The 72,089-nt window shown below is 42.0% G+C and overlaps 1 long non-coding RNA gene across 1 annotated transcript; it reads right to left on the minus strand.

Annotated features, from left to right (window-relative positions):
* Window positions 1–27,272: 27,272 nt before the first annotated feature.
* LOC129459662 (uncharacterized) lies at window positions 27,273–57,882 on the minus strand. The gene is made up of 4 exons (XR_008650021.2): window positions 57,107–57,882; window positions 31,355–31,607; window positions 27,794–27,863; window positions 27,273–27,655 (listed from the first exon to the last, which is right to left on the minus strand). It is a non-coding gene; the product is annotated as an uncharacterized lncRNA (long non-coding RNA).
* Window positions 57,883–72,089: the final 14,207 nt, after the last annotated feature.

Raw genomic sequence — 72,089 nt, forward strand, 5'->3', positions numbered from 1 at the left:
GCAGCTCATGCCTCCTCTTCCAGGAACCCTTTCCTAACTATCCAGCCACAGGGATGACCACTTCTTAAAATTCCTATGCACTCAGGGCTGAAAAATCACAGTTAAATTAAATCCAGCAAATATGTATCAATTTCTGGACACTAACAACATGGTATTTGTCTCTAGGGTAGCTCATCCCATGCTGGAGGTGGGGACTGATGGAGAGCAAACCTGCAAAATGCACCAACCAGCTCCACGTGTTGCTGGCACATCAGGGGGTAGAATGGGTTGGGAAGGCTCCATAGAGGATGGCCTCCCAGAAGCTGTGATGGAAAATGAGAGGCCTCCTGGCTTCCCCTTATGGTTGGGTTCTAAAGTTGACACAGAAAGCAAGGCCATGGATGGTCAAGATGATTCTTGAACCTCTCTTAGAAGGACGCCGTGCTGGAGATAAACACACTTGCTTGTAGTAACTCCATTCAACCAGGCTTCCCTCCAGCATTAGGGTAGACCTGCTCCCTCAGTTGGCTTGTACTGCAGGGCCATGGTATAAGGAAAACCAGTGTCTTTAATGACTGAAGTCACAATCAGTGATGTGAGATGCTCAGGTCTGGAGGTTCCGGGACCAATCTGAGCTAAAAAACCATGATCACGATTCCTGCTCTGTCCTCTCTGGGCATGCACATGCAGCTCATCATGGGCACAATTGTCAGTGCTGTTTAAATTGTACCCTCTCTCTCTCTTAATTGAACTTTTGTCACTCACATGTTGTGTGCTGGGCTTCTCTGCCTAGCTTCCTATGTGCTCTACAGGTGCATATCTGTGCCATCCCTCAGTTTTATTTATGGAGAATCTGCTGCATCTCTGGAAGGTTTGTTGGCTGACTGCAAACACACCAAGAGTAAGGGGAGAGGATGTTTTCTCTCAGCCCCGAATCCCATTCAGAGTGCACACAAGCTATGGCAGAGCAGGGGCCCAGAGCCTGCTTGCTAGAAGGATCCTGTTTGTCCTTCCCCAGAGACTGGACAGAAAGCACCCCAGCCCCTTCTGGGGATGTGTGCCGTACTCACGGTGCAGCTCTGCAGCCTCCTCCTGAAAACACTTCCTTCGGAGGTGAGCAGGAGTGCCTGTTCCGGGCATGGGAAGTGGCTGGGTGCATGGCAGGAGTGCCTGTCCTGGGCGTGGGAGGCTGCCGGGTGCACCCCTCCTGCAGCACCAAGGCCGCTTGGTGCAATGCCTACAGGTGCTCAGGAGACTTGCCTGCCTGGGCTCCTTCCTGCCTGCTGGATTTCCTGAAGAAAGGGCCTAGGGAATAATGCAGGGCTTGGATAATCATTGTACCACTGGCCCCCTGCTAGGGAACCCAGGGATGAGAAGGGGAGGCTGCAGGATTTAAGGGGAAGTATACTGGACAGATTTTCCTAGCTTATTTTTAGACAGGTTTGAATAGTTCACCTTGAGTTGGTGATATTTCAGCTTCCTTCATCTCTCACATTAGGGGCAAACTAAAACATAAAGCAAAAAGTCATTGAATCATCAGGGCCTCCTTTTTCTCTTCTGTAAAGTGGGAGCAATACCACTAATCTCACAGGATGGTTTTGAGGATTGAACAAAATAAGTTAAATGTGTGGAGAATAAAAGAGAAGGAAATAGTTCTTTCACAGCAACTTGGATGGTGCTGGGGGCCATTATCCTAAGTAAAGAAACTCAAGAACAGAAAACCAAATACCTCACTTTCTCACTTATAAGTGGGAGTTAAGCTATGGGTATGCAAAGGCATGCACAGGGGTGTGATGGACACTGGAGACTCAGAAGGGGGAAGGTTGGGAGGGGGAAAGGGATAAAAAATCACCTCTGGGGTGCAATGTACACTATTGCAGTGATGGGTGCACTAAAATGCCACACTCCAGCACTATATTATTCATCCACATAGCCAAAATCACTGGAACCCCCAAAGCTATTGAAATTTAGATAAATAAATAAATAAATAATTTTACTTAGCACAAAATGTGTGGAGAGCTGTAAAGTCTACAAATGCCAAGTGCTGGCAGAAAAAGCTTTGCCCTGCAAGGCAAACAGGAAGGAGAGCAATCAGGGGCCTCCGGAGGCCATGTGCGCAGTCTCAGGAGAGTCGACCTGGGAGTGGGAGGAGCCCAACCCAGCAGGAGGAGCCCGCAGCACCCGCTCCTGCCTGAGCAGCATCCATTCCTCTCCCAGGGGCTTTCCTCTGCGGCACCCCCTCCTCTGTTTCCAGCTCGTGCGTGTGGGGTTGGGGGGACATGGTGAGCTGACCCCACACCCAGCCCTAGGACTTTCTAGGCATGTAAGGGATGCGTTCTCTTTTTGATGAGGCCAACTGGTGACAGGCTCGAGTCACAGGTGATCAGGAGTCCTCTCCATCATGGCACATTTTGAAAAGCCATGGCATGCAGGGAGGGGCCAGATAAGCCAAGGCCTTTGCTGTCAAGAGGACGAAGCACAGAGAACTTCTTTCCATGAACTTATCTACAGCCATCTCCAAACTGGTCTCAAGCTTACTGGAAGGCACAGATGCAGGGCAGCCCTTGCTGACAAGAGCACCCACTGCCTCTGGCTTCTGTCTTGCTCTCAGCCCAGAGACAGCAGTAAGCGTCCAGGGAAATATGAACTCCGCATGTTCTCGGGGGATTCACATTGGACCTCCAGAGTCAAGACGCCTCTGACAAAGGGACGCAGTGTTCTGAGGCTCTTGTCTTCCTCACAGAAGAAAGACAGCTTCTTGTTTTAGCAGTTGCCAAAATTCCACTGGCATGCCAAGTGGCGGGTGAAAATTTGGACAACCATAAAGCACTTCTGACTGTGAAATGTTCTGCCACAGCTGCAAGACAGAGAGACTGTTTCAGAGCCCGTAATGACCCACAAAACAGATTGCCTCATTACCTCCTGGGAACCTGGTCCATTCTAGACAGAAACCTCTTCCATTTGCAACTCCAGCAGTTGGATCTCCGGTGCCGCCGTTGCCAATCACAGTAGTTCTGAGTCTTGATATAACAGGTGCCAGCTGCATTCGATTTTTCTCCCCTGCCTCTGCTAGGTTTCATTTTCAACCTGCTACAAATTAGAGGGACTTCTAGCAAGTCATGTTTTATAACCATTTGTGGGATTGGAGTAAAATCCAGCATGTTCACCTCACTGTTTCATCTGCTGTTGCTTTGTCTTTCTGTCTGGAAGAGCTGGATCCTTTAAGCAAGGGAGGCTTAGAGGCCACATCATCATGTTTCAATGATTTATACATTTACTGGACTCACTCCCCTTCAGCCCAGTCTAAACAGATGGTAGGGAGAAAACTGAGCATCCTGCACCAAACTGTTCTGACTCTGGAGCTTTCTTTGTAGTCACATTTATTGTGCACTATTCCTGTTGTTAGGGAGGCAGGTTTGAAAGCTGCAGCTAATTAAGAAGCCCGCACAAAACCATAGACACACAGTCTTCACTTCAGGGTGACCTAGAAGCACAGCCACCAACTGAACCCTGCACGGTTTGATGCTGTGCCAGAGAAAGTGAACCCTTGGTTACTCAGGATAACCCGGCCCATGGAATATCCACACTCAAAGCTCTATCCAAAGAGTTAACTCAGAAGTGAATGTTCTCAAGCTTTTGACTGAGCCAATTTCTAAATAAGTCAGTCTAGGAGAATGTTATCAATGGACCAATCAAACTACACATGCTTGGACCCCATGGAAATGCTGATGCTTTCATTGACTGTCTCCTTTAAGTCATTTTGCACCTTGGATTCTGTCCAGGCCATGTTTAGGAGATTGTAAGGTTCATTGTTGCAGCAAAAGCTCTGAAGGCCAAGTGTCCTATTCCAACTCTAGCTGTAGCTTTTACTAACTGTGAGGCTTTAGGCTCATCTCTTAACTTCCCTAAGCTCTGGTTTCTGCATCTGCAAAAAGTCCCTCTCCGAAGTGATGGTGTATGTCAAAGACATGGAGTCAACCTAGGTGTCCATCAGTGGGCTGGATAAATAAAATATGGTACATCTACACCATGGAATACTATTCAGCCATAAAAGAGAGCAAGGTCACATCCTTTGCAGCAACATGGATGGAGCTGGAGGCCATTATCCTAAGCAAACTGACACAGGAAAAGAAAACCAAATATCACATGTTCTTACTTATAAGTAGGAGCTAAATATTGGGAACACATGGACATAAAGATGAGAACAATAGACACTGGGGGCTACTACAGGGGGGAGGGAGGAGGCAAAAGTCGAAAACTATCTATTGGGTATGATGTTCACTACCTGAGCGATGGCATCAGTTGTACCCCAAACCTCAGCATCATGCAAGTTACCCATGTAACAAACCTGCACCTGTACCCTCAAATCTAAAATAAAAGCTGAAATTATAAAAAAAAGACATAAAATAAAAATGATGGCACATATGCATCTGCCAGATAAGTGGGTATCAATAGCTTTTGCCTCCTCAGCCTCAATTTTCCCTCTCCTAGCAGCCATACTTCAGTTTTTTTGGGAGGAAAATTATGCCTCTCTACTCTCAGTTATCTGGGTAAAAGTGAAGGCAGAGGGTGACCCTGCCAGTAATTTCAGACTTGAACACGACACTTAGACCTGGCCAACTGGGGTTTCTACCCACCTGGATGTGTGGTTGGCACAGGATGTATGCACAACTCAAAGGGTCTAATGAGAGTCAGCCCCGAGCTCTTTCTTCCTTATTATGTAGGTTTAGGCTCACAGGAGGTGCTTTCTCAGAGGGATGGCAGTCCAGGTCATTCTTAATCTTTCCTGCTGCTGACATCACTGTTCCAACATGGCCTTTGGACACTCCATTTCAGATCCTGTGCTGATGAAATAGACATGGGAATATGGTTCCTGATCCACAGGATGCAACCTGAACCACAGAAAATGCTGAGTTCTCCAGAGGCTGTCTTTGTGCCCTGCCTGTTTCCCTTGAGTGTTCAATGTGTGCTGATGGCTTCCTGCTGTGAGGGCCTGAGACTGTCCCTGGAGAGCTTTCTAAGAAACATCAGGGTTCCCACTTAGGGCTGGCAGGAAGCGCTGAGGAGCTGATGCCATAAGAACGACCTTCAGCCAATCATGGGAAGGACTGAAGGTTGAATGCAGCAGACTCCTTCCCTCAGGAGGCACAGCTCTGTGGCCCGGGCTCCTCAGGGTCCTCTGGAGTTCTGCCTGAGCCCCGCTGTCCACAGCAGTGATTGGCTCTTTAATACGCAGTGTCTTCCCTCTCCTCCCTCTGCCTCTTCGCCCTTCTCAGCTGCACTTTCTGGGTTCATCTCCTGAATAAACACTTGTGCTAAAATCTTTGTCTCAGGGTTGTTTCTAAGGGAAAACTCAGCCTAAGGTAAGTCTTTTCAGACTCAAGATAATGGGTCTATCCCTGGATTGAAAGAGAAGGTAGAGGTAGGATGTGGTGGCTCACGCCTGGAATCCAAGGAACAGGATTGGGAGATCAAGACAGAAAGATAGCTTTAGACCAGGGGTTTGAGACTAGCATGGGCAACACAGCAAAACGCTGTCTACTAAAAATAATTTTTAGTAGGCAAATTAGCTGGGCATGGTGTTGCACACCTGCAGTCCCAGCTACTCAGGAGGCTGAGTCAGGAGGATCACATGAGCCCTGGAAGCTGAGGCTGCAGTGAGCGATGATCGCACCAACTGCACTCCAGCCTGGGTGACAGTGAGACTCTGCCAAAAAAAAAAAAAAAGAAGAAAAAAAAGGAAAGAAAAGGAATTATGAGGTGGAAGCTAGCCTGGTGCAGTACAGAGGCAGGGATACATCTGATGTGTCATCTCAATAGAGTTGTTTCACAAATTGATTCCAGGACCCAAACATGAAAATCTGTTTTTGAACAGACTGAAATTTTTTTACTGACATATGTTGTACTTTAACATCACAGAATCATACAGCTGGAGAATTAGCTCATTCTTTGAGTTTTAAGCTCTTTTTCTCCAGCAGTGAGTTTTCTTCCCCAGTGAAACATTAACAGGAGGAAATATTGATTGAGCGCTTTCCCTGTACAGTATTTGTGCTACGCACTTTCTGTACTCGTTTTTTACTTAGTTTTCTCAATATTACTGTGATGTAGTTTTCATTATTTTATACAAAAGAGAATTAAAATATCACATAGACACTCCTCGGCATCATATGAAATGGATAGATGCAAGAGTTCTTTTGTAGATGTGACTGGTAGCCATAGAGTTCACAATGTGAAGGGCATTCTTGGACAGGATTGTGCATTGGGAGACTGCAGGGACATGAGACAATCCTCCCCCTGGGAGTAGGGACATAGCAGCACACAGCTTTCCTTTGAGATTTTAGAACATACCCCTTGGTGAGTCATCTGCAACTCCTCTCTCTCCCCCTCACTCAGCCTCACCTTCTCTCCAGCATTCCCCAAGACTTGTTTCTAAAGCTCAGCACAGATATCCATATAGACACACATGCAATGGCATGGCCCTGCCACTATACACATCCAGGATGTTACACTCACCCTGAATTTGTAATTAATAGCATAGCCCTGCTTTTCAAGAGAAAAAAGAAGTATTCAAGGAATACTTCTCCAACCATTAGAGGGATGTCTTTCGCCCTTAATAACTCTCTGTTCTTTGCAATCTTAAACTCAGTCTTCCATGCTTACTCTTACCAACCAATGTGGCAATGAATATGGCCAATCCCAGGCCTCCCTGCTGATGAAATTCTACCCAATCACCAACTTTATACTGACTGGTATGTGCCCAGAAACTCTTCTGAAGGACACATCTTCAGTTTTGCACAGGCTGTGAAGTGTGCCCAAGTAAACTGAGGGGGTCTTCAGGTCAGTGTCTAGACATCAAGGTAATGTGCTGCTGTCAACACCCCAAACTGCACTTGGGGGCTGTACATGGAACCAATGAGGACTCTGTGGAAATTGTGAGAGGGGGCAGCTTGAAGCAAGGTTCAGGCCCCTGCTGCAGTCACCACAACGTGGGCCTCTTTGCTGATGTGCATAAAAGACTCGTGGTTAAGCACTTTTGCTCAACTCACTGCTAGTTATCTACTCAGAAAAGAAATCATTTTATAAAAAGACACATGCACTTGTATGTTTTTTTGCAGCATTATTCACAATAGCAAAGTCATGAAACCAACCCGAGTGCCCTGCAATGATTGACTGAATAAACAAAATGTGGTACATATACACCATGGAATACTACACAGTCATAAAAAATAATAAAATCCTATCATTTGCAGCAATCTAGGTGGAGCTGGAGGCCATTATCCTTGGTGAACTAACTCAGAAACAAAAAACCGAATACCACATGGTCTCACAGAACTAAACGAAGCTCCCCTCTTAGTGGGAGCTAAAGAATGGGCACACATAGACATAAAGACAAAAACAATAGACATGGGGGACCCAAAATTGGGGGAGGGAGGGTTGAAAAATTACCTATTGTGTACAGTGTTCACTATTTGGGTGATGAGTTCACTAGAAGACCAATTCCTACCATTATATGATATAGACATGTAACAAGCACATATATTCCTGAATCTAGAATAATATATATATATGTGTATATATATGTGTATATATATGTATATATATATACACGTATATATACATATACACATATATATACACGTATATATGTATATATATACGTGTATATATATGTGTATATATATATATACGTGTATATATGTGTATATATATATATATATATATATTTAAATAAAGGGCTTCTGTAGCTGGGCATGGTGGCTCACACCTATAATCCCAGCACTTTGGGAGGCCGAGGCAGATGGATCACTCGAGGTCAGGAGTTCTAGAGCAGCCTGACCAACATGGTGAAACCCCGTCTACACTAAAAATACAAAAATTAGCCTGGCATGGTGGCACATGCCTGTAATCCCAGCTACTTGGGAGGCTGAGGCAGGAGAAATGCTTGAATCTGGGATGTGGAGGTTGCAATGAGCTGAGACAGTGCCATTGCAATCCAGCCTGGGCAACAAGAGCAAAACTCTGTCTCACAAAAAAAAAAGAAAAAGAAAAAAAAAAAGGCTGGGGGTGGCTTTTGCTTAGAAGTGATAGTTCTCCTCCTGAACCAGTGTCTAGGATTGTTACTTTTGCTGTTGAAAATCCCATAAAAGAAACATGAGCATGTCTTCATTATTTTAGACAATATATACTGAACTCTGTCAAGTACTATTATATGTGCCATGGGGATTCACTCATGTGGAGTTTTTGTTTTTCGTGTATTTTTTTTTTTTTGAGACAGGGTAGATCGTGGCTCACTGCAGCCTCAACTTTCCAGGCTCAGGTGATTCTCCTGCCTCAGCCTCCCAAGTAGCTGGGACCACAGGCACATGCCACTATGCCCAGCTAATGGCTAATTTTTGTTTTTATTTTTTGTAGAGATAGAGTCTCACCATGTTTCCCAGGCTGGTCTCAAACTTCTGGGCTCAACCCATCCTCCTGCCTTGGCCTCCCAAAGTGCTGGGATTACAGATGTGAGCCACCATGCCCAGCCTCACATGAAGTTCAAAAGCTAGGAGAAGATGGAAATAAGGTGAACAAAAAATATATTTTACATAGTAATAAAAGCTCTGAAGAAAATTAAGCAGGATAATGAGGAATAGAGTAGCACAGTGGACGGGGAATGTGAATTTGGAGAGGGTGACCAGGAACCTCCCTCTGAACTAGCCATTCTGGAGGGGAGACCTGAAGGATGACAGCCAGCCATGAAAGCTAGAGAGAAGCTGGGTGCCATGCCTCAGGCCTGGAATCTCAGCACTTTGAGAGTGCCAAGATTGGAGAATCTCCTGGGCCCAGGATATCAAGACCAGCCTGGGCAGCATAGCCAGTTCCTATCTCTACAAAAAAATAATGAATTGAAAAATTAGCTGTGTGTGGTGGTGTGTGACTGTAGTCCCAGCTACTTGAGAGGCTGAGGCATCAGGACTGCTTAAGCCCAGAGGTTGAAGCTGTAGTGAATTATGATTGCATCACTGCACTTCAGCCTGGATGAAAGAGTGAGACTGGGAAGGGAAGGGGAGGGGAGGGGAACGGAGGGGAGGGGAAGGGAGGGGACGGGAGGGGAGGGGAGGGGAGGGAAAGGAAGAGAGGGGAAAGCAGGGCAGGAGAAGAAAAAGTGCAGCCAACTCTTCTGGGTTGGAATGAGCTGGGCATATTCAAAAATCAATGAGAAGACTACTGTGCAGGGGATGGGGAGAGGAATCCCACATGTAGGAAAGTGCATACACTTAATGTTTGATGGCTCCTCCTGCTTCAGAGAGTGCTGAATCCATGGATCCAGGCCTGTTCATGAAGCCCCTAGAACCAAGAACAGCCCCCATAACCAGTTACCAGCTCCTGCCACCTCCCCTTCCAGGAGGTCTCTCTTGCATCGGCTGCTGTTAAGTCCAGGCTATCACTCTCTCTCCCCTGGACACTTGCCCCACACTCTCCACAGTTCTTCCAGCCTCCAGCCTCATCCTGCCCAGGCCATCAAACTCATTCTCCAGAAGCACAGTTTAGCATAGGCCATGCCTGTTCAGAAACCTTTCCTGGCTTCCTGCCAGCTGCAGGACCAACTCCAGGTGCCTCCGCCTGGCCCTTGGGTCCCAGCCCCACAGACCCACCTTGTCCACATCCTCCTCTCATGACTGTGCTCAGCCAATCTGTGCTCACTGCTCCCATCCCTGAGCTCCTCTTCCCCAGTTTCGGGGCCTTGGTCCAAGCTGTAGCCTCCTCCTGAAATGATGCTTATGATGGAAATAATAATGAAAATGTAGATATCGCCTTGATATTCACAAAGCCCTTTCTCATATGTTATTTTCTTCATCTTCACAACTTCCTAGATAGGGTCCTTGCCTCCCCTGTACAAATACAGCTCACCCTTCCAGGCCTAGCTCTAGTGGCACCTCCTCCAAGGAGATCACTCAGATCTCTCCTTCCTTTGTATGATCTTGGTCCATCATCTGCCCTCTAATGGCCTTCATCATGTTCAGTCATGCATGCTGTCACTAGTCACTCATGCTGGTTCCCCCCACACTAGGCCATCTGTTTGAGGGCAAGGACTGAGTCCAGACTCTCTCTCCATGGCACCCAGGACAAGACAGAGCAGAGGGTCATCGAAAGAACACATAATGATGGTTCAAATGTGTGTCTACCTGAAAGAGTGAATGAATGCATGAAGAAAGTCCCAATCCTTAGGAAACATAGGAAACAAAAATAATGCAAAAGCTTTTCTATAACATGAAATCAGCTTAAGTTTCAATGGACATTTGTGCTGTAAATAATGAGAAAGGGTATCAAGAAAGAAGTAAAAGATCCAGTCACTTTAAAACAGTGACCGGAACAATCCCAACACAAAATCCAAGAAAGACCAGGCTGTCTCCCTCTGACTCAGCCAAAGCAGGTTCATAGACTGCACATGGAAATGACAGTGTGGTTGCTGTGAGAGGCATGATGGGAACCCCCACCCCATTACCCATGGAACACCAAGGGCACTCAGCTGCTGCACATATATGTGTACTTGAGCTTACACCTACGGGTCTCTACCCTATTGAGGATTTCAGTGGCTTTTTAGCCCAAGGACAAAGCTCCCTCCACTCACATCATCTCTGCAGGGCCCAGCGCACTATCTGTGAGCAGCTGACAATATCTGCCCTCCACACTGCCTCAGGAGCTTGTCAAAAGCTACTCGGAATCAGAAGTGCAGGAACATGAAGCCACTCCTGAAACTTTGATAGGATGCTCTGCATTCGCCTTTCTGAGCCTGTCCTCTGCTTTAGACGTTCCTCGGATATCAGCCTTAGATGTCTCTGGCCCTCTTCATTCCTGTCTTGCGATGATGTGTATTACAGCCAGATGCACTGAGGAAGTGTATCTCCACTCCTGACATTAGCCTCTGTGTGCTCACGTCAGCCTGGGACACGGGGGGCTCCATGCTTGGGGGTAGGAGGAACGCTATAGATGGCCAACTAGTGTTGCACCAACCAGGATCTAAGCAGGAGTTGCCTCCTCGATTCGGAGTCTGGAGGAAAAGCCAATCATGTTTCTGGATCATACTCTCCAGTTGCAGCTGGAGTTATTGAGACTTATGGAATTTATTTTATTTCCTTGACAAACATTCCCATATTGCATACCAAATACTGTTTTTAACATTTGATAGGTATTAATTCATTCAATTCTCATAACAACCCTATGGGATAGGTACTATTAGTGTCATTTTATGTACGGGGAAATGAGGCCCTGCAAATTTCCGTAACTTACCCATGGCCATACAGCTCATAGGTGGCAGACCCTGGATTTGAACCCAGGCAGTCTGTGTTCTTAACATCATGTGATACTGTCTGTGTAAGTTAAGGGCAAAACATTTGAGTGCAAGGCCTAAGACCCAAAAGTTTACTGCCTCTCCTCCTCTGCTGCCTCCAAAAGCCTCAGACTAAGCAAGACCATCTTCACTGTTGGTCTGGAACATTTTGAAGCTCGTCAGAACACTAAGAAACTGTTATAGTGAATCAGCACAGAGGCTACATAATGTAGCACCATTTAGCTTTGGAGCAGGCTGCTTTCCCATGGACCTTTCTGAGTCCATGTCTCCTTGTTAGTACAAGAGAGATATCTATAGTATCCCACAGAGGTGTTTATGGAATTTCACCGAAATAACACATGTGAAGCACACAGGGCAAGGTCAAGGATCTAGCAAATTCTCTAGTAAAACATTTGGGTGCAAGACCTAAGACCCAAAGTCTCTGTGCTGAACTAAATGTTCTTAGCTGTTGTGGTTGCCTGCATCTTACAAACACAAGTTCTTAATCTGGTAGTACATGCACCTTACTATGCAGTAGAATAATGAGAAAAGTTTAATAAATGCAGATTCCTCAGTTCCACTATGCAAAATTCTGATTCATTAGCTTTCAGAGGAGCCCAGGAATCCATAAGCAATCCTAATACAACAGTTCTCAGATTCTGAGGCATTCATGGCCTCAAAGAACATCACAAACATTGCATTCAATTCTCTGAAAGTATAAGAAACATCCATTGTTGGGAGCTGGTGACAGAGTGAATGTGGTGGCCCTGCCAATGGTCCATTCTGCTCTCTCTGTAAGGACAGACACTTCCCAGACATCCTCTGCCTTGTAAGGAGCTGGGTTATCTGTAATAAGAACTGATATTCATTGAGTGCCTGCCAGGGGAAAGCCACCCTTCCAATGCTTTCTATATGTTTTGTACCCAGTTCTCTGACTAAAATTATTATCTTATTTTATAGATGAGAGAAATGAGGCTTTAAGGGTTGCCAAAGTCACCTAATAAAGTTAGAATTTCTGCTCTGTCACCAACCACCTATTCAAAGCCTAATGCTTTCCATTACTATTCCACTAGGAATTAAAATTGGTGCATGAGGCACGTATGTTTATTGCAGCGCTATTCACAATAGCAAAGACTTGGAACTAACCCAAATGTCCATCAGTGATAGACTGGATTAAGAAAATGTGGCACATATACACCATGGAATACTATGCAGCCATAAAAAAGGATGAGTTCATGTCCTTTGTAGGGACATGGATGAAGCTGGAAACCATCATTGTCAGCAAACTATCGCAAGGACAAAAAACCAAACACCGCATGTTCTCACTCATAGGTGAGAATTGAAAAATGAGAACACTTGGACACAGGAAGGGGAACGTCACACACCAGGGCCTGTTGTGGGGGGGAGGAGGGGGGAGGGACAGCATTAGGAGATATACCTAATGTAAATGATGAGTTAATGGGTGCAGCACACCAATATGGCACATGTATACATATGTAAAAAACCCGCATGTTGTGCACATGTACCCTATAACTTAAAATATAATAAAAATAAATAAATAAAAATAAAGTCATTAAGAGTGACAAAAAAATAAATAAATAAATATATAAATGAAAATTGGTGCATGAAGATCCAAAATTTGTAGCCATGCCACATATCTATGAGACATGACCTTCAAATGACCTGATATGGACTGTTGACATAAATATCAGTTATGGTCTCAAAGACCCCATAATAACTTAGGCTTTTGTATAAATGAAGAAACATGACTTATAATAAAGGGTGTATATACAGAGGCTACTAATGTGTTTAGTTTTTAACAAATATATATAAGAGTAGATAGCAAATGAATGTTGTCTTTCAAGAATGCCACCTTGAAAATCTGTGCACTTTTTTCCAGTGATGTGGCCTTTGTGCATAATATTCTTGGACCTCTTCTTTTAATATAGCTTCCAGACCTGCTTTTTAACCTCACGAAGAAACCAAAAGGTTATTTTAGAGTTGATTTATCTGTTAGATTAAACATTGTATTATCCAGTTTGAGAATGCTCTTTGAACACATTTTGAATGCTTCCCAATATTATCCCCTCTCAAAAGATGCATATTTATCTCCCTGAGGAAAATCCAAAAAAAAAAAAAATGGCTTGTAGGCAATCATGGTACTTCCCAAATTCAATGCAAAAATTTTTGTGAACAAAGACCCTATGCTGGCTGGAAAACTCTGGACTACACATTACAGAAAACCCAACCCATGTGACTTAAGCAGTAAAAGAAATACTGTCTTATGTGGCAAGAGAATGGAGTAGGGAAATTGAGGCATTTGGATGCACAAAAGTGTTATCAAGGACATTTTTGGATATTAAGTTCCTGGGGAGTTTCTATTAAAATCAGCCAAATTACTATATCGTCACAATACAAAGAAGTCTCAGTAATCATAGAAATGAAAGACACTAATTCAGTCAGGATTATAAAGTTATAAAGAATAGAAACTAACTCTGGCCAATTTAAGTAGGAAAATAAAAATCTACTGGAAGAACATGGCGGAGCTCCAAAAAATGAAAGCTGAAAATCCAGGATGAAAAACGGACAAGCACCGGAGTAGTCCAACATCTCTGCAGAGGAATCTGATTGGCTGAGCTTCTACTCGAAGCCTGCTCATAGGCCAGGGGAGGGCTGTGCACTCTGATTAATAGCCCCACCAAAATGGTCCTCAAGGGTGACCAAATGATTCCTCATAAGGAAGATGTCATATCACGGCAGAGAGGGACTTGGAGGCCAGGAGGCCCCACACAACAAATACTTAGTACAAGTGCCAAGAAGCCTCATCAAGGCAGATCTTGCAGACACTGACTTAGCAGGTCTAATCTTGGGTCTTGCAAAGATGACAATGTCAGCGCTGACTGTCAATCTTCAGGAAACCTTGTGTGATGGCTGCTGTCAGCACCCAAGCCACTCCCCCACCCCCTCGCAAAGCCAGTGCATCTACACCACCACTCATAGCTGGCCACTTCTTTGGAGAGCTGTTCTTGTTCAGTAGGATTCACCTTACCCAGAAATTCCTGAGCAGCTATCCTCTGTCCCTGGGTGTGTTTATCTGCATTATGTGGAAAAACAGAAGCAAAAAGACCTTTTAAACATTTGCTCCCAATGAAGAAGAAAATAGTCTATCATTTTATTTAAGAATAAATGAAGTAAAAAAAAATATTTACAACCCCATAGAGATGTTTTTGCATCTAAATTACATGAAAGAGGCCAAAAGCTAACATTTTGACCTATTTGTCCAGCACTAAGTGGAGTAATCAGGTAACCACCACTTCAGGAGCCTGCCCAGAAGGTGGTCGCACAGAACTAATCACATAACCACAGCAGCCTGTGTACGTCTCACCCCAACTTTGACCATTTGAATAAGATCAGAAGAAAGTAATCATAGAATTCACTTTAATGTCAAGCAACAAAGAGAACTATATAAACTTGGAAAATGGACCTTCAAGATATAGTCATTTTTATTTTTTAAAAAAGCTTAAGACACAAATAATTGGCTCATTTTTATGAGATTGAACTTCAAGGACAGACATTTTTTGGAAGTAAAAGTGGTCTAGCAGCATTAACTGGTGCCTGACCCATAGCATCCCGAAAGTGCCAAGCATGTTGGCACACACTGGGAGAGCCTCGTTTCTAGTTCCCCAAGAAACCAACAGGGTCTCCACTTCCACTCTCTCTCTCTTCAGGGTGAAAAAAATGCAACCATTTTGGCATCAAAAAAAATTCTGAATTATCCACTTGGCTCATTGAAGATATTAATTTTCCGGAAGAAAAATAATTCCCAACACTTACTACAAGGATAAAGGAGACTATTGTTTCAGCTGGAATGGATTCCTTAAAAGTTTGATGTTTCTGACTTGGCTAATGGAGTGAGAGGGCAGGGGTTCTGTCTGCGGGTAACGTAAATCAGTGCCGCCACCATCATTCAGTGGGTGCCAGAGCTGGTCACTGCCATCCCTGAAGGCTGCTTGCCAATGCTAGGAATAAATGATTTCCCCTCTTTATTTGCTATGCCGACGAATGATAATGCAGCACATTCCATGACCATTTGTCACAGAAGCACAGTCCCCTGCATGGGGAATGTGTGGGAGTAGCAAGGATCTAGTGTTTTCAATTAATCAGGGCCAGGATTACTCACGCAGGAAATGAAAGAGAAAATTTAATACTTGGAAATCGGGTGAAAGCAGCAACCAAGTCTAATTAAAATACACTTTCTGCTTCTAATTTACCTGGCAGGCTCCATTTTATGAGTCACCTTTATTCTTGTTGCATTTCTCTTGCCCCTGGGAACTGCCTTAGGCAAAAGCACCCAGGAGTTTATACATGTGCAAGTGGAAGGCAAGACTGGTCAAAGCAGATGGGTTGTGTGGCCATGTTCCTCCTCCTGGGTTTTGGTGTGGCCTTGAATTATTCCTCCTTGACCTAGACTGTACCCAATGGTCATGTATGTCGAGCACAGCTCCTTATTCCCAATTGCAGCACCTAGAATTCTGCTATTGGCTTCAAGGTGCAAGCCCGACAAAGCCCTTTGGCTGGCGCACAGCTCTGTGTGTAATTAATGGGTGATTTGTAGCAGGCTTGTGCCTCAAATACATTGTTTCTCTCATTTTCCTTTCTGGTGGGAGTTGAAGCAGCCCCGGGGGACTGCAGTACCGTCAGGCCACAGAAAAGAGGCTCCTACCAAGAGGCAAACTAATATACACTGTGTAGTCCTGAGCAAACTGAGCATAGACAGGATTTGTTGTGGCTAATTAGTTTTATCACTTCACAAAAACCTAGATTCCTAGTTTCCAGAGAAATAATTACAATTGCAAATGAAGAGGCACCACTACAGACGAAGGTCTTCAGCACAAAAATAACCACAGACTCCTACAGCATCTCCCCTGCAGTTTGAGCCCCGCCGGGGATCAGCTCTCGGGGTTTGGAAGCCCTGTTGTCTCCCTAGGTGTGGATGACACACACACACATCCACTAGCATCTGTTTCTCTGTTCGTTCACCAAAGACGTGTTCAGGGGTCAGATCTTTATACAAACCTGCACCCGATAACATGACATATCCTGGCAGATTCGCAAAAGTCTCACAACGCCATGAGTATCCATGAATCAGTGCAAATGGAAGACCTCAGCTTTGAGAAGGCCACAGGAATTCCAGTCAGTCACAAACCAAGGTTGGGGGCAGGGTCATTTCCAGTGGGACCAATGAAGGTCCTGTACTTAAGGGGTGAAGAAAGACAAACAAGAACGAATGAAGAGGCTCCCTTTGAGTTGCTGAGTAAAATCAGAAATTAAAAAATACTCTGACTGTAGGTATATGGAGTACATAAAGTTGAATAACTAGTTTAAAATGAGCTTTACTTTTCAACTGATGGTCTTAACATCTTTTAGACTCAACCATGACTGTGGAGTGAGGGAAGAAAGGAGTGAATAGTACAGAATCTGTGTCGATACATGGATATAGATCCAGATCTATGCATAGATGTCTATATATCTAAATGTATGTAGACATATCCATTTCCATCCCTATATATCTGTGTGAAACCACTTCTCAATTAAAACTACTCTTGCTGGCCGGGCGCGGTGGCTCACGCTTGTAATCCCAGCACTTTCGGAGGCCGAGGCGGGCGGATCACGAGGTCAGGAGATCGAGACCACAGTGAAACCCCGTCTCTACTAAAAAAGACAAAAAATTAGCCGGGCATGGTGGCGGGCGCCTGTAGTCCCAGCTACTCGGAGAGGCTGAGGCAGGAGAATGGCGTGAACCCGGGAGGCGGAGCTTGCAGTCAGCCGAGATTGCGCCACTGCACTCCAGCCTGGGCGACAGAGCGAGACTCCGTCTCAAAAAAAAAAAAAAAAAAAACTACTCTTGCTGCTGCCAGACACATCTCCCTTAATGACACCTGCATTCCTGCATCGGAGAATGTATAGGCACTGTCAAGTGCTCAAATGTGAGCTCATTACCACATTGGGTTCTAGTTTAAAATGAGTCATTGTCACATATTTCTCTCCAAGTCTTAAGAGTAGCTCCTTTTTTGTTCGTTCTGACTTAGCCCCAACCCAGTTTCACTCCTGGTTTTAAGTGATAATATTAAACCCTTGGCCCATGCCTTTGCTCCTGCGAAGACTCACACGCTAAAGAGTGCAGTTCTCACAACCCAGCAGAAAGGAGAGTCTAGGCCTGCCCTGACAGAATCCAGGAAGAACTGGCTGAGTAGAGAAGATCAGCCAGGGGCCCACAAGTCTCCATGCCTGATAGAAAGAGCTGCATAGACCAGGCTCTGTCCTCCGTACAGAAAATGCTTCATTATTCATCTGGATGTAGAAAGGTGGGAAATGGAGATGTTGGCATTCAGCATCCTCACATATGGGAAAATGTCACAACCTTGCATGTGACCTTCACCTTGTCACCTGTCCTCCCCAGGCAAAAAGCAACTATCTTATTGCCCTTTTTGTGATTAGAAGCACCTCTTCCAGCACAAGATTGCATAGGCTGCCTGTGCCCATCACCAAAAGTCTCAGACCTAACTATTTCCCAAAGCAAAACACTCACGGCCCTTCCCTGTCCCCGCTGCTGAGCTCCTAGCCCTAGTCCCCCATGGCTGCTGTGTCCTAACGCCTTTGGAACCATTGTCTCCTTGGCCTGTTTGCTCCACCAGGAGAGAGGGTCAGGGTGGTGACCTCCCCAGGATGTGCCTGCAGGGTACAGAATCTCAGGGCTGAGCTCTGATCCCCAACCTCTACCAAATCCTGCCTACTCCTAGAGCAGTGGAGAGACAGAGTGGATGAGCTGTACCAGAATTTGCCCTTGGCCTGTATCTCAGAAAACTCCCACGAAATAACATATTTTAGAGGGAAGAAGAAAGACCATAGACTTAGAGATAGGAGATTAAATCTGACCATGGTAAAAAATGTTTGAAAAATTTGTTATCTCTGTTTGTTCACAACACTCACTCCAATTACACCCATCACCCCAGAGCAGCAGACTTTTGCCTTCTTAACTTGTCAGAGCCAGTGCCCAGTTCTCCGGGGGCATTTTAGATGCTGATTTCAAGCTCGCCAGGTGGTGTGAGTGGGCAGCCAGGTCTCTCATCCACATGAGTGATCTCAGCGTCTGCTCTGCCTGTGCCCTGCAGCTCAGCAGGGGCCCTTCCAACCCTGGGAATGTGTTGCCAACAAGACCCCTTCCGTCCCTGACAAGCAGAGGTGGCAGAGCACTCCTTGGCAGTGAGCTTTGTACCCAAACCATTTCTTTTTTCACAGTCTTTAGATAAGGCAGTTTGAGTTCATTTCAATAGCTAGTACTTCCTGGGTTCTGCAAACTGCCTGTGTGCTGTGAGGAGAGGAGAGAGCTTTTGTGAAATTAAGATGAATTTCCTCCATGGTTTCACCTTTGTTTACATGTTAATAATACACTCCCCACACCTGACCGCACGGGCTGCATTGCAGCCTTCAATACTGCTGGCAGCTGTGCCACTGTCCACTCCATCCACAGCCACATCTCACGTCTTGCCTTTGCAGGATGCCCCCAACTTCCTCCGAGCACTGCCCCTACATGCTATCCCTTAGAGAGCAGCCTCCCGAGGGCTGGCGTTTCCCAGAAGCCTATCTCTCTGGCTTTGCAATTTCCCTCTTCCTGGAAGCAGGTTTCATCTCTCAGACTGAGATGCATGGCAGCCCTCGCCAGCCTGGAGCCCTTCCCAGGGTCACTTCACTCACCCAGACCCCATCTAGAGAGCCCCATGGTAACTGGTTATCTCCACACATTCACGTCCGGGGGTGGGGCCTGCATCTTGGAACACGCTAAGCATATCAACTAATGACAAGGGATAGTGGAACCATGGAGGATGTAGGTGGAACCATGACTTACGAGGTATTATAGCTATTACATACACACAAACATGCATGACCATGCACATGCAACCCCCCCACACATGCAGAAACACACACACCACAGAAACATATGCACAGAGAAAGACACACACACACCACAGAAACACACGCAGATCCCACTGACTTCTTGGGAAATGTTGCTTCTTTTCTTTTCTTTTCTTTTTTTTTTTTTTTTTGAGGGAGTCTCGCTCTGTCGCCCAGGCTGGAGTGCAGTGGTGCAATCTTGGTTCACTGTAACCTCTGCCTCCTGGGGTCAAGTGATTCTCCTCCCTCAGCCTCCTGAGTAGTTGGCATTACAGGCATCAGCCACCAGGCCTGCCTAATTTTTTTTATATTTTAGTAGAGATGGAGTTTCACCATGTTGGCCAGGCTGGTCTCGTACTCCTGACCTCAAGTGATCTGCCCACCTCAGCCTCCCAAAGTGCTGGGATTACAGGCATGAGTCACCATGACCGGCTGGGAAATGTTGCTTTTGTGATAAGAATTTGGCATTGCTCTGCTCTGCGTGGTCTCTCTATAAGAGATGTAAGTCTACACTCAGGAATCAACCTGGTGCTCATTTTTAGCCAGGTAGGTTAAAAAAATAGTACACCTTCCCCATGCATATTTTTAATGACATCGTTGATCTACAATGATTGCACATATTTCTGGGGAACATGTGAGGTTTTAATAATGTTTCCTGTGTGTGTATTGTTTCACACATGTGCCTTCTAGGGCATCCCTTTTCTAACCATTCACAATCTGGCAGCTCTTCTATTATTTGGTTAATGTAAAGAAAAATAATAGTAACACTACATTGACATTTTGAAAATAGAAAAATGGGTGGTTGGCTTTCTGCTCTAGAACTCTGCTTCGAGGGGCTGTGTAAGCAAACAGGAGGGTCTGCCCAGATCATAGGAATTTAATCAACATGAGCCCTCAGCCTGGCGCACAGCCTCCCTCCCTGCAGCCTGTTTCTCTTAAGCTCTGTATGGAATGTGGTCATCTCCTTGGTTAAAACCAGCTCCTGACCGAGCTTGGTAACTTATAGTGAGCTTTCCTCATGACCATGCTGAAGTGTCCATCCCAGGAGGAGCCACAGCTTCATCACCATAACACGCAACCCATGTGCTGGCATGGACTCACTGCATCTGCACCACTGGGACCCCTCCTCTCCATGCAATGGCGCACTCTCTCCCCTCTCCATCACCCCATAAAACCCTCCCTTCCTTTTCCCACACTGCTTTGGAGAATACACCCGTGTCCTCCTTACATGTGCCAAGTAATAAAACTCCTGTTAATCAACACCTGCCTTCTCTGCCTTCTCGTGGAGAGTCGTTTGTCACTCACCAGGTAGACAGATTCTGGTTAGTTTTGGGTAACAGCTGGCCCACATCCAGATCCCCCAGAGAAGAGGAGCTGAGAACATTTCTGTACAAGGCTCACTGGGTCCTCTCCTCACCTCCAGGACTAGGCAATGACCATCTGGGTGCTAGAAGGAAGTGCTTCTACAAGCTTGCTCCAGCCAGATAAAAGAGAACAAGCCCTTCATTTGCTCAGTTCCTTTGCAAGCAGAGTGTTGCTCTGCAATGTGCTCCTGAGAGGAAAAAACTGCCCTGTTGGCTCAGGTCAGTCAAGCCAGGCTCAGTCACAGAATAAGCAGGCGCAGTGGGGGCGGAAGGTAGGGAGGGCATGGAGAATGTGGTACCACTGGGGCAGAGAGCAAAGCAACGGGGAATCAGTCTCCCACATGTGTCTTCTATCAGTTTATTTATTCACTCAGCAGGCATTTATTGAGGACCAACCATGTGCAGGACTGATCTGAGTCCTGGGGTAGAGGTGTAAGGAAGACAGACGAGGTGCCTGGTCTTAAGTGGTTTGTATTCAAGTGGGAGCCAGGGAACAAGAGACATACAATAAAGAGGCAAGTAACTAAGGCATTTTCAGATAACCACTAGTCCTGGGAAGATAATTAAAAGGCAGTGGGAGGGAGGGTAATAATGTTTTAGAACCCAACTGGGGACTACTAGCCTGGTGCAGTAAAACCAGATACCCACAAGGAGGTTTTCCAGCAATAGAAAGAAAACCTTTTATTGCAGTTGCCAAGCAAAGAGGACCAGGCAGCTATTGCTCAGATCCTGACCTTCCCAATGGCTTGCAGGCAAGGATTTTTAAAGGCAGGGGTAAATTACAGGAAAACAGAAGCCACAGGCAAAATCATCAATCAATACCTGGAGGTTACACATTGGTTTAGACCTAAAAGGGTGTGATATCTTGAAGTGGGGACTTACAGGTTATAAGTAGATTCAAAAACTTTGCAATTTGCAATTGGTGATGAAAGAGAAGCTTTATTTTAAAATCTGGGGTAAGTAGAAAAAATGTCCTTTTTTTGAGATAGTGTCTCACTCTGTCATCCAGGCTGGAGTGCAGTGGCATGACCATAGCTCACTGCAGCCTCCTGCCTCAGCCTCCTGAGCAGCTGGGACTACAGGTGTGCACCCCAGTGCCTAACCAATTTTTTAATGTTCTTTTTTAAATAGTGAGATGGAATGTCAAATGTTGCCCAGCTGACCTCAAACTCCTGGCCTCAAACAATCCTCCCACCTTGGCCTCCCAAAGTGCTGGAATTACAGGCATAGCTACCTTACCAGGCAGGAAAAGAATGTCAACTGGCTAGGGTGAGTGACTTTCTCCAAGACCCACAGGAAGAAATTTATAACAAAAGATGATGGTTAAAGTTCAGTCTTCACTTCCCACTTACCTGAGGTCTGCATGTTGGCTGATCCCTTCAGTGGGGGTCCCCAGTGGGGGTCTGAGTTTCTGAAAGACAACTCAGAAGTACAGGTTAAGATGTTCTCCTTGGGTTCTTTAGGAAAAGCAAACATCCCTAGGACTCTAATTTCCTCAGGTGTCCTTTAGGCTACTATTGCCTTCTTTTTTAATAAGTTACTTATTGACTTCTGGAGCTAGCTAGGTGCCTGGAACTTCCCTTGAAGGCACTCATGATTCTCCTTGATTTCCATGTTTGGGGTCTGCAGGCCCCTAATAAAGGGGGCTCCTGCTCCATCTCAATATGTAAAGAGAAACTAGATCAGGTCCTCAGGGAAGACCTTGGCATTGAGACCTGAATGAAGAGGAGAGACCCAGGTAGGTGAAGTAAGAACTTTCCGGGAAGAAACAAGAGCAAGGATAAAATCCTTGAGTCGAATGAATACACATTTCTCGAAATAAGACACACAGAAAGCCAACAGACATATGAAAAAATGCTCAACATCACTAATCAGGGAAATGCAAATTAGAACCACTATGAGGTACCACTTTATCCTAGTCAGAATGGCTATTTTTTAAAAGTCAAAAAGCAATAGATGTTAGCGTGGATGTAGTGAAAATGGAACACTTACACGCAGCTGGTGGGATTGTAAATTAGCACAACCTCTGTGGAAAAAGGTGTGGATATTTGTCAAAGAACTAAAAGTAGATCTACCATTCTATCCAGAAATTCCACTACTGGGTATCTACCTCCCAAAAACAGTCACTAAATAAAAAAAAAAAAAAACCCTGCATGCATATGTTTATTACAGAACAATTCACAATTGCAAAGACATAGAATCAACCCAAGTGCCCATCAACTGATGGGCCAACACACACACACACACACACACACACATCATGAAATACTACCCAGTCATAAAAAGGAACAAAATAATGTCTTTTGCAACAACTTCGATGGAGCTGGAGGCCATTATGCTAAGTGAAGTAAGTCAGGAATGGAAAACCAAATGTTGAACGTTCTCACTTACAAGTGGGAGCTAAGCTATGGGTATGCAAAGACACACAGAATAATATAATGAACTGTGGAGATTCAAAAGCAGGAGGGTGGGAGGAAGGTGAGAGAAAATAAGCTGCTTATTGAGTATAATGTACACTACTCAGGTGACGGGTTCACTAAAATCTCTGACTTCACCAGTATACAATTCTTCTATGTAATCAGAAACAACTTGTACCCTCAAAGCTACTGAAATTTCACAAAATAGAAATAAAAATATATTTAAAAGATCTTTAAGTCAAGAATATATATGAGGATAAATACTTTTGCCCAAACCCATTGAACCCAAATGCCACCTTATTCAGGAGATCTGCTGGGGCCATTGCACGTCCCTTCCTCAGAGCCCTTGAGCCATGAGGTGCTGGGTCTGGCTGCCTCCTTCACCTCCCTTAGGAGGTGACTACATTTTATTCAGCTCTGCCTCTTCCAGGCCACCAGGTTTAATTGATACCAGCTGTTTAACAGAGACTTACCGAGTGAATGGGCCAATGATAATATCAGACTGGAGTGACGTGTCTGTACCGAATTGAGAATTATGACAATTTTAACATTGCAGCACTTGGAGTTTAATTTGAGGTTGTATTTTTTCTTAGTAATTGACTGTGAGGTACAAATCAATCGTATTTGGAGAGTTCTCTGCACCTTTAGGGGATAATACAGACAGCCGTATCTCGTAGCTTATGGCAGTGTTACCTCAGTCTCATTGACATAAACTGATGGGCTGTCTGGTGCTATGCAGATGTGGCTTCAACACGGCTAGGCAGGTTCATCCCAGATGCAAAAGGAAAGCAGCAGACAAGCATCAGGAAGGCAGCAGAGTACAGAACCTCTGAAAGTTCACTCCTCCATAAAAGCCATTAAAAAAACTGGCAAAAGTGGCCAGAAACAACTTTTTCAGAACTCTGAAAATTCACCAACTGCCTGCAACACCCCAGGGAGTGTTTATGTAAGAAAAGCAGCTGAATCCCAGTAAGAACCGAGGGCTTTGCAGCATTTTAACTTGCCCTAGTCTCATCCTCTTGCTCCAGCTCAGCAGCAACCTTGGAAATCACCTGCACTCCCTCTACTGGGAGGAATAGAATAGATCTCATTCTCAAAGACAGTCATTATTTGACCTGCCTAGTGCTTCCCTGAAAGACCTTGTCGTTATTAGTGGCCCAGTGCTAAAAGCCTTGGGGGAGGGAAGAGCATTTGTCTGCAGCATTTACTAGTGTTTCAATGGTACAGCTGCCCAAGGTAATGGATAGCATTTGGGGGAAACAATAGACTAATGAAAAGCTTAAAGGAAAAGCTGAGGAATGAGATGTCCATAAGGACCCTGAAAAGCTTTGTCACATTCCTGGGAATCTAGAAGACCCTGAGAATCTGTCCAGTAGGGCTTTGCCCATGTCCAGGAAGCAGAGAAGGCCCTAAGTGCTCACCACTGACTAAAGCTGAGGCCCTGCACGAGTGGGAAGGAAGGTTGAGGCAGAGTTGCCAATTGCCTGGCAGAGTGCTGACCATGTGCCCCAACACACGCAGAGAACCCATCTGCAAAGACTGAGAGATATTTCATTCCAGGCATTTAAAGAAACCTCTGTCCAATTATTAGCTGACCACTAAGCTAAATAAGTAGAGACTTTGTTAACAAAAAGGGGTCCTGATCCAGACCCCAAGAGAGGGTTCTTAGATCTCACACAACAAATAATTTGGAGTGAGTTCATAAAGTGAAAGCAAGTTTATTAGAGAAAGTGAAGGAATAAAAAATGGCTACTCTAAAGGCAGAGAGCCGCTTGAGCTGCTGACTAATGATACTTATTGTTACTTCTTGATTATATGCTAACGAAGGGGTGGATTATTTATGAGCTTTCCAGGAAATGGGTGGGAAACTCCCTGAACTGAGAATTCTTTCCCTTTTTAGACCATATAGGGTAACTTCTGAACGTCGCAATGGCATTTGTAAACTGTCATGGCAAGGGTAGGAGTGTCTTCTAGCATGCTAAAATATTATAATGAGCATATAATAAGCAGTGAGGATGACCAGAGGTCAATTCCATCACCGTCTTTTGGCAGGTTTTAGCCAGCTTGTTTGTTTGTTTTTGTTTTGTTTTGTTTTGTTTTGAGACAGAGTCTTCCTCTGCCACCCAGGCTGGAGTGCAGTGGCATGATCTCGGCTCACTGCAACCTCCACCTCCTGGGTTCAAGCAATTCTCTGCATCAGCCTCCCAAGTAGCTTGGATTCCAGGCACCTGCCACCATGCCCAGCTGCTTTTTTTTTTTTTTTTTTTTTTGCATTTTTAGTAGAGACGGGGTTTCACCATCTTGGCCAGGCTGATCTTGAACTCCTGACCTCGTGATCCACCCAGCTCAGCCTCCCAAAGTGCTGGGATTACAGGTGTAAGCCACCGTGCCCCACCTTTATCAGCAAGGTTTTTATGACCTGTATCTTGTGCCAACCGCCTATCCCATCCTGTGACTTAGAAATCCTAACCTCTAAGAATGTAGCCCAATAGGTCTCAGCCTTATTTTACCCAGCCCCTATTCAAAATGGAGTTGCTCTGGTTCAAATGCCTCTGACAGCTTCAGTGGCCACTAAGAACCTATTTTGATAAGGCAGGGTAAAGAAGTTAAGGTGCTTTTCAAGGAACAGCAGGCTGTGCCAACACTGCTGGTTTTAAAGCAGTAGGAACGCAAAGGTTACACCCAAACAGGAGCAAATGTTGACAGTGTCTGTAGGGTGCAGTGTGGGCCACAGAGGAAGGTTGGTCTCCAGGAGAATGGGGCTCGAGTTTGAAAATGGGACTCCCCTTGGCTTACAGGTTTGCACTAGCAGCCGTGTGTATCCACTCCATCACTCATCCTCTCTGCAGGATCCAAGTCTTTCCAATGCAAAATGGCACAGTGTTATGCAGAGTATTAGGTGACTTGATAAGCTTCTCATCAGGGGATGGAATTTCCTCCATGCCTCACAGCAACCAGTTCCCAAGGTTTACTGAGGGAGAAGTGAGTGTCTTATTAATTGTGTGGCTGTTATGCTGGCTTGCCCAGATGAACATTTTTTTTTTAGCGTCTCTCACTCCCTAGAAACCAACATGAGCATCCCACTCTGCCTTAGGGATGTAAACTAAAACTAAAATTCTAAACCCCCCAACCATCTGAATGGACCCCTCCTCTTGGCCAAGAGCATTCATTCCAAAGTTTACCTGAAAAATGAGTTCAGGCCATGACGAGGAGGCAAGGGCCAGACACTCTTCACCATATGCTCCCCCTGTTGGAATTCGGGCACAACTGACCAGCATTAACATTAAAACAGAGATCTTAAGACTTTTTGTAGCAATAAGACACCAAATTCCAGCCTGAATGTAGTGTAGCATCACATGAAAGATATCAAGCCCTGAAAGAAATCAAAGTATTTTACCCTAAAATAGATTTCTTTGACACATTTTAAAATGGTCCTGCAAAGCTGTCTCCTGTGGGAAAAAAATCTACATTCTGTAGAGAATCCCCTTCTCCTTCCAGATCTTTTCTCTGATCCAGGAGAGAATTAACTAAGAGTCTGGCACTTTTTAAAAGTCAGATAAGAAACATTTACAATCTATTCTTTCTGAAGTCTGCTACCTGGAGGCTTCATCTGCACAATAAGAATCTTGGTCTCCACAGCCCCTTATCTGAACTTGGACACTCCCTTCTGTTGATTCTAGATCTTAACTCTTTCACCCAATTGCCAATAGAAACATCTCTGAATTCAGCTATAACCTGGAAGCCTCCCCAACCCCACTGCCTTCAAGTTGTCCCACCTTTCTGGGATGAACTAATGTACATCTTACAGCTATTGATTGATGTCTTATGTCTCCCTAAAATGTATTAAACCAAGCTGTAGCCTGACCACCTTGGGCACATGTCGTCAGGATGTCCCGAGGCTGTGTCACAGGCATGTCCTTAACCTTGGCAAAATAAACCTCCAAATTGATTGAGACTTGCCTCAGATATCTTTTGGTTTACAGGGTGAGGTGAGTCACTGGGCAGTTTTATTGAGACAGAGAATTCGGTGGTTCTTGGGGTTCCAAAATCCATAAAGACTTTTTTTAGACCTATGTCTACAGAAATAGCCACCCTTTTCTAGGTTTTGGGTGAAAGCAGTCCTTCCTGGTGGAAAAGAATTTCAGCAGTAGCAAATTGTTGCTTAACATGGCCAAAAAAAAAAAAAAAGTCTGTCTCAGGAAGACACAATGTCATTATTTCCAACACCATCCTCAACAGGGACCTAGCAAAATTATAAGGGCAACAGTGCCTTCAAGTGGCCAAGAAAGAAAATAACCAATACTTGAAAACGTTTTTTCCAAGAGTGAAATTCTGGTGGAGGCGCTTGGAGGAGAATCATCTGCATTCCCCTCTTTGTCCTGGGAGGCACAGACAAGCTCCACATTTTCAACTCAGGACTTTCTCAGGTCATTTTTTAACCTTTTCCCAGGAGGCAGTGCGCAGCCTTAGTTCAGGGCTGCCTGGCTTGTCCTCTATGTGCAGCTCCCCTTCCTCAGCCCCTCTGATAGGCGGTGTCCTCTTCACCCGGGTACTGGCTGAGACATCACCTCCTCTGAAAACTCTACTCACTGCATCTAAAGTAGCCACTGCACTCCACAGGTCACTCTCTACAAGACACAAGTTTCATTTTTCTTCATAGCCCTCTTTGCATTGAAAATACTTTATTCATCTATTTATTTGCATATTTCTTGCCTTTCCCACACCCTCAGGCCCTAGGATGAAATTTGATGAGAGTAGAGTCTTACCTGCCTTCCTCACTGCCATGTCCCACCATTGGGAATGGTGGCCGGAGTACAGCCTCCAGTGCAACACGTGCTGCTTGGATGAATGGATAAACGGGAGGAAGGAAAGAGGAGAGAAGCAAAGGCCAGTGTTTTACCAGGAGGCCCAAGTGATACTGTCTCCATTAGCAACTTCGGGACCAACACCTTACCTCCCTTTTTTATTTTTAAGATTCAGTGACCTCAAATGCAAAGACAGTTCATATTATCAACTCTTATTTACAGTGCCCTGAGAATCAGTTAATTTGGCTCTAAGTATCCCTCAAATGTGCAGAATTACTCCAGGTATTGCACGCAGACTGTGCCTTCCTTTAAAATCCCTCTATCCTCATAAAGCTGCTATGGACCCAGGAAATCTCTGAGTCTTCCCTATGTAACTGAGGAGCACTTGTGTTACAATACAGAGGATCTCCAGCAACTGAAAAAGAGTGAACCTTTGCCTAGGGAACATGACAATTTCCTGGAATCAAAGGCCTCTCTGCAGTAGCTGATCATGTTTTACATCTGTGGGTTGATCTTGAAGATGTGGGCTTATCAATATATCTTGTCAACAAAGGACATTCATTTAAATAAAATCAAAACCTGCAGGCAAAGTTGCCAGAACTGGCAATTTATATGGGCATTTTCACTCCAGGAGAACTAAAATTAAGCTACTGTTGAGTTTGGATTGCATTTTCATCCACATATAAATAGCTTTGGTAGGTCACAGTCGAGGCGACATTGCTAAGGAACTCTGCAGTGTCTTCTCAAATTGTCAGGCCACTATCTTAAAAGACAGGCAGCTAGTCTATAGCAATTGTGTGGAAACCTTCCAGCTTTTACTTAGATCCCCAGCTGCTGCTTCAGATAATTAGATGGGAAAACTTGCCCTCTGAGACAGGTAAGGATGATGGAGTTTTCCGGCAGCGAATTGCGTGGCAAATCTGGGCAAGAGCTCCCTTCCAAAGTATCTGGTAACTGAGAGGAAACTCATTTAGACTTCCTGTCATGCAGGGTTTTCAAGAAAGACTTGGGAAAAGCTATGCAAATCTGCAAAGATGATATTTATAGCTCCAGGCTGGAAAAGTACCCTTTTATCTAGTGACGGCCATGCTGGCTTCTCTGTAAGCACTCAAGAATTGCTTTTCAATTTTCATCCAAAATTATAACATCTGCCTACGCCCCCCCCCCACCAACCCAAGTAAATATTAACTGTGAATACATCCCACCTTCATATCACAGTTCAGCTTTTCTTAGCACTCATTCTTTTACTCATTAAACATTTGCTAAGCCCTTATTAATGCTTCCCTCCCACTGTGCCTGGGCGGGAGGCAGGCTGAGATGATGCCCTGCCCTCCAGGTCTGAAGGACGTGTGGCATAAGGAAGAGTATAACTGAAAAAGAAGATTCAAAGCACAGCAAGTAAGAGCTTCACCAACTACTTGCTTTGTGCACTTGGCCAGTGACTTAAACTCCCTGAGCTTCAGTTTCCTCACTTGTACAGTAGAGGTGATGGCAGAACCTGCCACTTAGAGATGCTACAATCTGTAAATTCTTCCGGATCTAGCCACACCATCGTAAGCAGTTAGGGAAACCAAATATTTCACCCCAAAATATATTTTTGAAATAATTTGAGATGGCTGTTCAGAGAGCTGGCAAACAGAAGTCTCCCTGCAAAGCTGTCCTCTGTGGGGGGAGATTTGCATCTGTAGGGAAGCTGCACTGATGCCGCGAGGTTTTCTCTGAGGCCTCCTCTTGTCCTTGTCTGGATCTAGGAGAGATTCACTGAGATCCTGACACCTTTAAAGGTCTAAAAAAGACATCTACCACCTACCCTCTCTGAGGGCAGCCACCTGTGAGGTTTTATCTACTTAACAAGCCTACCTTTGCTAGCCAGGCCTCATCTTCTCCCCGTTATAAATTTAAAGAAACAAAACCTGTAATATACTTGAACAGAAATTCCCAGTTTTCATGGAAAGTTTTCTGTATAACATTTCTTATAACTACATAATTCTATTTATTTTAAAGCCTTAAAAGTTTATTTTTTAATATAAGAAATTATTTTAATATAAAGGACATTCAATTGCTAAAAAATGTTACTTTAAAACAACTTTCAAGCCTGTGACTAAACCAATCATTTGAAGTGCTCTTCGTGGCACATCCTAGCCAAAAGCCAGGATCACGATGTTGATTATGACAAGACTTTGACCCAAGTTGTCACAGGAGTAGCTGAGGATGAAGCAGTAGATGAGGTCACTGGGCTTTGGCTCTGCCATGACAATCTGGGTGGCCTTAACCTCTCTGAGCTGACTGTGCATTGCCAAATGGTTGCATTAGCACCACCTCTTACAGCTACAGGAGAGAGAGAGAGCATGCACGGAAGATGCAAAGTGGTCAGTAGTTGCATGGCACACAGTGAGGGCACAGCCCATGGTGAATGCAATTGATTTTTAACCATCTCTCCATCCATCCCCTGTGGGGCCTTCCTTTGCACCTCCAGTAACCATTGCTTCCTCCTTTCTCAAGTACACAGCACTCTTTGCAAATCACATACCTAATCATGTCTAACATCTTCTTGATGGTCTCTATCCATTTCCTGTGTTTAAATTTCATCTCCAATAACACTAGAATCTCCCAGGGCAAGGCCCATTGCACCCCCCGCCTCCAACATCCTCCACAGCACCTCACTCAGTGCCAGGCGTGCAAAGCCTGCCTGGATAAATTCTCCCCTGACTCCTTCCCTGGTGGGCGGGGGGATGTGGGACAGGTGTCATGGGAAGACATTTCTGTCTTCTGAATAACAGTTACTGGGTCTACATGAATGCTCCTTGGCATAGTTTCCAATGTACACTGCAGGAAACTACAGAATGAATAGTAGCTTTAAAAAAATTCTTTCTTCATATGGTACATATACACCATAGAATATTATGCAGCCATTAAAAGAATGAAACCATGCCCTTTGCAGCAACATGGATGAAGCTGGAGGCCATTATCCTAAGCAAATTAACATAGGGACAGAAAACCAAATGTCACATGTTCTCACTTATAAGTGGGAGCTAAACATTGTGTACCCATGGACATAAAGATGAAAACAGTAAACACTAGGGACTCCAAAAGGCAAGAGGAAGGGAGGGCGTTGAGGGTTGAAAGATTATCTACTGGATACAAAGCTCAATATTTGGGTGATGGATACAACAGAAGCCCAATCTCCACCAATATGCAATATACCCATGTAACAAACATGCACATGCACATGTACCTCCTGAATCTAAAATTAAACATAAAATGCATTCTTACGGTTCAACAACAAAGAAGGTGCCCCTTTCTGCTTTCTCACCATGTCTCATGGATCCAGCTGTGTGGCTGCATCTGTGGAGGGAAGGTCCCTGAGGCTTCCTGAAGACCCTTGAGCCCTGGCTATAACAGAGACTGTGGCTGAAATATTAACAGTGCTACCAGTCAGGCTCCAATGCCAAGCTGCTGGGGGTGGCAATTGGCCTCTTCAGAGCTCAGGACTCAAAAAGAAAGGTAGAAGGATGCTCTCACCTGCTGAGGAGGACATCCACTGGTTTTGGTCATTCAGCCTGATTAGGGCACTTTGATTTTCTTTTTGGGATCCACATCTCCCCTTCTCACCCACGTGGTGGGGTCTCCTCTCCTTATATGTCCAGAAAGTCCAGAAATACATACATGACCCAATACAAGCCAGCTGGGCTCAATGCCAGGGCTTTAGTGTAGAGAAACATTCCTTATTCTGTGACCTGGAGCTTGCAGAGGTCACCACATGGACAGAGGCAGCCTGTGAATAAAGCCAGAATGCAGGAAGCACAGGAGAGAGAGAGAACAAAAGTAGCATCAGACTTCCTGGAGTTTTTAGTTAAGTTTGCAATCTGATTCTCTTTCATGCTTCATTTTTCTTTTCAATTTCAACTTTTGTTTCAGATACAGGGGCTACATGTGCAGGGAATATTGCATGATGCTGAGGTTTGGGTATAGATCCCATCATGCAGGTAGTGAACATATTACCCAATAGGTAGCCTTCCAACCCATATTGTCCTCGCTTCCTTCCCCCCGAGTAGTCCCCAGTGTCTATTGTTGCCATGTTTATGTCCAAATGTGTTCAATGTTTAGCTCCCACTTACAAGTGAAAACATGCAGTGTTTGGGTTTTCTGTTTCTGTGTTATTTTGCTTAGGATTACGGCCTCTAGCTCCATCCATGTTGCTGCAAAGGGCATGATTTTATTCTTTTTTATGGCTGTACAGTATTCCATGATATATATATACCACATTTTCTTTACCCAGTCTACCATTGATGGGCCCTTGGGTTGATTCCTTGTCCTTGCTATTGTGAATAGTGCAGCAATGAACATACCAAGGCATGTATCTTTTTGGTAGAATGATTTATTTTCCTTTGGGTATATACCCAGCAATGGGTTTGCTGGGTAAAATGGTAGGTCTGTTTTAAGTGTTTTGAGAAATTTCCAGAAAACTTTCCACAGTAGCTAAACTAATTTATATTCTCCCAAAAGTGCGTAAGTGTTCCCTTTTCTCCAAAGGCTCATCAGCATTTGTTGTTTTTTGACTTTTTATTTTTTTTAATTTTTTTGACAGAGTCTTGCTCTCTCACCAGGCTGGAGTACAGTGGCACAATCTTGGCTCACTGAAACCTCTGCCTCCTGGATTCAAGTGATTCTCCTGCCTCAGCCTCCCAAATAGCTGGGACTACGGGCATGCACCACCATGCCCAGCTAATGTTTGTATTTTTAGTAGAGATGGGGTTTCACCATGTTGGCCAGGATGGTCTCAATCTCTTGACCTCATGATCTGCCCACCTTGGCCTCTGAAAGTGCTGGGATTACACACGTGAGCCACCACACCTGGCAGTTTTTTGACTTTTAGTAATAGCCATACTGACTAGTGTGAGTTGGTAACAAACTGGTTTTGATTTGCGTTTCTCTGATTACTAGTGATGCCAAGCATTTTTTCATACATTTGTTGTCTGCCTTCATGTCTTCTTTTGAGGAGCATCTGTTCATGTCCTTTGCCCATTTCTTAAGGGGTTTATTTGTTCTTTGCTTATTGATTTCATTTCCATATAGATTCTGGATATGGATGCCTTGTTTGCAAATATCTCCTCCCACTCTGTAAGTTGTCTGTTTACATTATTGATAGTTTCTTTTGCGGTGCAGAAGCTTTTTAGTTTAGTTAGGTCCAAGTTGTCAATTCTTGTTTTTGTTGCAATTGCTTTTGGGGACTTAGCCAAAAAATTTTGCCAAGGCCTATGTCAAGAAGAGTAATTTCTAGGTTTTCTGTTAGGATTTTCATAATTGTAGGTCTTGAATTTAAATGTTTGATCTATTTTGAGTTAATTTTTTGTATGGTGAAAGGTAGGAGTTCAGCTTCAGTCTTCTGCATATGGCTAGCCAGTTATCTTAGCACCCTTTATTGAATAAGGAGTCCCTTCCCCCATTGCTTGTTTTTGTTGGCCTTGCCAAAAAATCAGATGGTTGTAGGTGTGCAGCTTAATTTCTGAGTTTTCTTTCTCGTTCCATTAGTTTATGTGTCTGTTTTTGTACCCGTGCCACGCTGTTTTGGTTACTGTAGCTTTATAGTAGAATTTAAAGTCAGGTAATGCAATGCCTCTGGGTTTATTCTTTTTGTTTAGGATTGTTTATGCTATTCGGGCTTCTTTTGCTTCCACATGAATTTTATAATAGTTTCTCTAATGCTGTGAAGAATGATGATATAGTTTGAATTTTAATCTCCAATGTTGCAGGTAGGGCTTGGTGGGAGGTTTTTGGGTCATGGGGGCAGATCTCTCATGGCTTGGTGCTATACTCAGATAGCAAGTGAGTTCTCATGAAATCTGGTTGCTATAAAGTGTGGCATCTCCTCCCCCACTCTCTCTCTTGCTCCTGCTTTCACCATTTGTCACCAACCTCCCACTTTACATTCTGCCACGACCAAAAGCTCCCCGAGGCCTCCCCAGAAGCCAAGCAGATGCCAGTGCCACAGTTTTATAGCCTGCAGATCCATGAGCCAATTAAACGTCCTTTCTTTACAAATTATCCAGTCTCAGGTATTTCTTTATAGTGATGCAAGAATAGCCTAATACAAATGACACTGGTAGTTTGATAGAAATAACATTGAATCTGTAAACTGGGCAGTGTGACCATTTTTATGATACTGATTCTTCCAGTCCATTAGCATAGCATGTTTTTCCATTTATTTGTGTCATCTCTGATTTCTTTCAGCAGTGTTTTGTGGTTCTCCTTGCAGATATCTTTCATCTCCTTGGTTAGCTGTATTCCAAGGTATTTCATTTTCTTTGTGGCTATTGTAAGTGGGATTGTGTTCTGGACTTGACTCAGTCTGGACGTTGCTGTTGTATTGAAATGCTACTGATTTTCAAAACTTGATTTTGTATTTTGAACTTTGCGAAATTGTTTATCAGCTCTAGGAGTCTTTAGGATTTTCTGGGTGTAGAATCATACTGTCAGTGAAGAGAGATAGTTTGAATTTTTCTTTTTCTTTTTTGGATGTCTTTTATTTCTTTTTCTTAACCGATTGCTCTGGCTAGGACTTCCAGTACTATGTTGATAGGAGTGGTGAGAGTGGACATCCTTTTCTTGTTCCAGTTCTCAAAGGGAATAGTTTCAGCTTTTGACCATTCAGTATGATGTTGGCTGTGGGTTTGTCATAGATGGCTCTTATTATTTCTAGATATGTTCCTTCGATACTTGTCTGTTGAAGGTTTTTACCATGAAGAGTTGTTGGATTAAATGTTTTTATAGACAGTTTTAAGTGTATTATAGACTATTGGAAAGGGCTTCCTGACACTTGCTTCTTAAACTGTCTGAGTAACAGACTTCCAAACAAATTGAATAGAGACTTCAGCTAATACTAACTCATTACAAAATTACCCTTTTTTTCTTTTTATAGTAATCTTCTATACATCATCTCATTTCACCCTTGAAGCAGCAAGTCAGGAACTTGAGCCCTTATTTTACAGATGGGGAACCTGGGGCCAAGAAAGTGCTATGAGTTGTGCAGGATCCCTTGGTGCAGGTCAAAAAACAATCTCCACTGCAGAGCTGACTGTACCAGGCCATGTTCACCTTTGTAACTTCTACAAAACATCAGGTTCAAGCTTTATAAGGTGAGGATAAATTTATTTCCTATCAGTAACACTACTTAAAGCACCACTTTTCTATTATGGCTACTGTGTCAGTAAAGCACAGGTGAAATATTTTTGCAAACCAGCTCCCTTCCCCAACATACTGTTCTCATGACTGTATATGCTCTGCAATGCTTGATTCACTGATTTCATGAACTCACTGGAAGAATAAGAGGATTAGTAAGAGATTAGTTTAGACATCTTGAATCTCTGTAGAAAAAAAAAAAACCCAGTCATTCTTTAAGCTCCTGAAGATTCAGCATTTGGGGAGGGAGAGAAAAGCCGAATATCTGACCAACACTATGTTTCACTAACATTCTTGGCTTTAAATATGCAGAACAAAAGGTTTTGCAAATGTTAGGCTAATTGTTAAATGTGTTTTGAACTTTCCAGTTCAAAAGCAGTCTTCAGATAATCATTTTTTCTAGGTTTTGGAAGCTCTATGTGCTTCAACAACTCTAGAAGTTTAATCAATAATGTGGATGTCAATGTTAATTACCCTCACACACACTAGACTAGTCAGGGTAGGCTAGGTTTTGCTGTAATAACAAACAACTGTAATATCTCAGGGCTCAACACAGCAAAGCTTTAGTTTTTGATTACACTCCAGGATGGCTTGGTTATGCCAGGATCTCTGCTAATACTGACCACTCTTAAACCCATGCTGACTGGAAGTCAGTTTTGACATGTGCATCTACAGTTGCTCCAGGAGGAGAAAGAATATAGTGAATCAAGCACCAGCTCTTAAAACATCCCCCTAGAAATGACACACATCATCTCCACAGGTGCATCATTGGCTAGCAAATCACACGGCCAAGTCCAACTCCAAAAGGGCAGGGAAGTTAACCTGCCATGTGCCTGGAAAGGGGAAAAGACAGTGCATACAGCTTAACACGTGTGATCCTCACAACTCTACAAGACAGGAGAGCCAGAGGTGATTATTTCTATTTTAAATGGGGACACCAACCACAGAAAGACCCCCATGTTATAGGTAGGGAACTTGGGTGTCCTGGCTCTGTGCCAAGTTTTCTTTTCACCATATCATCAGAGTCTGGAGTTCCCAGATACCAACTGCTTGAGCGCAAGCTAGCAAAAAGACACGAAAGTCAGTTTAAAATATATCCTGGAAAGTTTGAGTTGTGATAGCTGATGGAATACCAAAGTTGGATAAGATGATGGAAGTGCTGTCTGGAAACCGCTTGGACTAGGTGATTAAGTATTTCAAGGAGACACAATAAGAATGGAGATTTTGCAGAAAAAAAAAAAATGGAGATTTTGAAAGAGAAAAGTAGGTGACCAGGGGCCTCCAGTCCTCTTGCCAATTAACTCAGAGGTGTTTTGCATTCACGGTTTTCTATACTGGGTTTCAGCACAACATTCGTTTGAAGAAAATCTGCTTCAATTTAATTATATTTAAAAATAAAAACCACTGACTGCAGTCCAAGGACTTTATTTTGCAGATGGAGAGAGTGAGGCTTAAAGAAAGCTGAAAACTTCCGCACAAGGAGAGAGTGGCAGGGCTGGAGCCATTCGTCAAATAGACAGGGTCTGGACTGAGAGTTGGAAGCCCCAGGATCTGGTTTCAACACTCTGCTGTGCTGCCACAGGCAAGCCACTCCACGTCTCTGAACCTGTGTCCTTTTCTGTCCAGTGAGCACAGAATGTCTGTCTTGTCAAATGTGGCCAGAGAGCAGACATGGAAAGATAATTTTACACTGAGAAGACTTCAAATGAGAATACGAACAAATATTCATTTCTCACTATTAAATTAGTAACTTAAACATCTCATTTCTGATTTCTACCAGCACGTGGAGAATTGGTTCATGTGAAGCAGCATGTGTGCTGCTTACTCAGCCTCTTTGAAGAACAATTTAAAAATAAAAATTAAAAGCCAGCCGGGCACAGTGGCTCACGCCTGTAATCCCAGCACTTTGGGAGGCCGAGGCGGGCAGATCGTGAGTTCAGAAGATCAAGACCATCCTGGCTAACATGGTGAAACCCCATCTCTACTAAAAATACACACACAAAAAAAAATAGCGGGGCATGGTGGTGGGCGCCTTTAGTCCCAGCTACTCAGGAGGCTGAGGCAGGAGAATGGCATGAACCCGGGAGGCAGAGCTTGCAGTGAGCCCAGATTGCGCCACTGCACTCCAGCCTGGGTGACAGAGTGAGACTCCATCTCCAAAAAGAAAAATCAAAAGCCACTAGAAATGTTCATAGCTTTTGATCTAATAATTACAGTTCCAGGAATTCAGTCTTTGGGGGAAATCTTAAACACCAGAACCTATGTATACGAAAATGTCCGTCTTAATATTATTTAGAATAACAAATATTGAAAAATGAATGAAATGTGGAGTAAAATGTGATAAATCCATTGAAAGTTAGACTATGAAGAATATAGGAAAACATAGGCAAATGCTTAGGATACAATATTAAGTGAAGAAACCAAGGTTCAAATTGATTATAGCTATATAATAAAAAAGGGATACACATTTAAAAGACAACATAGACTGCATGTGGTGACTCATGCCTGTAATTTTAGCACTTTTGGAAGCCGAGGCAGGAGGATCCCTTGAGTTTTAGACCAGCCTGGGCAACATGGTGAGATCTTGTCTCTATAATAAATAAAAATGAAAAAGACTACATGGATATAATGGGTTATTGCTTTATTTTCTCCTTTTCTCTATTTTATAAACTTTCTGGTATGCAAATATATTGATTTTATTTAAAAAATAAGTACAATAAAACTATTTCCAATATCTGCCCCGCTGTGAGGGTTACCAGCAGAAACAAATTGTACAACTGGTGTGAAAGTATTTTGTCCTCATTAAAGGTAGTCTGTGGTTAAGTGATCACTACGATCAATGTTAAATTATGTTTGGTTCCAACCCACTAACTTTCAGTTGAACACTGCTATTCTATTCCTTATTTTTCTGGAATTGAGCTAAGAGAACAAGAGGGCAGATTCTCACCCAATTTCATATTTAATTAAGCTTTTAGGGCACAGTTCTCTCTTGTAGGTTGGATCAACTGAAATTTACTAGAGGCTTATCCTTCTGTAGAACGAAATACAGGAGATAATTCTTTATGGTTACAATGTCTTTGAGTAAACGGACTTGAGTGAGAAACATAGGCATTCGCAGCTCTGTGAAGAAGGTCCTCCAAGAACTTTCCCCATCAGGGCCAGTGTATTCATCCGCACTCAGCAGTTGCTTCCTGAAATTCGAAATGAGTCAAAATGCTCAGAATGGCCTCCATAGTGTGGGGCAAACAGAAGGAGGTTGGCAGCAAGCCTGTTAGAGCCCACTGGCTCCCAGAGTGCGGCTGCCCATCCTTCCCCGGAGCCGCCTCACTACAGACATGGGCTCTGCTTTTCCTCCCTGACCCACCAATCACTCTTCCTTTTGCTTTCAAGCATCTGAACAGCTTTATTTATGTTTCTCATCACAGTTTTATTTTCACTTCAATAATTTGTGTTCAAAAATTATCCAAATACTTGGTTTTTGCCATATGAATAGGCGAGCCCAGAAAAGAGGAAAGGCATAAACAAGTCTCCCCTTGACATTTACACCAAGGTACAGTTCACACTGTTTCAAATACTTTACACCAAACACAGTCTAAGAGATTGAAGCACTGATTTTCACATACCTACTTAAAATTTTTAGAAAAATGGAGCAGATAGCACACAAACCAGTAAGTCAGCTAACTAGTCAACAAATATGCACCAATCTACATGCCCAGTGCTGTGCCACAGGCTGTGTGACAATGCATGGTCTTCACCTGCTGACAGTTTGTCACATATAAGATAAAAAATAAAAATAGATAAAAAATAATAATACAGCAGCAGTGGCACCCAAGGACAAGTCAAAGTGTCAGAAAAGATGGGGCTGGAAGGATGGTGGAAGGCTTTCTGAAAGAGGTGGGAAGGGAGGGGTGTGGGCAGATGGGAAGAGTTTGCCTGAACAGAGAAGGTGGGGAACGGATAAAATGTAAGGACACCCTGCAGAAACAGAGGTGGGTGTAAGCAGAGGAAGTGGAGGAGCTGCTGGGGATAGTATGCGAGTTAAATGGAGAAGCTCAGGAGAGTGGAACGGGGACTACATACCCTCGGGAATTTCTTTTTCAGCTGAAATCCCTGACCTCAGCTTATGTTCGATGCTAGGAGCAGATTCGACATACCAAGGAGAAGTGGGAGGATAGAGGCACTCCGGCCTTAAAAGCCAAGGGACAAGGGGCACCCAGGACGAAGAGAAGTGTGACTACCAAAAGGCTTGCAGGTGCAATGAGAATCTCTGTCCTTCGCCAGAGCTGTCTCGAATTATCTTGAAATTGCATCCATCACTCAGGCTGTCTTCTTACAGGCAAAGGGGATGGAAGCTTTCTGTAGCCCTCACCCTCTCCAGCCTCCCAGACTCCTGTCTTCCTCAGGGGGAATTAAGCTCGCCAGACACAGCAGAACTAGGGAGACTTCAGAGAAGTGAGGTCTCTCAACTGAAGAAAGCCCTCTGAAAAATGCCCCTTATGCTGACTTGAAGAGCGAGTCGCATAAAACCAAAGCTGAAATCAGGAATTTCATCTCTGAAAGAAATGCTCAGGACTATTTTGACCCACATTTCTATTAAGCCCAGTCTCCTTTTCATTTAAATTTACACAGCAAAACAAATCCATTAATTTTGCTAGTGATGACCAACAGATCCTCAAAACAGAAAGTGTTTATTGCAGAAGTTTTAGAGAGAATTTGTATAACATGTTTAAAACTGTAGGGATTAAATCTAAGTTATCTAGAACTCCAGACATTTGGAAAGCTCATTCCTATGTCTGACTCAGGGTTAAAGTGTGGTTCCTTCATGCCAAGTTCGGTGTCTGCTACAAATAGTAACTCCCATGAGCTATGAAAGCTTGGGGGTGAGAAATGCGGGTGATGGCAGTAGGAAACATCTTGGATCCTATTGTTCTTTCTGGCTACATAGGTCAGAGTCCCAGCAGGAAATCATTTATCCCAAATATTCCTAATAAATAAATCACTACTTACAGAGATGTGGAGACAGTGGAGAGAACAAATAAGGAACACTGAGGTACCCAGAAACTAGAAAGAGCTGGGAGCTGTTGCCAGCCCAAGGACTTCAGAGGCCAAGGGGAGGAATTGGTGTTACCTGAGGGCAAGGGACATAGAGGAGGGACTGCCCAGAAGATGCTGTAGATGTGGGGGGCACAGCTGCTGCCAGAGATGTGCACTGGTCAAGGGAGGAGGCTGGGTAATTACACTGGTTCTTTCTCTCTCACACCCTTTGATTCCTTGCTAGTAGCTTCCACTGGTCAAATCTAACTAGAAACCAGAAAGAAGGGGACTCTCAGGTAATAATGTCCACAAGAGTCAGCCTTTAGGGCACAGAACAGGCAGACTGGAGAAGGATAGGTGTGTGGGTGCTAAGAGAATAAGCACATCACTGTTAGGAAAGCTATTTTTAGCTCAGATTCTACAAAGAATAGTATTCTTATTGCCAAGGAGTGAGCAGAATTTTGCTCAGCAGAACTTTGCTCAGAAGCAGGACACAGAAGACAAGACTCAGACCCCAGCATTCTCTGGAAGAGACTGGTGTGCACACATGCACATGCGTCTGCACACACAGTTTCAACATGGATTTTCACAGTGAAAGCAGGAGGAATATAAAAGTTAGCATTCTAAATATGGAAGATCTTAGCATTCTTTTTCACCCCACCCCAGAAAATTGGCCACTACAATAATACCCTCAGTCAGAAGATCCAAACAGCTTTTCTGGGAAATCCAACCACCCAAAGAGAAAGACCTTAAGATATAGACATAGAGACGCCCAACCAAAATGACCCAGCCTTTAATGGAAGCCACTGCTGTTCACTAAAGTCTAAGTGCAGAAAGTATACCTACACATAGGTTTAGAGCTCCCTATCACCATTTTGGTCCCCCAACTATTAAACATAAACAGCCAAAGCTTACCAGACTTTTGAGAGAATACTTCTAATATTCATGAAAAAGACCAAAATAGAAAAAGGCAACTGAGATAAAATAGTACGAAAGGAGAGGAAACTTCCAAAAAACTACTATTAAACACAAACAGATCAAGAGGAGAGAAACCCTTAGAGGGCAAAGGAGGCACCTTCAGAAAGAGAAAATATGACTGCAGGGGAAAAAACTCAAAAGATAGAATAAAGGAGAAACTTGGGGAAATTGTCCAGGAAATAGAACATAAAGAGATGGAAAGAAAAGAGAAAAAAATTCAACAGACCAGATAATAAGAATCCTCAAAGGAAAAACAGATAATACAGTGAAAGTCATAAGTAAAATCAAGCAAATCTTAGATCTAAAGGACTCAAGATTCTAATCTGAAAAGGTGCTACCAACAGCCCAGCACGGCAGATAAAAGTAGCCCACATGAATGCACATCATTATGAAATTTCAGAACACTGAGGCAAAAGAGAAGATCAAAAATTTTTCCAGAAAGGGAGTAAAACAATAGAAGTCATATACAAAGATCAAGTCTCAGAATAGTAAAGACCTTCTCAAAGCCACACTGAAGACAAAGACATTGGAGAAATGCCTTCAAAACATGGAAGGTAAGTTATTACTTTTATTCTTTTTTTTTTTTTTTTGAGATGGAGTCTCACTCTGTTGCCCAGGCTGGAGTGCAGTGGCGCCATCTCAGCTCACTCCAACCTCCACCTACCGGATTCAAGTGATTCTCCTGCCTCCGCCTCCCAAGTAGCTAGGATTACAGGTACCCGTCACTACGCCTGGCTAATTTTTGTATTTTTAGTAGAGACAGGGTTTCACTATGTTGGCTAGGCTGGTCTCAAACTCCTGACCTCAAGCGATCCGCCCACCTTGGCCTTCCAAAGTGCTGGGATTACAGTCGTGGGCCACTGCGCCTGGCCAAGGGTAAATTATTTTTAACCTAGAATTCTATGCTTGGCTAAATTATTATTAAAACATAGAATAAAGCTATTTCAATTCATGCAAGTTCTCAAAATTTTTACATTTGATGGACTCATTCTCAGGACATGCTCTGATAAAATGAAGTTAATTGAGAAAAATGGAAGCCTTTGTAAACAGAAGATGCAGGCCTGCTGCGGTGGCTCATGCCTGTAATCCCAGCACTTTGGGAGGCCGAGGCAGGTGCATCACCTGAGGTCAGGAGTTTGAGACCAGCCTGGCCAACATGGTGAAACTCTGTTTCTACTAAAAATACAAAAACTAGCCGGGCGTGGTGGTGGGCACCTGTAATCCTAGCTACTCAGGAGGCTGAGGCAGGAGAACCCGGGAGGTGGAGGTTGCAGTGAACCGAGATTGTGCCATCCCACTCCAGCCTGAGCAACAAGAGCAAAACTCCATCTCAAAACAAACAAACAAAAAACAGAATATGCCACACAAAGGGGAAGCAGAGGAAATCCCAGAGGTGTCAGATCCACTCCAACAGTGCACTGGCAGGAGAGGCCGCTCATCCACAGGAAAGCAGATGGAGGGCTCAGGAAGAGATGCCTCATAAAGATGGAATGGATAGACTCTCCATTGTGTTAAACACACCAAGAGGAGACTATACAACTAAAGGTGAGTTGAGGGATAATTTGGTTATAATTCTTAAAAATGTTAAAAAGTAATATTAATTCTAGAAAATTAATGAGTTATGTACTAAAAGAAAAATAATCAAGATGCCACATAGTTTAGCTGTGCACCACGCTTAATCGTCATTTAATGTAAACACTGAATGGCGATGAATCAAAAATTAGATCTCCATAGCGACAGAATGGAAGATAAGACATATGCAAAAATACAGTGATAGGAAGGAAACGTGGAAGAGAGCTGAATTCTCATCTTTGATAGTGAGAATTAAATGGATAATACTAAGTCTGAGAAATTAATATAAGCATTTTATTTAGAGATATGGAGTTAAACACTCAAAGATTCCATAAAAAGAGTTACCAGGTCTTGCCTCTGTGTAACAGGAGTAAAAATGAGATGTCTGGTGAATTTCTTATTTAAAAACAAGCCTTGTAGAACTATTTGACTCTAAACATTGTGCAGAAACATCTTGGATAAAAATTAAACCTACTTTTAAAAAATGGGTTTAAGTAAATAGTCAGACAAACCCCAATTAAGGGACATTCCATAAAAAGATTGGTCTGGACTCCTCAAAAATACCAGTTGTACAATTATTATGCTTGAATTGTAAACTATTTCCTTTAAATATCAATTGATAAAACTCAAAGAAAGGTTGAAGAATTGGTCCAGATTAAAATAAACTAAAGACACATGAGAACTAAATGTCGTATATGATCCTGGACTAGATCCTGGAATAGAAAAAAAAGGTGATTTAAAAGACATAATTGAGACAATTCAATGTGACATTTTCTGAATTTTATAACTTTACAGGAATTAGATAAAAGAATGTTCTTGCTTAAAACACACACACACACTAAAGGTGAAGAGTGATGTTATTTGAATTTACTCACCATTTAGTAAAAATATATGGCATATGTCAGGCACTGTATGGCTTATATCCCATGCATTGTCTCTGTAAAATATTACAGCAACTGCATTAAGTACTTTCTACAGCTACTTCTATTTCACAGAAGGGGAAACTGAATCTCAGAGAAGCTCAGAGAAATAGGAAGTGACAGAGCCAAGACTGGAAGGTGAATATATTTCCCCATTTTCTCCATTATCCTTTTTCATATTTTAATAAACTTTCATTTTTAAAACAATTTTAGATTTACAGAAAAATTGAGAAGATAGGGATGATAAACCAAGTTACATTAGCAAAAATTGTGAAATAAGAGTTCCAAGCACTCCATCTCACAGAAATGTAAATTTAAACAACCATGCGAATGACAAAATAACTTCACAAAAATGAAGGAATTCAAGTGTAAAGATTATAGCACCTGGGTGAAGCAAACACATAAGAAAAGATGCATGAAGAAGGTGAGAAGGATAGGTTCATATTACTTGTGTCAGCCCTCCCCAAAGCCTACACAGCGCAACACAGAGATGGACGCCATCCATATGGGAAAGATGGCAGTGAGCATCTGACTTCACCTCCACATCAGGCCCGCCCAGTAGACCCTAGGACCAGCTCAGCTGCCTCCACATCAGGCCCGCCCAGTGGACCCTGGGACCGGGTCAGCTTCCGTGGAACTAGGCTGCAGGCCATCCCCAGGAGAATCAACCTCCAAGCCCATCCTAGCACCAAACCAAACCCTGTAAAGCCAGGCTATATCATGCCTTGTGGACCCTGCACCAGGCCAGCCCTCACGGATCCAGTCTCCAAGCATGTCACTATGGACTCAGGCCCCAGATCCACCCCAGCACTAGGCCACCATTGTCCCCAGACCCAGGCCAGCCCCATAGACCCAGGTTCCAAGTGCACCTTCTCAGATCAAGGCTCCAGACTCACCCGCACTGACTCTGGCACCAGGCTAGGCCCCAGAGACCCTGGGTCCAGGATCACTCCAATAGAGTCCCATGCTGAGCTGGCTCTTGAAGACCCTGGCCCTAGGCCTACCCTGCGGACTGAGGCTCCAGGCCCACCCGAATTCCAGGCCAGTCCCCAGAGACACAAGCTCCAGGCCAACCCCAGCAGACCCAAGCTTCAGGCTGCCCCACCCCGAAAGTCCCAGGCACCAGGCTAGTACCTACAGACCCAGGCTTTAAGGCCTCCTTCTATAGTCCCAGGCACCAAGCCCACTGCCACAGATTCAGGATCCAGACTCAATCCTGCAGACCCAGTAGCCAGGCCCATCCCAGTGTGCTCTAGCACTAGGCCAAATACTGAGAACACAGACCAACACCTAAAAACCAAGGCACCATTACTGCTCACATGCTGACCCAGGCACTAGGGCAGACTGCTCAAGGACTCCATCAGCAAGACCAACCATGGACCACACCAACTGTCCTATCCAGAACTCTGGACAGGCTCATAAGTGAAGAACTTTTCCTGCTGAAGCCAATCTGTAAACACTGGAAGAGGTGACTTCTTGAAATGTGCAGATACCAATGCAAGGCCACAACAATCACAAATAATCAGGGAAACATGGCACCACCAAAGCAACAAAATAGAGCAAGAGTAATCAAACCTAAAGAAATGAAGACATATGAACTGCTGGAAAAGTTTCAAAATTATCACATTTTAGAAGCTTGGTAAGCTACAAGAATAACAGACAACTAAACAAAATCACACAAACAATAAATGGAAAAAATTCTAATTTCAACAAGAGACAGAAACAAAAAAATACTTTGGAACTGAAGATCACAATGACTAAACTTTGGCTATCGAGAATCCCACAATTGGCCAGGACAGTGGCTCACGCCTGTAATCCCAGCACTTTAGGAGGCCAAAGCGGGTGGATCATGAGGTCAGGAGGTCAAGACCAGCCTGGACAAGATGGCAAAACACAGTCTCTACTAAAACTACAAAAATTAGCCAGGCACAGTGGCAGGTGCCTGTAATCCCAGCTTCTAGGGAGGCTGAGGCAGAAGAATTGCTTGGACCCGGGCGGCAGAGGTTGTAGGGAGCCAAGATCGCACCACTGCACTCCAGCCTGGGCCACAGAGTGAGACTCTGTCTCAAAAAAGAAAAAGAAAAAAGAAAAGAAAAAGAAAAAGAATCCCACAGTCATCACAAATGCCGAGGCCAGCTGACATAGCTGCCTGGAATGTACACTGCACACTGCAATTCTCCTCCCAAAGATGGAGCCACTTCTGTGTCTCTTCCCTGGGCCTGGAGCTGCTACTGTGTTGAATCCCCACCCCCAGCTACTACTGTGTTGAATCACCACCCCCAAGTCATTACCACACCCGGTGATCTGGAATGAAAACGTCACAGTGCTTCACCTTATGTGACCAAGTTGTGCTGCCCTGCACCTCACTCTGGGGCCTGTCTCTCGGCTGCTGTCTGCCATCACTGGTCCATGATACTGCTGCTCTGCCCCATCCCCTGGAAACTGAGTCATAATTCTGAACTACCGTTATGAAGCCCCCTGGGTCATGAGTCACAGCTCTGACTAGCCATCACTAGACCTTGCTGCAGCTTCTTTGCATCCCATGCCCACGGGTCAGAGTTGTGACTGCAACCTGCCATCCACTCGGCTGCACTACTGCTGTGCCCTACCCCTCGGTCCCAGACCACCACTAAGCTCTGTCACCCCAGGGCCTGTGGTACTGCTACATCTTGGTTCACCAGTGCTGAGTCAACATGGCATGCTTTGGAGACAAAGACTCCATGGACAATCTTCACACACCTATGCATCAGACACTGTTCCCAGTTCCACAGAAAATATGCCACTGCCACAGGCCCTGGGTGCCAGGGTAGTTCTGTATGTCTCTGAGTAGTAAACCCAAGAAAGAGTAGGATGATATATTCAAACACTGAAGGAAAAATTGCCAACCACACATACTTTATCTGGCAAAATTATCCTTCAGAAATGAAAGAAAGGTAGACTTTCCTAGACAAACAAATGTGATATTGAGAGTTTATGACCACTAGATGTACCTTTCAAGAAAGTCTAGAGTTTTCAAGCTGAAACAAAAGGACACAAATTAGTAACTTGAAAACATATGAAAGTATAAAGTTTACAGGTAAATGTAAATATATGGTAAAAATAAGAATAATACTGTAATAGAAGCATGCAATTCACTTTTATTTTCTTAAAAGACAAAAATATTAAAAATAACTGTAGCTACAATATTCTAATAACGGATACACAATATAAAATGATGTAAATTGTAACATCAACAACATAAATATAATGGAGACTAGTAAAATCATAGAGCTTTGTATGCAACTGAGGTTAAATTATCAACTTAAAATAGACTGTTATAACTATAAGATGTTTTATGTAAGCGTCATTGTAATCCAAAGAAGACACTGTACTAGATACACAAAAGATAAAGGAATCAAAACCATAACGGATAAAGTCATCAAACCAAAGACAGCAAAAAAGTATGAAAGAAACTACAAAACAGTCAGAAAACAATTAACAAAATGGCAACATGAAGTCCTTACCTATCAATAATTATCTTTAAATTAAATGCATTAAATTCTCCAATTAAATGACATAGAGTGGCTGAATGGATAAACTAACAAGATCCAACTGTATGCTTTCTACAGGAGACACAATTTATCATTAAGGACACATACAGGCTGAAAGTACAGGGATAAAACATACTATGCAAGTAGAAATTTTAAAAGAGCAGAGGTGGTTATATAAGACAAAATAGACTTTAACTCAAAAACGGTCACAACAGACCTAGAAGATCATTATATAATGATAGCATGGTCAGTTCATCAACAGGGTATAAGAATTGTAAATATTTAAGCACTCAACATTGGAGCACCTAAATAAATAAATCAAATATTAACAGAACTGAAAGTAGGAACAGAAAACAATACAATAATCATAGGAGAACTCAATACCCCACTCTCAACAACGGATAGATTGTCCAGACAGAAAACCAATAAAGAACTTCAACAACACTGTAGATCAAATATACCTAACAGACATACTCACAACTTCCCACCCAACAGTAGCAGAATACATTCTTGTTGAGCACACATGGAACATTCTCCAGGACAGACCATATGTTAGGTCACAAAACAAACCTTACCAAATTTAATAAGTCTGAAATCACACTAAGTATCTTTTCTGAAGTAATGGTATGAAACCAGAACACAATAACAGAAGAAAAACCGGAAAATTTACAAATCTGTGGAAATTAAGTAACATACTTCTGAAAATCAGTGAGTCAAAGGAGAAATTAAAAGAAAAAGCAAAAAATATCTTGAGATAAGTGAAAATGAAACACAGCATGCCAAAATGTACAAGGGACATGGCAACGGCACTTCTAAGAGGGAAGTTTACAGTGACTAACACCCACTTGAAGAAAGAAGATACATTTCCAATTAACAACCCAACGTTATACCTCAAGGAATTAGAGAACAAAGAACAAGCTAAGCCCAAGGTAAGTAAAAGGAAAGAAATAATAAAAGTCAAAGCAGAAATAAAGGAAATGAAGACTAGAAAAATAATAGGCCAATGAAAGTAAGAGTTTGGTTTTTGAAAAGATAAACACAATTGACAAAACTTTAGCTAGACTAAGAAAAAAAGCCAAATAAAATTATAAATTAATATAAACATATATAATATAAATATAAATGTATAATTTATTTTATATATAAATATATAAAAATATAAATATATATTATATATTATATATAAATATAATAAATATAATAATATTTAACATCCAATGTTGAGTGCTTATATTTATATAAAATATATAAATATATAAAAATATATAAATATAAATATATATTTTTATATATTTATATATAATATATATTAATATTTTATATGTTATATATAAATATATATTAATATTTTATATGTTCTATACAAATATATATTAATATTTTATATGTTCTATACAAATATATATTAATATTTTATATGTTCTATACAAATATATATTAATATTTTATATGTTCTGTACAAATATATATTTATATTTTATATGTTCTGTACAAATATATATTTATATTTTATATGTTCTATGCAAATATATATTTATATTTTATATGTTCTATACAAATATATATTTATATTTTATATGTTCTATACAAATATATATTTATATTTTATAGGTTCTATACAATATATATTTATATTTTATAGGTTCTATACAATATATATTTATATTTTATATGTTATATACTATATCTTTATATTTTATATGTTATATATAAATATATTTATATTTTATATGTTATATATAAATATATTTATATTTTATATGTTATATATAAATATATATTTATATTTTATATGTTATATATAAATATATATTTATATTTTATATGTTATATATAAATATATATTTATATTTTATATGTTATATATAAATATATATTTACATTTTATATGTCATATATAAATATATATTTATATTTTATATGTTATTTATAAATATATATTTATATTTTATGTTATATATAAATATATATTTATATTTTATATGTTATTTATAAATATATATTTATATTTATGTTATATGTAAATATATTTATATTTTACATATTTATATATAAATATGTATTTATATATAAATATATAAAATATACACATAAATTTATGTAAATATATAAAACTGATGTGACAGAAATACGAAGGATCAAAAGAGGCTACTATGAATAATTATATGTCAACAAATTGGATAACCTAAAACAATGGACAAATTCCCAGAAACATATAAGTAATCAAGACTGAATCATGAAAAAATAAAAAATCAGAACAGACCAACAATAAGTAAAAGATAAATCAGTAATTAATACATTTCCAGCACACAAAAGCCCAGAACCAGATGACTTCACTGCAGAATTCTACCAAACACTTAAAGAATAATTAACACCAATCTTTCTCAAACTTTTCCAAAACACTGGGGAGGTGGGAACACTTACATATGCTTTTAATGAGGCGAGTATTACCTTGATAGCAATGCCAGACAAGGACATTACAAAAAAAGAAAATTAGAAGCCAACATTCCTGATTGACATGGGTTAGTGCCCTGAAAGAAAAAGGGGAAGAGTTTGTTTGTCCCTTCCACCATGTAAAAACACAGGGAAAAAGCACCATGTATGAGGAAGAAGGCCCTTAGGAGACAACAAATTCTTCTGGTACCTTGGTCTTGGACTTCCCATCCTCTAGAACAAGGGTCCCCAACCCCCAGGCCATGGACCAGTACTGGTCACAAAGCAGGAGGTGAGTGGAGGGCAATTGAGCAAAGCTGAGCTCTGCCTCTTGTCAGATCAACAGCAGCATTAGATTCTCGTAGGAGTGTGAACCCTATCGTGAACTGTGCATGTGCTGGATTTAGGTTGCATGCTCCTTATGAGAATCTAATGCCTGATGACCTGTCACTGTCTCCCATCACCTCTAGATGGGACCATCTAGTTGCAGGAAAATAAGCTCAGGGCTCCCAGTGATTCTACATTATGGTGACTATGTAATAATAACAGAAATAGAGTGCACAATAAATGTAATGCACTTGAATTATCCCAAAACCTTCCCCTCCATAGTCTGTGGAAAAATTGTCTTCCACAAAATCAGTCCCTGGTACCAAAAAGGTTTGGGGACTGCTGCTCTAGAACTGCAGGAAATAAATTTCTGATGTTTACAAGTTGCCCAGTCTCAAATAGTTTGTTATAGCAGCCCAAATGAACTAAGATAGACTTCAATCAACATTTCTTCAAAAAAGACATACAAATGGCAGCAGATATGTGAAAAGATAACCAACATCGCTAATCATCAAGGAAATGTAAATCAAAACCACAATGATATGTCACCACACACCTGTTTAAATGACCATTATCAAAAAGACAAAAGACAAGTATTGGTTAACCCCAGGCACATTGTCTATGAGTTAGCCCTATTTTGAAAAAAAAAAAAGGTAAGTGTTGATGAGGATATCGAGAAAAAAGAAACCTTTGTGCACTGTTAGTAGAAATGTAAATTGGCACAGACACAAGGGAAAATGATATGGAGTTTCCACAAAAAAAAAAAGAATTGTTAATAGAACTACCATATGATCCAGCAATCCCATGTCTAGGTACATATACTAAGGCATTGATGAGAATCTTGAAGATATATTAGCACTTGTATGTTCTTTGCAGCACTCTTCACAATAGCTAAGACATGAAAACAACCTAAATTTTCATCAGTGGAAGAATGAACAAAGAAAAATGTGGTATTTACATTCAATGAAATATTATTCAGCCTTAACAAAGAAAGAAATCCTGCCATTGGTAATACATGGGCAAACCTGAAGCACATTATGCTATTTGAAATAAGCCAGGCAGAAAAGGACAAACACTACGTGATCCCATAAGTAATCTAAAATAGCCAAGCTCACAAAAGCAGAGAGTAGAATGATGGTTGCCAGGTTGGGGTGGAGGGGAAATGGGGAAGTGTTGGTCAAAGGATACAAAGTTGCAGTTATGCATCATGAGTAAGTCGTGGATTTCTACTGCACAGCATGGTACCTATAGGTTAACAATTCTGTGCCGGGTGCGGTGGCTCACACCTGTAATCCCAGCACTTTAGGAGGCTGAGGTGGACGGATCATGAGGTCAGGAGTTCGAGACCAGCCTGGCCAACATGGTGAAACCCCATCTCTACTAAAAATACAAAAAGTAGCCTGACCTGGTGGCACACGCCTGTAATCCCAGCTACTCGGGAGGCTGAGGCAGGAGAATAGCTTGAACCTGGCAGGCAGAGATTGCAGTGAGCCAAGATCCTGCCATTGCACTCCAGCCTGGGACAGAGCTAGACTCCATCTCAAAAAAAAAAAAAAAAAAAAAAAAAAAACCTGTATTCTATATTTAAAAGTTTGCTAAGAGTTTAGATTTCAATTTCAGTCTTCTTATTACCAAAAATGAATAAAAAAAGAGAGAGGGAGATATCTTTTGGAGATGATGTGTATATTTATGGCCACTGATTGTATCAATAGTTCATGGGTATATACTTATCAGAAAAACAAGTTGCATGCATTAAATGTGTATGGCTTTTTGTATGTCAATAATAATAAAGTAGTTTTTTTAAATGTAGCAAACAAGATCCAGCAGCATATTAAAAGATTGTATACCATGACCAAGTTGGATTTATCCCAGGAATGCAAGGGTGAGTGGTTCGATGTATTAAAATCAAACAATGTAATGCACCAAGTTAATAGGGGGAAGGAAAACCACCTGATCATCTCAATGGATGTGTGCATTAGTCTGCTTGCACTGCTGTAACAGAGCACCACAGCCTGGGTGGCTTAAGCAGCAGAAACATGGTTCCCACAACTCTAGAGGCTGGAAGTCCCAGGATGACGGGGCTGGCAGAGTTGGTTTCTGGTGAGGCCCTTCTTCCTGGCCTGCATTTGCCACTTTTCTCACTGAATCCTCATGTGGCCTTTCCTCAGAGCATGTGCACTTCCGGTGTCTTCTCCACTTTTTATAAAGACACAAATCCTATTGGAGTAGGGCCCCATTCTTATGACCTCATTTAACCTTACCTACTCTTTTAAAGGCTCTACCTCCAAATATGGTTGCATTGAGGGTTAGAGCTTCAGACTATACATTGTGGGCGTGGGGGGAGAGCAGCTAAATCTATAATGATGCAGAAAAAATGTATGATGAAAGTCAGTCTCCTTCACTATGAGAATCTTTCACAAGCTAGAAACAAAAGGAAACTTCCTCAACCGTATAAAGGGAATCTATGAGAAACTCACAGCTAACATCATACTTAATGGTAAAAGACTGTAAAAGATTCTGTGATCAAGAATAAGACAAAGCTATGTGTTCTTGCCACTTCTATTCAGCAGTGTGCTGTAAGTTCTAGCCAAGGCAAGCAGGAAAGAAAAAAAAAAAAAAGAAAGGCATTCAAATTGGAAAGGAGGAAGTAAAGTATCTATGTTAACCGATGATATAATTTTATATGCAGAAAATTCTAGAGACTCCATATGAAAACTATTAGAGCCAATAAACTCAGCAAAGCACCCAAGTTGCAACATCAACATCCAAAATCCAGCTTATTTCTACACACTTGCAATGAATAAGCCAAAATTTAAGGTAAGAAGGCAATTCCATTCATGATGATAGCATCCAAAAGAATAAAATACTAGAAATAAATTTAACCAAGAAACTGCAAGATTTACACACTGAAAACATTCAAAACATTATTAAAATAATCAAAGGAAATCCTTTAAAACTGGAAAGACATCCCTTCCTCACTGATTGGAAGAGCTATTGTCAAGATGGCAATACTACCCGAGTCTATCGATGCAATTTCTATCAAAATTTCAACTTTTGTTTGCAGAAATAGACAAGCTGATTCTTAAATGTATATGAAATGGACAGTAAGCCCAAATAGTCAAAATAATCTTGAAAAAGAAGAAAAAAATTGGAGGACTCATACATTCCAATTTCAGAAATTACCTTGAGGCTATAATAACTAAAAAGCATGTAGAATAAAGAATAAAATTGTTATTTTACCTCACAGAAATGTATATTTAAAAATTAATTCAAAATGGATCAAAGATCTAAATATAAGCTAAAACTCTGAAACTCTTAGAATAAAATACAGGAGTACATTTTCATGACCTTGAATTTAGTGATAAATTTTTAGGTATGATACCAAAAGTACAACAACAAAAGTAAAGCAGATAAATCTGGCATGTTAAAAATTAGAGACTTTTGTACATTGAAAAATAATATCAATAAAGTGAAATGAAAACCTACAGAATTAAGCAAAATATTTACAAATCATGTGTCTGATAAGGAATCAGTACACAGAATAAAGAGCTCTTACAACTCAACGATAGCAACAAAACAACCTAATTTTTAAATGGCCAACAAACTTGAATAGATATTTCTCCAAAGAAAATACACATGTGGCCAATAAGCACATGAAGAGATGCCTCACTCAACACCATGAGGCATGAGGAAAATGCATATCAAAACCACAAGACACCACTTTCCACCCACTAGGTTGGCTCTAATCCAGAAAAGAAAGGGAAGGAAAGGGAAGGGAGGGGAAGGAGGGGTGGAGAGAAGGCGAGGGGAGGCTAGGGGAGGGGAGGCGAGGTGAGAACAATTGTTGGGAAGGATGTGGAGAAGCTGGAGCCGTCATACACTGCTGGTGGGAATGTAAAATGGTGCAGCTGCTGTGAACGCCTTGGCAGTTCTTCACGAAGTGGAACATGGAATTACCATTTGACTGAACAATTCTACTCTAAGGTGTACACCAAAGAGAACTAAAAACATATGATCACACAATAACTTGTACATGAATGCTCATTCATAGCAGCATTATTCAGATTATACTAAATGTGGAAACCACCCAAATGGCCATGAACTGAGGAGTGGGTAAACAAAATGTGGTGTATCCATACGATGGAATATTATTTAAGCATTATACAACATTTAAAATAAGCAAGGAATTAAATTCTCATGTATATTACAACACAAATAAGCCTAACTGAAAGAAGCCAGATATTAAAAGCCACATATTTATAACTCCATATATATGAAATATCCAAAATGTGCAAACCCATTAAACCAGAAGGCAGATTAGTGGTTGTCAGGACTCTCGTGGTTGTTTCCTTGGAAGATGACATGGGAGATGAAATGAACTCTTACACATTGTCATTCACCACCTTTTGCAGTAAGGACCATTTGTTTTTTCTTCCTTTTTTACAAAGAGACTCAGGAGAAGGCTATAAACCAGGCAGCGAATCATGCCTCAGCCTCCTGTCACTATTTTAAACAATAGCTTTGCAAATAAAACTAGAGGTTGAGGGACCACTCACTCCACAGCAGCCCAAATAAATGCCTGGGATGCACCATCTCACTCCTGCAGATTATTTCTTGACTTTTTTCATCATTGGAATAAATGACTATATCACAAGGTCTCCTGAAAGGTTGCTGATTAAAGTACCCTCTATTGTTAAAAACATAATTAAATAATGCTTGGATTTATCACTTTCTTTGTAAAGATGAGACATAAAAGATATTAGAATCTCAAATGACACGGTTAGAAAGTCATCCAGTTAATAGTACTCTTTAATTATCCCGGCTAGCCAGCACTGCAGCATGTCTGCAATGCTTTGTTATTTATGGACATTAAACTGCAAATCAAGTCGTGAAGCTCTCCCCTCTTATGAGTAGTCCAAAGACTGTTAAACAAAAGAGAATTTAAAACAGCATCGAGTTATAAATATCCTGCTGTTTGGTATAGTTTGTCAATCTGTTACCACTTATATTTTCTCTAACAGCTCTCTAATTAGCACTCACTTTTGAAACTACTGTTCCTAAAATGTTTATATTGGAAGTTACAAATTACTGTCTAATTATACCGGCTACTTTGTTTTGCATAAAGAATAAATAAAATCCCATTTATGCCATAAAAATACATGCACTGTCATCACTTTTTCTATAGGATGAGTAATAAACTTTGCCAGCTTTACACTGAAAATCAGCAATGAACAACTTTAATTAAATTTGATAGCGTGAGGATTCATGACTTCACTTCTTTAAGGGGTGAATTGCTCGCAAGCAGGAAAAGTTTGCACAGAATCAAAAGATACCATCCCAGTAGAATAACAAACTCAGCATCTGAATTGCACATTCCAGAAAAAAACTTCTTTTCAAATTTTCAGCTTTTTATCTTTTGCCCTGCACCAAGGAAATTGGAATATTTGTGCTTCTACAAACTCAGTCTGGGTGAATCCTAAAAATCAGTGCTAGGGAGAATCAGAATATGGGAGAAACCTCTATTTGAGGAAAAAATAATCAAGGCAATGCTTTTGATAAAATTCATTTCTTGGTAGATTTACTTAAGTTCTTCCCATGTCATGATGTCTCCCTGTGAAATAAGCCATTAGTCATCAAAACCAATCATTCTATCATTGAGAATTCCTCATTCAAATTCTCTTGTTGTTCATGTGAATGTGGATCGTATTATTTGTTCAAAAAATTCACTGTTTTTACTATGAAAGAGAGGGAGTCATCATAGGAGGCTTATACATCTTACTTCACTGACAGCTAGCATGGTGGCACAATTTGCTTTAACCAATGGAATGTGAGCAGCCACGTCTGAACAAAATTTTGAGAGCCATCATGTGGTCTGTCATGACACATGAAGCCATGCATGTACTAGATGAAGGTTGCTCCTTCTGTCATGGTCCTGGAATGAATATAATATTGAACAGAGCCACATCAACCCATGATACATGTGAGCTTACAATGATGAAATGGTGGAGGTTATTTGTTACTATAGCATAACTTAGCCTAGGCTGACTGATACATTCACTTAACTGCTATGGGCTATGTTAGCATTTAGTAAGCATCCAATAAATAATAGATGAATAAACTAATAGATAGATGGAATGAAAGCTATAAAAATTATTACTTAAATTATATCTGCATACGCAAATGCTGGTTCTCCATGTAACAGAAAATTCTTCTACATTACATTGAGACCAGCTATATTTTCTAAGCACAAGGCCTACACATCTATATTTTACCCAAAAAGTGAAAGTTGATCCACACCTGTATTCTCTGATTACCAAAAAATTGTATCCTGTGTCAGAGGCCAGCTTGTTAGTTCCTTTATAACCTGGTCAGTGGGGGTGGTCTTTTCCTAACACCCTGCACAATCCTGTGCAATACATCTGCAACACAACAGCACTGTGTGGTCTCATCAATGTGTTTTACAAACTCTCTTATGTTGGAGAGAGGGCCAAGTGGCAGCTCCAACACATCTGCACAATGAGGGTCATTTGAATTTGGAAAATAATCAGGGCATAATACAGGGCATAGCTGCCTCCCACATAAGCAGTCTCCTGGTTCAGCCTGAAAATACACCATTTTGGATTTGCTTGTATGCTAATTGTACTGACTTATGTAAGTTCATAAAATATTCACACCCCATATAAAATCTCAAATCGTGATGTCCCTAGCAATCTTCACTAAGTGTCACATATTGTGGAAATTATTCACTCTGGTCTGTCAGTGTTGGCCAACTCTACCTTGCTGGTAGAGTTTTGCTGGAAGATTAAACTTCATAACTGATATGACTTCATATACTCCAAGTCTGCCACACAAGCCATAACTGAGACCAATTTCTCATGAAACCAAAAGCCCTCAGCAAAGCAAAGCACTGACCAACACTGCATCTCTGGCTGGACTTGTCTCAGCATTCTCTGCACGGTGGGCCTAGAGAATTATAGAAACAAGGAGCCCTTTCTTGCTGGTGGCAGAATGTGCAGACAGACAAGACCAGCTGTGAGCCATGCTCTGTCATTCTCCCTAAAACAAGTTTCAATATTTCACAAGGAAGGGCAACATTTTTTTTCTATCCAAAATAGTCATCCTTTCTTCTATTACTCCCTTACTTATAAACCACAGTTACTGTGGTTGAAGGGATGAAGTCACAGTCAGGCCTGGCCAATAGAAACTTAAAGGTCAAGGTTTCCATGAGTGCAGGGCAAGTACAGCTGGAGGTACCCACAAAATGTTTGAACACTCAAATTGCCCCTTGTGAAGAAACTAACTTTCCTTTTCTTCCTTCAGCAGACGCACAGTGAGTTCCCACTATGTTCCAGGCCTCTGTGAGGTGCTCAGGGAAAGCAAGGGGCAAAGCTGACATCGTTCCTGATGTCACAAACCTGCAAGTTGAGCAAGAGTAAGAGGCAAGTAAAGAAATCTTCACAACCACGAGTGAACAGCATTGCAATAGAGAAATCACAGGGTGCTGTGGAAGTGAGAAAGCAGCTCTTCACCTTGTCTGTAGGGCGGGTCAGGAAAGAAAGGCTTCCTTGGATTAGGCTAAAACATAAAGGATGGCTCCAAGGTAGCCAGGTAAAGAGAAAAATGAAAGGAAGCTTCCAGCAGGAGAAAGAGCAAGTGTGATGGCCTAGAGATGAAAACGACCATGAGGCCAGGAGAAACTGCAGAAGACTGATGGAGAACGAAACCAAGAAGAGAAATGGAGGGAAATGAGCCTGCAGGGCAGTCAAAAAAGATCTTTGAGCAAATGTTGAAAACTTTGGGGTATATCCTGAAGGCAATGAGGAGCCATGGAAGGAGTTTCAGCAATAATCAGATTTACATGTTATTCGAATCCCTTTGGCTACAGTATGAGGGACAGCAGATCTGGGTGTGGGAAATCTAGTTAGGGTGCTGTATTAGTTGTTATTGCCATGTGAGGAATTATTCCAAAATGTCGTGCTTTAGAACTGCAGCATTTACTGTCTGTCTCTTGGCTTCTATGGGTCAGGAATCTGGGGGCAAATTTCCTGGATCCTCTGGCTCAGTCACCCTCAAGGCTTCCAAGTGTCATCCAGGACTGCAGTCACCTCAAGGCTCCACTGGAAAAGGATTTGCTTCTAAATTCAATCATGGTAGTTTGCAGCTGATGGGCTAAAGCCCTCAGTATCTCACCGACTGCTGATCAGAGGCCATATGAGAGCTGACAGCACAGCTGCCTGTGACCTCAGATTAAACAAGGAGAGGAGCCAGAGGGAGAGTAGGTGAGCAAGATGGAAGTCCTAGTCTTTCTTAGTCTAGCTTCAGAAATTGCATTCTGTCACTTTTGCCATATTCTATTCATTAGGAACAAGTCACCACACCCAAACCAAACTCAAGGGGGAGAATACGTCAAGTGGGCATGAATTCCAGGAGACAGGAATCAAAGTGAGCCATCTAAGATGCTGCAAACCACAAGAGCTATTAAAATAACTCATGCATGAGATGCTAATGGCCTGTATGAGGGTAGCAATAGTAGAAACAGAGAGAAATGGACAAATGATAAATGAATCAAAAGGATTTGGACATTGGAGTTAGAAGGCGGTAGAAGTCAAGAATGATTCCCAGGTTCTGGTTTGAGCAAGTAGGAGGATGATTATGCTACTTGCTGAAATGTAAACACTCAAGGAGAAATAAATTTTCAGAAAGAAATTTTATGCATTTTGTTTTGTAAATATTCACTTTGTGGTGTCTGTGAAACACTGAAGCAGAATTGTCAAATAAATTGTTGTCTTTCCAGGTCTGATTTAGAACAAGAGAACTATTTGTATAAAAGCATATATTAAAATGAATTCTACTCACTTGTTAATCTGGTTGTACAAAGCCATGGCCGGATGAATGGATAGATGGATGGGTGGATGGATGGATGGATGGATGGATAAATGGATGGAAAGATGGATGGATAGATGAATAGATGGACAAATGGATGGATGGATGAGGTGATGGATGACCCATCTGGTCCACATATGAAAAGAAGATCATAGCAGTAGTATCCATCATTCCGTAATTATCTAGTCAGCAAAGATATAGATGAGCCCAGAAAAATTTTCTTCTGGTTGCAATGTATTGAGATTGTACAAATCTCTCTGTCCTCCCTTTGGATATGACACATTGAATATGACAACCACATTATCCAGCTTGTGCTCAAGCCAAATTTTAATGTGTCAAGAATATGCAAGCACCTGAAATGCAAAGGACTTGGATAACAGCTTTCATTTGCAGATGTCTCTGACCAATAAGAGTAAACAGGATAGGCTCACAAGATCAGAGTTGCAAAAGCAAGGGCCATTTGCCTTCAGAGATCCAGAAAGGTCTCTCAGGAGGAATTGATTTTGGGATATGAAGTCTTGTCTCACTAAGAAAATGCAGGTGTATGATGGGAATCAGTTAACTGTGTTCAGTTTAGTTTTATTGTTCAATAACATATGTTTATTATAGCCTCCCATGAACATTCATCAGAGGCTTTATTTTATGATAAAGCCAAAAGGTGGCAAGGCTTTTCAGAAAAATCTTCTGAGAAAACAGGTAGGATTATCTTGAGCACACAGATCAGTCCTAGGAAATCCTGGTCTTATTCATATTAATGATGGTAGGCCAGGCATGGTGACTCATACTTGTAACCCCAGCGCTTTGGGAGGCTGAAGCAGGCAGACCACATGAGGCCAGGAGTTCCAGGCCAGCCTGTAAACATGGTGAAGCCCCATCTCTACTAAAAATACAAATATTAGCCAGACGTGGTGGTGCACATCTGTAGTCTCAGCTACTCAGGAGGCTGAGGAAAATTGATTGAACTTGGGAGGCGAAGGTTGCAGTGAGCTGAGATCGTGCCACTACACTCCAGCCTGGGTGACAGAGTGCGACTCTGTCTCAAAAAAACAAAACAACAAACAAACAAACAAATTAATGATGGGAAAAAAGAAGGAACAGGGTGTTGGAAACAAATGTTCCTGGGCATCCCTCCACTAACTCACACATAGACCAAAATCCTGGATGTCATTAATGTGCAGGAAGGTAGCAGCTTCTTTGGCCACACTCCTTCTATCAGGAGCTCTGGAAACAAAGCCACATCCTTTTATTCCCGTCTATAAACCCAAACCAATAGCCCTCCTTTAGTTTTTTCATTTCAAGGTTGTCTATAAATCTTTGCTAAGGAGAATTATGGTGAAACTGTCAATGAAGGCCTGACTGAAAATCACAATAGTTTCTTCTATTAACTAGGGGAAAACAAGCTATTCATTATGGATGATTGCTAATTAATTTTCTACGTGCAATTGTTAATTATAACAAGAATATATTATACCTGCTGAAGGTCTGGTTGAAGATAAAGTAGTCACCAGAATCCTATAAAGAATAGCAAAATATTATTAATTATTAATTATTAATTAATTTAGTTAAGTGATCAACTAAAAATCAGTATTACGTGTCTATTGAGAATTTACAATGTGCCAGGCATGGCTCTAAGCAGTTTACATTGAACTTTACAACCCCACCATAGGGGTGGGTATTTGGTACACTAGGAAGCAGATGTACTAAAGGATGAAGCAGCTTGCCCAAGGTGACAGAAAGAGAAACTGATTTATTATGGGAGGTAGGGTAGAACACTTCAGAGCACTGTATTTTAACCTTTGTGTTCATTACAAAACTCATTCCATACAACAGTCCTGCAAGGCAGGCAGTGGAACCATCTCGTCTTAAAGATTTGAAGTTGAGGCTCTGATAAAAGAAATAACTTTCCCAAAGTCACGCTGCAGCAAGAGTGGGATGCAACTCAAACCCAGGACCGAATAATTCACAGCCCATGACCCCAGCTGCTGGGGATAGTACACGAATGGCAAAATAACCATTTTCCAACATACGAAGATAAGTTCTGTTTAAGGAAGGTTCAAACATTCCACAAAACTCAGCAGTGAAAGATGAGCAAGTAAAGGGAAAACTAAAGTCACTCCACGTGAAGAATCCTTTAAGAAGAGAAAGACGTATCACAGTGGTGTGAGCACCTCATCACTGATAGAGTCGGGCCCAGCTTGACTGGCCTTATGTGGAGGCTGATGAAGGAGGGATTCTTAGATCAAGAAGAGGTTCAGCCATGAACTTGAGGTCCTCTCCAACCCCAGGACTCCATAATTCACATAGCTAAAGCTCCTGTTTCTTTAATTCCTGGGAGTTTTGTTCTTTATATTTTGCATTTCTTACTATAAAGCAAAAAAAAAAAAAAGGCAGATTGGGAACACAAACTCATCTTAATTTTCTAATTTTTTCTTTCAGGGATGGGGTCTTGCTCTGTCACTCAAGCTGCAGTACAGAGGCACGATCACAGCTCACTGCAGCCTGGAATTTCTGGGCTCAAGAAATCCTCCTGCCTCAGCCTCCAGAGTAGTTGGGGGTACAGGTACATGTTACCATACCAGGGTAATTCTTATTTTTTAATTTTTTTGTAGAGACGGGGTCTGGCTATGTTACCCAGGCTGGTCTTGAAGACCTGGCCCTAAGCAGTTCTGCTGCTTTGACCTCCCAAACTACTGAGATTACAGCAATGAGCCACCATGCGTGGCATTTTTTTTTTTTTTTCCATTTCAATCATCCAACAGAATTAGAGATCAGGTTAGGTGATATGAAAAATATAAAGAACTAAACTTCAGTGGTTGAATCTCTAAGAAGAAAAACCAGCCCTAACATTAGTAGAAGTCACATTGGAATTCAGCAGAGATATTTTATTTTTCACCTGCCACTGAAGTGATCTGTGTGGCAGAGACAGACACATTGAGCTGTGAGCAGCATAGGTGGATGGTTCTATGCAGACTGGATGCCCTTGGGTTTTAGGTTCAGTACTTGCTTTAGATAAATTTCTTTAAAGATTTTTGTAAATTTGACTCAAGGAGACTCATGCAGTAGGAATTCTTTTGCTGAGACCTTGGATGTTAGACACTTGGCTCACAGATCCTAATTCAGAATGTAAACCACCCAAGTGCTGTCAGCCTATTCAGTTCTGTGACATGAGAATGCTGTGCTTTGAACACCATGCTTCTTTCTTTTTTAAGAGCAAGCTTCTTTAGTCTGCCAAACTCATGATAAAGATTTTCAGAAAAGAATAAAAGCAGAAAATAAGAGAAGTTGGCAATTTGCACGTGTTCAGCTCAATCTCCCTCTCTTATCCTATGCAGGCTGAACTTCCACGCTTCTGAACACATTGGCTCAGGGACATAACACTGCACTCGAGAAAGATGCAATCCTCAGAAGCCACTAAATAGAGATCCTCATTTTCCATCTACCAAGTCTATCAACCTTGCAGCATCACTGCCTCCTCTCTTTCTGTCTTCGTACAATTGAGGAAAGTCCTTCCCCATCTGTGCAAAAGGCCCACTGCTCTGCTTGAGCTGTGCGCCTCAACCCCTTCATCCTCATGAGGGACCCCACTGACTCTCTTGTTCTCTGCCCCTACTGTATCTTCACCATCCCCTTCATCTTTTTATATATCCTATTAACCTGCAAAAATACTTTAGTATCTTCTACCTTTAAAAGAAGAAACTCTGTCTACCTCACACACTCCTTCAGAGTCTGTTCTATCCTTCCCCAACTCTTCACAGCCAGTCTTCAAAAATATTTGAGTTGTCTACCTAACCACCTCTACCTCCTCCCACTCCCATTCTCTCCTGAATCCACCCTGAATTGGCGTCATCCTCGTGTCTCCATCCAAAGAGCTCTTATCATGGGCACAAGAAGACCATGTTTCTAACTCCTGTGACCACCTTTCTTCTTTCTTTCTTTCTTTCTTTTTCTTTTTCTTCTTTCTTCTCTTTCTCTCTTTATCTCTTTCTTTCTTTCTTTCCTTCTTTCCTCATGTCTCCATCCAAAGAGCTCTTATCATGGGCACAAGAAGACCATGCTTCTAACTCCTGTGACCACCTTTCTTTCTTTCTTTCTTTCTTTCTTTCTTTCTTTCTTTCTTTCTTTCTTTCTTTCTTTCTTTCTCTCTTTCTTTCTCTTTCTTTCTTTCTTTCTTTCCTTCTCTTTCTTCTTTCTTCTCTTTCCCTTTCTTTCTTTCTTTCCTTCTTTCCTTTTTTCCTTCTTCTTTTCAACAGAGTCTTGCTCTGTCCACCAGGCTGGAGTGTGTGATCATGGGTTACTGCAGCCTCAACCTCCTCATCTCAAGCAATTCTCCCATCTCAGCCTCCTGAGTAGCTGAGACTACAGGCATGAGCCATCATGCTTGGCTGATTTTTTATTTGTTGTACAGAAGGTATCTTTCCATGTTTCCCAGGCTGGTCTGGAACTCATGAGATCAAGCGAGCCTTCCAAAGTGTTGGGATTACAGGCATGAGTTACCACTCTTGGACCAGTGGCAAGATTTCAATCCCCACTTCAACTGGCCTCTTGGAAGCATTTGCCATTTTTATTCAAATGCCTTCTATTCCTGGCTTCTGGCTTTCCTTGGACCTTTCAGTCTGTGTTCCTGGAACACCACTTTCCTCACCCTCCTTTACATATCAAAGTGCCTCTCACATGTAGACTCTCTATTATCTTTGCTGAATTAATTGACTTGAGGCCATCCTGGAGAATGGTGCAGCCAGTGATGGAGCAAAACACAAAGCTCATGAGTGTAAGCTTGGGAGTCAGATCTGGGTTCACGGCTCAGCATTTCTTCTTACCAATTCTGTGACCTTGAACCACTACTCTCTTTCCTTATCTCTGAAAGAGAGCTAAATGATAACTATAATAGGATTTTTCTGAGAATTTAATGAACACTAGAATTAAAATTTCCTAAGGGCAGAGATCTTCATCTTCTTATTCAATCAATAATCCATATCACCTACATTCCAGAGGTGTTCAGCAAATAATACCTGCACACCAAATCTAGCTTACTGCCTGTTTTTGTGTGGCCCCAAAGCTAAGAATGGTTTTTACATTTTTAAACAGTTGGTGAGGAAATGAAGATTACGTGATAGAGTCAGTGTGTAGCCCACAAAGTCTAAGATATTTACTACCTACCCTTCACAGAAAAAGTTGCTGTAAATCCTGACAGAAGTTAGATATTCAAAAACTATTAAATGAATGAGTGAATGAATACAGGTATGTGCACATCTAAAGCACTGAGTAGTGAATGCGTGGAGTGTATGCCACTAGCTAATGTATTGAGTGCTTTCCCAAGGGCCATGCTGCCATCATCATCACTATCGCACACGTGGAACTTCTCCAAAGGAAGACCACTCCACGGCTCCCGATACTTGTCAGACAACCTGCTGGAAGATGAAATATTCAGAATACCTCTTGGTCTTTCTAATATCAAACCACTCATTTGATGCTGCTTTAAAAAAAAACTACTAAATTGAGAGGTTGTTGTAGTAATTTTATATATTTGATGAAAAAACATATTTTATGAATAATTTATTTCCATTTCACTGCTAGTGATTCAAGCATGATGATGCCCTCTTTTTTTTTTTTTTTTTGAGATGGAGTCTCACTCTGTTGCCCAGGCTAGAGTGCAGGGGCATGATCTCGGCTCATTGAAACCTCTGCCTCCCAGGTTCAAGCGATTTTCCTGCCTCAGCCTCCCAAGTAGCTGGGATTACAGACACGCACCACCACGCCCAGATAATTTTTGTATTTTTAGCAGAGACAGGGTTTCACCATGTTTGTCAGGCTGCTTTCAAACTCCTGACCTCAGGTGATCCACCAGCCTTGGATCCCTGAAGTTTTGGGATTACAGGGGTGGATGCCCTTACTCTTAAGAACAATGGTTTCTATGCACTCAGAGCCTTCTGATAACTTGTTTCAGGCAAAGAAACCCAAATGTAATGGATGGACATATATGATTTTTGATACACTGCAGCCATTCTCTGTTCTTTGGATAATTCTTCCCTGTTCTCTTGTAGGAAATCACCCCTTCCCTCTCCCAGTCCATGAATGTCCGGTGCGACTGACTCTACCCTTGACTACAGGAGAGGGCATGGGACACAGGACTGACCAGCCAGTAAGTCCCACTCCCATGGACATGGAAATTGGTTAAAGAACAGGCATGGCACGATCGGAGTCAGAGAGAGACAATGAGACTTTAGTGGGCCCTTTGGGGAGAGAAGCATACTCTGTTTTCCACCAGGCTTAAACTGGAAACAATGAGGGATTTGAGCCACTGGCAGTCATCTAACAAGTGGAGTTTGATCTTAGAGCCAAAAAGGAAGATAATAGTCACTGAATGAAGAGAACTTGAGCCCAGTGCCTTCATGGGAGCCCCTGGATCAAGAGTTCTCCTAACTATAGTCTTTTCAGTCATCATGTGACCAAGATTTCAACTTCAGCCAAAGCCAGGGTGAGTTAGAGCTGTTTGCTTTAGAGGAATAATAACCAAATGATGCCTTGTCCAGTTCATCACTTTCCATTCCATGCTTCAAGTTAGTCACCCAAATAAGAGAAGCAGGTGGCTTTTGATGAAGCACCATCAGGAAGCAGCCATTCCCTCAAGAAAAATGGCACTGAAATCATCATGTCAGACACTCCACGTCTGCAAGAGGCCTGCTGCATGATCTTTCAAGACAGAATGGCAGAATTTTAAAGACAGATGGAACCTTAAAGAAGACCATATATTTAGGAGGTTGAAAATCCAAAAGCACGCAAAGCCAAGAAGGGGATGTGATTGAGTGAAGGGATCAGGAATGAGAGAGCAGCAACACAGGTACCGTGAAAAATGGCAAATGACACTCAGCCTCAGGGACCAGGAGTGGGAGGCGGTGGTGGGCACAGGGCTGCCTAGGGGGCACCCATTTGCCTACCTGAGCGACCTCTGTTCAGTGACAGCTGACCATGTCGAGGCTCAAAGATGCAAGATTCTATGTGAAAGCTATCTTTATTTTCTCATATTTTAAGCAACTTTTATTTGGTTCTATTATTTCTTTATTTATTTCAATAGCTTTTTGTCACATGGATGATTTCCATAGTAGTGAGGTCTGAGCTTATAGTATACTGCACCCATCACCCAAATAGTGTACATTGTACCAGATAGGTAATTTTTCATCCCTCATCCTCCTCCCATGATCCCTCTTTTCTGAGTCTCCAATGTTCATTATACCTCTCTGTTTGCCTTTGCATACCCATAGCTTAGCTCCTGCATATGAGTGAAAAATGTGGTATTTGTTATTTTTATTCCAGAGTAAATTTACTTAAAATAATGGCCTCCAGCTTCACCCAAGTTGCTACAAAAGACATTATTTTGTTATATTTAATGGCCGAACAGTATTCCGTGGTGTATATGTGCCATGTGTTCTTGACCCACTCATCAGTTGATGGGCACTTAGTTTGGTTCTGTATCTTTGTGGTTGTAAATTGTGCAGTGGTAAACATACAAGTGAAGGTGTCTTTTTCACACAATGACTTATCTTCCTTTTTGAGATGAGGGTGAAATGAGAGAATCTCTAAACTCAGTTTCTCTGAAACTCAGGTCTCCTCAGACCCATGACATGCACTGTTGTGATATTATAAAATATGCAGAGTTGGTCTTTGATATGTCTTGTATATGGCTTGTTTTGCCCCACTAAGTCTCAAGTTAAAATTTGATCCCCAATGTTGGAGGTGGGGCCTGGTGGGAGGGTTTGGGCCGTGGAGCTGGATTCCTCATGAATGGCTTGATGCCCTTCTTGCAGGAGTAAATGTGTCCTCACTCTTCATTCCCAAGAGCACTGGTTGTTGACAAGAGCTGGCCCCTCCCGCTGGCTCTCTTACTTCCTTCTCTCACCATGTGATCGCTCCACACATCACCTCCCCTCCATCTTCCACTGTTTTCATCTGAGGCCCTCATAGAAGCAGATGCTGTCACCATGCTTGTACAGCCTGCAGAACCATGAACCAAATAAACCTCTTTTCTTTATAAATTACCCATCCTGAGGTATTCCCTTATGGCAACACAATCAGACTAAGAAAAAATCTTCAACCCTGTTTCCTAGCATATGACCCCTAAATCCTTAAAATTTCCAAAGTGATGTCTCTTGCATACCAGTGAATTGGCTGATGGCTGGCAGCCCTAGGTAGCTTCAGGATGGGGGTGGTCAATGGAAAGACCAAGGCACGACTGGACAGTTTGGGACTTTCAGCCCCACTCCCAACTTCCAGGGAGGAGAGAGAGGCTGAAGAATAAGTTGATCACCAATAATTTCATCAGTCGTGCCTCTGTAATGAAGCATCCATAAAAAACCAAAAAGACTAAGTTCAGAGAGCTTCCAGAGAGTTGAACATGTGAAGGTTCTTAGAGGGTGGTGCACTAGGGAGGGCATGGGAGCTCCGTGCCCCTTCCCCCATGTCTCACCATATGAATCTGTTTATCTGCATCTTTTGTAATATTCTTTAAACTAAGCTGATAAACAAGTGCTTCCCTGACTTCTGCAAGTCACTTTAGCAAACTAATCAAACCCAAAGAGGGGTCCACAAAAACCCTGACTTATAGCTGAGCAGTCAGAAGCACAGGCAAAATAACCTGGGGCTTGCACCTGGCTTTGGAGGCAGGGGCTGTCTTGTGGTACAGAACTCTCGCCCTGTGGAACCTGATGCTCTCTTCAGCTAGGCTGTGTCAGAACTGAATTGAATCAGAGGATACCCAGCTGGTGTCTACTGCAAACTGACTGCTTGTGTGGTATGTGTGGTGAGGGAACCTTCACACATTTGGTCATAGAAGTCTTCTGTGTTGATTGTTGTGAGTGGGATAAGAGCATAGGAAAAACAGTTGGTGTTTTTTACACTCAACTGTTAAAAAATCATGCACCTAAATGAAGGATTCAACTTCTTCAAAGATGAGTCATAATTTCCTATTTCCAAACACAGTCATTGCAAATTAAGAGCATTTGATCTAATTTCAAAGACCTCAGCACCACCCTGGGTAAATATATTAAGTGAGTCCTAGAGAAAATGTGGACACTGACACTCTGAAACATCAACTTGCCTCTGATTTTAAAACAAGCAGTACAGCACCAGCACAGCTTAGCTGGGATCTGTTCATCTGTGCATAGACAAGCAGGCATAAATGACCTTGGTTCTCTTCAAGCTGTTCTTCCCAGGGGTTCAAACCTCTAATTAACTTAGCTGCTCATTGTTTATCCAGGAAAAAATCCAGAAACATCTCCTTTATGTCCATTAAACCATTCAATCTTAGGAAGCATCCAAAACCAGATTTTAGCCCTCCTGAGATGCCCATGTCCAGAAAGGGATTTATTTTAACTATGAAACATAACATTCCATTTGGTCCTAATTCTCTGGCACTATAATTTTTTGGACGCATTGTTACTGAATATTTTTGTTGCAGATGGTTATGTAATAGCAACATTGGAGCTGGGCACAAAATCAGTCATGAGAATTGTGTCCAGCTCATGAAATAAAAATCAGCAATGCTTGGAAGTGGGGCCAGATACTTCTATTAACTTCCTAGACATTGCAAGGCTGGGAATTTGCTCTAGGTGTTAATGAAAAGGCAGACAGGCAAAACAAAAAACGATTTCCTCTCCCTTGGAGGTAGCTTGGCTCTTCTCCACCTCTTGGAATATGCAGAGCTACCAAAAAATATATATAGAATTATAGGAGTACAGAGATAGCTGGCTGTTTATGCAGTTGAAGAAAGGCTTCCCTCAGGGTGCAGCAACATTGTTCTTTAATTCTCTCTGGCCACAGCTGCCTGCTGTTTTACTCTGTATATAGTCAAGAGTAGATGATTTCATTTCTGGAAAAAGTAGTAAGGTAGACTAAGCAGGGGTTCCACCTTGGGACCCTGGGTTCAAGTCCTGGCTCTGCCTGACTGGCAAGTCACTGAATCTCATGGAGTTTTGCAATTTCTGATAAACTACATATGGACAGCTTTTATTCAAATACATATGACCAGGAAAAATCTCCCTACTAAATGCATCTCTCCTTAGAAATCTTATCATGGTTGTCATTTTATAGGTTTTTCTGGGTTAATCTTTGATGAATGTTGGTCCCTACGGCAGATGTTGTTAGTGCCTCCCCTACAGCCTCTCATTTTAGGGGGTTCAACCAGTTTCTGTGTCTCTGGTTCTGAGACCTTTTATTGGAATCCTGGAAGGCGATTGTCTTGCAGGCTACAAATGCTAAAGAATTAACAGCCAGTGGCAGCAGCAGTCGACCAGTTATTCTCTGGAGTTGATGTATACACACCCCAATCTCTTACCCTTTGGGAGGAATGATTCTGAGATATGTATTTTTACATATTTTTAGCTACCCATGGGTTTAAGCTTCAGTAGTTCACTGTGGCATCTGGCTTAATAGCACCCCCTTTATTGACTGCCTTCTCTTTTCTGTGTCACTACACCACTTCTCTACCAGTGTCACCTGAACCTACAAAGTAGACTACTTGCACTGGGATCCTTGCCTCAGGATCTGCTTCTGAGGCATCCCAGCCTAATATAGGCTTTTTCATAAGACTTTAAGTCTCAAAATCACTGTGTATGACTTATTCACCATCATCCAAAGCCTACCACAGGGTATGGTAATAGGACCTCAGAAATAATTGAGGAAAAACCGAGGAAATGTTTATTATTGCTGTTGTTGCTGCTGCTGTTATTCAGTGTGTAACACACAATCAACCCTTCACTGAGCAGAGTCAGCAATTCATCTCTGATTCTTGGAAAAAATCAGGTTTAGCGATTCCTGTTTTTCATTAGTGAAAATGAGAACAGGGTTGGGATTCCAGGTCTTTGGGGAAAGGCTGTCAGGCAGAAGGTCAGAACTCCAGAGGCAGAGGGGATTTGATCTTTAGTGTGAGAGCATCCAAGGCTGTCAGCTCTGTGACAGACACTCACCGTCTCAAGGAGGTAATTCAGAATTAAAGTCAAACTGACGAGCCACTCCTGTAATTGAGGCTAAAAGCAAGATAAGTGAGAAGCTGTAGATATAGTTGGTGGCATGAAGGACAGGCATGTCACCTCTGGAAAAAGTATGAGTTAGGTCGGCACACCACCTCCTAGTGCCAGTGACTCAGAGGTTTCAGTGAAACATGTTTGGGATTAGTCTGCACTGAAGGCCGGCCTCACCCAGCTCCTGATGAGGGGTCATTTGTAGCTTAAAGAGGTGCCATCAGCTTTAATAGGCTTCAAATCTCACCTTAAAGTTACTGACTCTTCACAGAGCCCAGTTTTCCAGTATAGTTCCCACCTGCTGGCCCATTTCACCTCATTCAGGAATGGGCTTGAAAAGCAAAAGAATCCAAAGACTTTGTGCTTCAAGATCAAAAGAATCACATTAGCCCAGGAATCACAGATTGAAATGCCTACAGTCACCTGGCCAGGACCTGCTAAGTCCAAATGAATAACTGCTCTTCAGTTACAAGGCAGAAGTTCAGATCCCGTGTGGCCAGACTTTTTCATGAGAAGCTATATATCCGGGTTTATGAGTAAAAATTCTTCTGTTCTTCAATATTAACAAGTAATTACTATTTTAAAAGTAATAAAACCAAATAATAATAATAAAATTACTATTCAGGCAAGATTGGTAGTCAGTTGGTACTCACCAGCTCAGCTGTCAGGATTGTTAAATATTAAAATCATTCCATTTAAATTGGTAAACAGGCCAGGTGCAGTGGCTCATGCCTGTAATTTCAGCATTTTGGGAGGCCAAGGCAGGAGGATTACTTGAGCCTATAAGTTTGAGACCAGACTGTGCAACCTAACAAGGTCCCATCTTTACACAAATATAAATAAAATATTAGCCAGGCATGGTGACGCGTGCCTGTAGTCCCAGCTAGTCAGGAGGCTGAGGTGGGAGGAATGCAGGAGCCCAGGAGTTCAAGTCTGCAGTGAGCCGTGACAGTGCCACCCCATTCTAATCTGGGCAACAGTGTGAGACCCCTCCTCATAATAAATAAATAGGTAAATAGTCATTATCCTAAACCCCCTAAATAACCTCCCCAGCATACTGGAACCTGTGGTCTGCCCAAGAACCTGTCAGACTGATCCATCATTCAGCAACTAAAGGGCAAACAACTAACCAACGGATCACCTCAAGAATCCTGTTTCATAAATCAACAAGCAAGAAGAAAATCCATTAAAAAGTAGAAAAAGAACATGAACAGACACTTCTCAAGAGAAGACATACAAGCAGCCAACAAGCATATTTTAAAAAAGCACATAATTACTAGTCATCACAGAAATGCAAATCAGAACCATAATTAGATTCTATTTCACACCAGTTAAAATGGCTATTAAAAGTCAAAAAACAAATATTGGTGAGATTGTGGAGAAAAGAAAATGCTTATACACTGTTGATGGCAATGTAAATTAGTACAACCTCTATGGAAAAGAGTATGGAGATTTTTCAAAGAGTTAAAATAGAACTACCATAAATCATTCTACCAAAAAGACACCTGTACTATTATGTGTATTGCAACACCATTAACAATAGCAAAGACATGGAATGAACCCAGGTGCCCATCAATGGTAGACTGACTAAAGAAAATGTGATATATATATATATATATCCCAGCTATATATATCCCGTATGTATATATGCATGCTATGGAATACTACACAGCCATAAAAAAGAATAAAATCATGTCCTTTGCAGCAACATGGATGCAGCTGCAGGCCATTATCCTAAGTAAATTAATTCAGGAACAAAAACTAAATACCACATACTCTCCCTTATATGTGGACACTAAACATTAGGTGCACATAGACATAAAGATGAAAACAATAGACACTGGGGGCTACTAGAGGAGGGTCAGGAGTGATACATGCTTTGAAAAACTTTTTATTGAGTACTATGCTTACTATCTGGGTGATGAGATCAATCATACCCCAAACCTCAACATCACACAGTATAACCATGTAACACACCTGCACATGTACCCCACCACATTTAAAATAAAAGTTGAAATTTAAATTTAAAAAGAAAGAAACAAGAAAAATTAATAAATATAAAAATCTCTCCATGGTAATTTAAAAAAAAAAAAAAAGAATCCTGTTTCATCACCATGGCCAGCGTCACTTAGTCAGTGCCTGTACTACTCTTTTTTTTTTTTTTTTTTTTGACAGAGTCTTGCTCTGTCACCCAGGCTGGAGTGCAGTGACAAGATCTCGGCTCACCACAACCTTCACCTCGGCCTCCTGAGTAGCTGGGACTACAGGCACCTACCACCACACCCAGCTAATTTTCTGTATTTTTAGTACACAGAGTTTCACCATATTGGCCAGGCTGGTTTTGAACTCCTGACCTTGTGTTCCGCCTGCCTTGGCCTCTCAAAGTTCT

This window comes from Symphalangus syndactylus, chromosome 13 (assembly GCF_028878055.3).
Source record: "Symphalangus syndactylus isolate Jambi chromosome 13, NHGRI_mSymSyn1-v2.1_pri, whole genome shotgun sequence".
In the NCBI taxonomy this organism is placed as follows: domain Eukaryota; kingdom Metazoa; phylum Chordata; class Mammalia; order Primates; family Hylobatidae; genus Symphalangus; species Symphalangus syndactylus.